At 34.3% G+C, this 72089-nt stretch overlaps 1 protein-coding gene across 1 annotated transcript; it reads right to left on the minus strand.

The window, feature by feature from the left end:
• Positions 1–10514: 10514 nt before the first annotated feature.
• On the minus strand, positions 10515–15124 carry LOC148954944 (uncharacterized). Its single transcript, XM_089107998.1, has 2 exons — positions 15027–15124; positions 10515–11750 (listed from the first exon to the last, which is right to left on the minus strand). Exon 2 carries the CDS (start codon positions 11686–11688, stop codon positions 10651–10653), a length of 1038 nt encoding a protein of 345 aa, XP_088964124.1. The 5' UTR covers positions 11689–11750; positions 15027–15124; the 3' UTR covers positions 10515–10650.
• Positions 15125–72089: the final 56965 nt, after the last annotated feature.

Genomic DNA, 72089 nt, shown 5'->3' on the forward strand with positions numbered 1-72089 from the left:
AGTGAGACAAAAGCACATTCTCAGATCTTGACTTCAACACCGATGAAAATCCTGCTTAAAGAAAAAAAAAAGAAAGCGAGAAGAAAAAGAAACCAAGATCAAGGAAAAACTAAAAAGGAAAGAAGAAAAGAACCAAAGAACTAAGCGAGTAAAAAAAGAATTTAATAGAGAAAAGAAAAAGTCTAATGTTCCTGAATGAAAAACACAAAAAGTGGAGCAAAAGAAAATGATCAGGAAACTTTTTGAATCTGACTCCGACACTTCAATTGATGAGGAAAACATTTGTGAAGACGAATCAGAAAGTGAGCTATGTTTGACAGAGATGGGCAAAGAAACTTGTTTCTATTGCGAAGACGCTGGGAAAGATGGAGAAATGTGGTTTCGGTGCACTTCTTGTGCATTCTGGGCACATCCGGATGGGAATGTTCCGGACGGGACACTCCTGAGGGCTATTTATGTGACATGTGCTCAAGAAAGTAAAATGGACTTAAAGTTCTGCAAGCTCATAAGTTATATGAATTTTTTTTTTTGGCGCTTGAATTTTTGAAGCCGTTTTTTAGTATGGAAAGATGTTTTTGTTTTTTCAAATAATTGATTTCTAATTATGTCCATACTTTCAATTACATTTTTGTAATTTCCTAAATACGGATTTATGTAACAGCATAAATATGATTATATTTAACGTGTTTATGTCATTGAAATTTCCCACGTTTTTTTATTTACAGCCCTTTAGTAGAACATGACCTTATCGACTGCCATTACCCCTAGGATAGGGGGTAATACCGGTCAACACTGGTTTGGCAAAACAATGCTTAATGCTTATATGTAATCTTGATTAAGGCTCAATTCAAGTATGCAATAGGTAAAATATACTATGCTAGCAATTTAACGTGATTAGGTTCGAATTTTATTTTTCTTTTAATTTTTATTCTCATTTTACCTTAGGTGCATGCCATTACCCCAGTCTCCCCTAATATTATGCTATTTTCTTAAGCTAATAACTTTTAATGAGCACATTCAACATTAAGAAAAACTTAGATGTTTGGAATCAAAATAAACCAAAGATTATTTTGACTCATAAATTGTTTCTAAACTTCCAGATTTAAATTTCATGTTACTATTACGAAGAATAGTTCTTTACTTACAGTTTGTTACTACAAACTCAGTCAAATGCCTCATCGCACAGCAGCGTTCTTTTGCTTGGTGTTATCGGTGTATATAAGTTTTTCGGGTAGATACAAAGAGGTGGAAAGTAAATCTTGACATTTTCCCTCTACGATTTCAACATTTTTTAGTTTTTTTTGTTTCCCGTGTAGTTTTTCACTATTGATTTTTTTTTTAATCCTCCTATGGTAGTACATAACATGGCTGGATGAACACCACCACCAACGTTGCGCAAATTTTACTTATTCTGAAATTCCTTTCAACGCGAACACATGGACATACAAACATAACAAAACCCCAAAACGTACTCTGATATTTTCCTGATGCCAATCTTAATTTCCGAATCCTCTGAAGCGTTTATAAGTATCCAAACCCCCTTTGAAAATTGTAAGGCTAATCCTTACATTATCGCCAGTCTGTATGGGAGATTATAAGAAAAAGCTATTAAATTTGTGGAACCTGGACAGGTATCGATGAATTACACGCAGAGAGGGGCCCGTAGATATTAACGATTTCAAGATTAGAAGAGATCTAAATATGACGAGCTTATGCAGATAAACTATCAAAACTTCATATTTTCGCTTTTAAATGTTTCAAGGAATAGCCGAAAAAGAGATCAAGAATATACCACGGCTTTTAAAAATATAAACCAAATTTTGTTCATTACTGCCAGCGTGATATGGCAGCGAGACAAAAAGGAAGTGCACGGGGTAGGCACGTATGTAGGACTTTTTTTTCGTAGATCAATGACGAATAAAAATTCATTTGATAGTTTCGATGGGAAGGCGTCATAACATCGAACCGTCAGGAGCACGAACGTCAGGAGCAGTACAAAATCCGTCATAACATCGACAAAAAAATCCGTCACAACATCGAACCGTCATAACATCGACAATTTTAAAACTTTAGTTTTTTAGGTTTAGGGGAAAAAGGTACCTAGGTTAGGTTACGTATTTAATACATGCTATGCTTTACCCCCATCTCCCTGATGTGCAAATATATAGCCAAAATTTGTTTCTAAACTATTATATACTTGTTACTATTATATAAACTTATAAATTTTTTTGGGTGTTTTGACGTTTTGTGTTTGTGACGGTTCACCGAAATGGTAGCACCCCATTTCGATAAGGGGTCTTCAGAAAATTCAAGGGGACCCTTTCCCTAAGGCTCCCCCTGCAACCTCCCCGGTAACAGGGTTGAAATAAACTGAAAAATACACATCAGAGGCCTCTGAGATGGTCGTAACCGGCGTTTGTTAGTAGCTTTTCACAAATATGCCACCCATGACGTTTCGACTCACTCTTATATCACGACATCCAAGACGAAAAGGCGTATCTGATGTTTTTCTAAATTTCATTATTTAAGCAGAAATAAAGGTTTTAAACTTTTTTGGGAACACTGCTCAAAAAATTTGGGGACAAGAAAATATGGAAAATCATGACGTTTAATTAATCATTACAATTAATTTAGTTATTCGTTATGTTATGGATTACACACACGGGACATTATTTATGCCATTCTTACTTTATATTTATAGCTTGTAAACGTAATTTTCTATTTCTTCAAAAAACATTTTTTTTTCTTTAAAAAAGAATCCAAGCTGTAAATTAATTTTTTTTTTTTTTAGTAATCTATATTACTTATCTTCATCATTTGAGGCTCATTACGACTTTCATAACGGGGGCAATAGAGCTTTGACTATTTTGCCTTATCATCACAAAGATTCAAATGAACTGAAAAGAGAAATACTAACACAGAGCAAAAGACAAAGTGGTACGATGCCCAATTCACTGCTTTTTTGAAAATTCGTGATTTGAAGAAATGACGAGTTCTTTCGAACGAGAACTTTTATTAATTGAAAGAACCTGAGCAAATGAATCCCACCAATAGATTCTCTGTGAACGTAATTCAATGCAGTTGCGGTTCTAGCCTCTCTGGCACTTGGGGCAAGATCTTAATTGCTGCCCCCCCCATCTCCCAAAAAATTTCAGGCCAAACTCTAACAAAATTTTGCCAACTGCCCGCTCTAATTTATTTTAATAAAATTCCAAAATAACAAAATGACTATAACTGTTAAATAATTCATTGAAATTTTGCACCTCTGAATCCAGAATCCAGGGCAAGTGCCCCATAAACTCCTCCCTAAAACCACCTTTGATCAAAATTGCTTTTTTTCTTGTATCTCTTTGTATCAAGCGGGGGGGGGGGTGATATATCAGTGATTTAAAATCCAATCTACCTCTTTTGTGCCATTGTTTAACCGTCACTCAAATGTAACAGTGAAGATAACAATATATGTACTAAATGTACTAATGTTTACATATCAACATACAAGTGTAATGATGAATATATACCAATGTTCAAGGCTACTATACGACCAAGCCAAATTTTTCAAGTAGTCTACCTAGTCTAGTCAAGGATCTGGGGAAGAGCTTTGAATCCATATTTTCACTTCTTCCCTTCTTAAAGGGTCGGAAAGATGCTAGGAGCCGCCTTGGCAAGGCCAGCAGTCTTGGCAAAAGGCAAAGTAGACTCAACTTAATAAATCTGATGAATACCATTCTTGCTGGAGAAAAAAAAATATGAAACGCAGCAATTCTAATGAGAAAGCAACGTTAATCAAACAGTTCGTGGTAGCAAACTGTAAGTGTGGAGCGACCCGGCTCAACAGTAACCGAAACTCTAAAAAGCGGAATTTTGATGTCAATAGATATATAAAAAGAATCAAATTGTTATGCTGATTTCAAATATATAAGTGTCGTCAAGTTTAGTGTTACCCATCAAGAGTTACGAGCCTGAGAATATTTGCCTGATTTTTGAAGTAGGGGGAAAACACCTCTAAAATTCAAGCAATCTGAATGAAAATCACGCCATCATATCCAGCGTACTGGAGAACCCTACTGTAGAAGTTTCAAGCTCCTATATGCAAAAAGGGTGGAATTTCGCTATTTTTGCCACAAGACAGTTCGCTGATGCGTGTTTATTTGGTGTTTTTTGTTTTGTTTTTTCCCAAGGGTGATCATTTTGAAATAATAGTCCTAGAAGATTGGTAGAGGGTGCATTCGAACAAAAATTAAAAGTTCTAGTGCCCTTTTTAAGTGACCAAAAATAATGGAGGGCAACCGGGCTCCCTTGCACCCATTTCTTCCCCAAAGTTATCCGATCGAGATTTTGAGATCGGTATTTGGTTCTGTACAGTTGAAAGATCAAATAACTATGTCTTTAGGAGTAAAATGACCCCCCCCCAGCCCTTGAGGAGAGGCCTCGAAGTTATGAAATTAGTCCAAAGAGATTCTTTTTAATTGTCTTACGTTCTCTTTGCTAAATTTCTCATGTATAGATGCTCCGGGGGAATTATCCAGAGGATATTTTCCACGTGTTTTGAATTCCGGGAAATAATTTCCGCGGAAGGGGCCTTTCTTGAGTGATCGAGAAACCGATTTTCAGGCTAAATCGTCCGCAAGCAATTTTACAAGGAGGGGGATTCTCAGTGACGATGGAACTATCTGGAGGGAGTTTGAAGGGGGTACACTTTACGTTGGACGAAGTTTCCACAGAAAAGTTTCCCGTGAGGGTGAGGGGTATATCTCGTAGAGGATGAGCCAAATTTACCGTTATTATTTGAAAAACGAACATAAATTATTCCCGATGTGAAGGGTTACCCCCTCCCCAATACCTTGCTCTTTACGCTAAAATTTGACTTTTGTCTCAATTTCTTATGAGCGGATACCTAAACACGGGGGCAATTTAATTAGAATAGGACGTTTTTTTTTAAATTGCTAACAGCTTTAGCATAAATAAAAAGGTATAGAGGAGGGGGCAGCCCTTCATATACGGAACAAATCTGCCAAAATCGGTATGCAAATTTCGTTTGAATTTTCCATGTCTGTTGAGCCAAATTCAACTACTTAGAACAGCACTAGAAAGGTGCTGCTCATCAATTAGGTGCTCATCATGTCGAATCCTAGAGTAGCCCTTGTCAAAAGGAGTGGCCCAATAAGTAGGTAAGTAAATTAATCATATAGCATAATATGAAATTATACATAAAACATATAAGACAAAAAAATTTAAACTATTGGCTATTTCATAAAGTCTACTTATTAGAAATAAAGCCAGAGGGCCTTAGGAAAGGCTCCCATATGAACAAGTAATCCTTATTCTCTCCTTTGCGACTCAACGCCTGCAGAATCTCTTAGAAGACCGAAAAAATAAAAAGTATGTATAGTCAGTGGACCCTAAGAGACTAGCAGCTACAAAGAAAAAGAAGATTTCGTAATGTGTGAAGCAGTGTCTTCATTAAGGCTTTTCCAGGCAAAGTTAGCAATGCTTTTGACTTTCCTGGCAGCTCCGGTCTCCATTAGTGCCTCTTAAGGTTTGTCATTGGAGACCAGGCGAAGCTCTTTCAGTCGAATGACCTAATTAAAAAAGGTCATAATGAAGAAATTGCTTACAAAGGTTAAAAGTTTACATTTCATGGGAGATTGGTAAAAAAAAAATCAAAACGTCAAAAACTCTAGGGTTATGAAAATACCCAAGCAAGCGTAAACATCAGGCCGATCAGTATTCATAATAGTTTTGGTTAATCCTTTCCCAGAGTAAAGAAGGGATTTAATGTGATCGCATTGATACGCCAGATATGTAACTAATATCCAGGGTATCTGACAAATCAAAATTCTGATTGGAATCATGTTTTCATACTGTCATATTTGTACCTTATGGCCCCCTATCTGTTATTCTACACAGGGGTTCGGCATGAACACCCAAAAATATTGGGTGGTGAAGAATTTAATGCATTCTAATGTCTGTCAAATAAAAATATGGGAATATCTAGACTATATTGAACTTTTAAAAGCTCATTCGTCATTTATTCATAACTGGACATTCCAAGTGTTTCAGAGGAAGTAGACTGTAGGTAAAATGTATTTATATAAGGATGGGCATATTTTGTGTTATATTATTACCATTAGGTTAAACATTAAAATATCTTTTAAGAATCTCGGTTTTGCGCATTTCAGATATAACAGTCAAGGTTACATATTTGCAAGCATATCTTAATAAGCTATTTTCAGTACCGAGAGGGGGGAGGGGCAACACAAAACATCGTTATGGGCGCCAAAGTCTGAATACATTTTTTTGCAAAATATCAGATTGTGAAAGTTCAAAAAACGCAAAAGTAAGGGAGTTACAAGAAAAACATAAGATACTTTAGGAAAAACACAAAGATTACGGACATCAAACAGTTCGTGGCAACGGACTGTAAGTAAGGAGCGACCCGGCTCAATAGTAACCGAAACTCTAAAAAACGGAACTTTGATACCAGTAGATATATAAAAAGAATCTAATTTTTATGCTGATTTTGAATATACAAGTTTTATCAAGTTTAAATTTACCCATCAAAGTTACGAGCCTGAAAAAATTTGCGTTATTTTCGAAAAAGGAGGGAACACCACCTAAATGTGATGGAATCTTAATGAAAATCAAACCATTAGATTCAGTGTATTAGAAAACCCTACTGTAGAGGTTTCAAGCTCCTATCTGCAAAAATGGGGAATTTCGTATGTTTTGCCAGAAGAAAGATCACGGATGCGTGTTTATTTGTTGTTGTTTTTTTCCAGGGGTGATCGTATCAATCTATTGGTCCGAGAATATCATGATAGGACTCATTCAAGCGGAAATTAAAAGGCCTAGTGTCCTTTTTAAGTGACCAAAAAATTGGAAAGCAACTACGCCCCCTCCCATGCTCATTTTCTTCTCGGAGTCATCCGATCAATATTTTGAGATAGCCATTCTGTTCAACATTGTCGAAAATATAATGAATATGTCTTTGAGGATGACTTAATCCCCCACGGTTCCCGGGGGAAGGGCTGCAAGTTATGAACTTTGCCCATTGTTTACATATAGTATTGGTTATTGGGGAGTACTAAATAAAAAAAAAACCAGTTTTTTTTCAACTGAAACTAAGGATCAACATTAAAATTTAAAACGAAAAGAAAATATTACATATATAAAGGGGGTTGCCTCTCCTAAATAGCTCAATCTTACGCTAAAGTTTTGTTTTTAACTTTTAAAAGAAGTTATTATTCTAATTAAATAGCCTTTGTGATTCAGGAGTCACTCATAAATAAATGAAACTCAAACTTAGGTTATTATAATGTTATTATTAGTTAAAAAGGTAGAACTAATGTGCAAATTTCGTTTTATCAAACCAGCCAAAATCAAAACCTGCATTAATTCAAAAAGATTCAGACATTAAATAAAAAGAACAAGTTTTTTTTAACTGAAAGTAAGGAGCGACACTTAAAACGAACAAACATTAATCCGTGTGTGAAAGCGGCTGTCCCATCCTCAACGCCCCGCTCTTTACGCTAAAGTTTTTTATTGTTTCAAAAAGTAGAGTTCTGAGAAAAATTCAAATTTTAGCGTAAAGAGTGTGGCGTTGAGGAGGGGACAGCCCTTTCATATGCGGAAAATTTCTGTTCGTTTTAAGTCTTAATGTCGCTACTTACTTTCAGTTAAAAAAAACTTTTTCTTTTTTTTAACTCGTTTTCTTTTATATTTAATTTAAGGGAAAAGAAGGTGAAGGTCTTTCTCTTCTTTGGTACCATTGTGTGATTGGCTTTCCTTGAAGAAAAGATTTGCTTCGAAAGTTAACTTTTTTCTAATTACTATGGCTATATAAAAGTTTCTCGAGGATTGGAGGCTGGTAGACTAGGGCTACCAGCCAAGTTAAGAGGCAGCCACGTACAGAGGAGAAGAGGGTTTCCGGGTCTATACTTGTAAGTTCCACATAATTCACCTTTTTATGGTGTCGTAAAAGTCAGTCATAAATGAAATAATAACTCAGAAATGTACAGCTAACGGTAATAACTTCACTCAAGACCTGGGTTCCTCCAGAGCCATTGGTGGTGCTGAAAATGTCGACAAAACTTCTTCACCTGTCCTAAGGCCAAGGCAGTGGTGACGTCTTGCCATTGCGGTGCTAACAAAAACAAAGTCTTAGCCGTCCTTCGATCTTGGCCAAAAGCTATCTGTAAAATGTTTTCTGGACGATCTCGTTCGAAAAACGGATAGAACATATAATGGATAAAATATCTCGGGCGAATTTCCGCGAATTCGATGTAAGTGCTTGAATGAGCAGAAAATATCTTCAAATCAAGATGATGAATAGTTCACCAATAATTTACAGTTTTTATTTCTTGTAGTCAATTTACATCTTCTTTTACATACGTTAAAACATTGAAGCAAAATCGCAAAATGAGTTCAAAATCGAAAAAATAGAACTGCAATGTAGTGTTGTTTCAAGGAACTTAAGCGATGTTTGATCTTCTTTAAAAGGGAATATCGGACTTTTTTTACACAAGTCCCTTTTAATTGTTTTTACTGGCTTTAAATTTGAAGTAAAAGAAACAAGCAGCTGGAATTTAGGTTTTTATTCTGTGTACTGACCTGAATACATGGGAACCAATGAAGTTTTGAAAAGTGTACTTAGTTGTCTTTTCTTTCTGATATACCTTTAAGCTAAAATATGATTGGCTTTCAAAATAAGTCACACACGTCTTCCAACGAAATTATCTCAAATTTTTTACCACAGAAATTATAGACGTATCATTATGCGGAGGTTCCTCTTTGGTAATTTTTTGAAGAATTAACAGATGCTTTACTGAACCCTTTGAATTCCAATGATTTTCTTTAGGCTAATTAATTTGAAAATCTATTTCCGCAAAACAAGTTCTTCAAAGAAAAGTAAAGAGCTCCGTTAAACCAAAAATGAGCCGAAATAAAGTTGAGTAATTTTCAAAGGATAGAGCTACCACAAATCATAATCAAGAATAAATGGAACTAAAAACGAACAAAAATTACACTAAATAGCCGAGTCAAACTAAAAACCAGCAACAATTAACATAAATAGGGCTGATAACCCCCATGCCTTCTCAAGGTCAGAATTTGATTTTGCACTTCACTGAAAACAAATACATTTTAAATGTTTTTTGTTTTACTTTAGTAAATACTTTATTTCTGCTCATTTTTGGCTTAATAGAGCTTTTTACTTTTCTTTGTAAAACTAGTTTTGTGGAAAGTTTTTTAAATTAATACCTACTCTAGTCGGAAAGAACTACACAATTTAAGGAAATTCATTCCTACTACCCTCGTTCTTTTATAAAGCACGTAAATGTTCAAAATATGATTTTGGGCTGGAGCTTTTGATGAGTTTAGTGCTTCGTGCCTGACATTTGTCTTGCTTCCACCGTCTATATTTATGGTGGAAATAAGGAAAAACTGCACCAGCATTAATATTTTCTAAAACCAATGAGGTATTTGATATCTGCGTATTTGTGAATTCATTGGTATAAAAATGTGTTTTTTTTTATTAAGGCACTGAATGAATTTTATCAAAGTCATGACCTATTTAGATCTTTTTTTCACAACAAAAAATAGTAGTATACCAGTTTTCAGAAAAGATTATACTGGACAGAAAACTTACAGAGTCACTTACGACTGATACATGTTTTGTACTAAATTTACTGGATGTATTTTGAACCAAAATTTACGAAATTGGTTCTTCTTGTTCTTCCGAATTTTTTTCAACTTCAAAAAGACTTCTTGTGCCTTAGCTATTCTACTGCTTACATCATTGAACCAACTGTCCTCAGTTATAAATACTAATTTAGTAAGTTAGGATTCTTCTTACGTCCTTTATTATTATTTTATGTAAGCGACAAAGAGCTATGCTCTGGTTATGGGAAAGCTATATAGTTATTTGGGAAAGCTATAAATAGTTATATAGAAAGCTATATAGTTATATGGAAAAGCTATATACCTATGTATATAGTTACATATAAAAGCTATAAAAATCAGAACGAAAAAAACCAACAGTCCTTGACATTTTTTTTACCAAATGAGTGTGTATCTCATCAATCGAGAATATGACTAAATGGGCCTTAATACTGAGATAGCACAGTTGGGACCCAACTAAAATGTATATTTTAGCTAAAGTGTTTTACATAATGTGTAATACGTACTGTAAGTATTAACCAAACTACTTGACCTTCAAAAAAAAATATATGAATGTTAAAAAGCCTAGAATATGCTTTTTATTAAGATCACGCCTTGACATAAAAAAAAACAACAACATTTAAATCCAGCTTAATTTTTACCCCCTATGTATATGAGTTAGAATTGAAAAAAACGGCGTATAACATTAAATTTGCTTTCGTTTCTACAATTTTCCTAATCATTATAATAGTGAATATTGTTAGAAGTTCCTCAAACAAAGAAGTGCCTTTAAATTGGGAACAAAAACAAATAGGTTTACCACTTTATTTGTTGTTGAAATTTGACTTTATTTTTAATCCTATAGACATCATCACTTTTCTAATTTCACTTATATTGACAGTACACCGAGAACTGACTTGTCTTATAAACAAGGTTTTAGGCTTATGAGAAGTTTTGGCAAGAAGTTCTAGTATATTAGAAAATCATTGTTGTTTAGCGAGTCAAAGACCCAAAAACACGAGCTTTTTCTTGTGAATACAGAAGCCTTAAATAACAGTTCGTACGACGAGAACCGTTTATAAGCCGCCCGTCATGTGGGCATCCAGATTTCTTGCATTTTAAGTGCTTTCCCATGCATTCTGATGAATAATGGTAAGGAAGCTCGTCAGTATGTCCGCATTTGATGCAACTGACCTTGCTGGACGAAGGCTTTGGCAGCGGTTTTGACTTCTGGATATTCAGTGGATTTTCAAATTCCACTTTTAGGATGTAACGCAACAAATTTTCTGAATATGACTTAATGATTTGGAATGTATCAGTAAGTTTTAAATTTTCGAGCAATGCGAGAATTTCAGAAATTGGGAATTCTTCTAAGTTCATCATTCCCAGAACTTCTAATGAAGTCATGGATCTTTCTTCAGGTTCCTTTAACGTCCAGCTATGAAATGCTTTTAAGAAACCTTCCCACTGCCCAAATTTTGAGCTTTTCAATACGCCACAGCAAATTTTGGAAAACTCCTTAAATTCTTCGTCCGTAAACAAATCAACAAAACATGGTACATTTTGCCCCATAGTAATGATTGGAACAACTTCTTTTAAAGCAATCATCCTGGCCTTTTGATTATTGTAAATGGAAAAAACTTTCCCAAGGGCTTCTAAATTGCCTGTTTCTCTGTGAATATGAATCATCCTCTCAGCAGCTACTTCCCGAATGCCTATAAAATTATACTTCTCAGCAATATATCTGAAAGCATCATTGTCCACTTTCTGGAAACATAAAACACTTGTTTCACGTGCATAACACGTGACAATAAACTTCATAGTCTCAAAATGGACATCATCAGCTATAACTGTATTTGTCTTCTCAATAAAGTCGTTTTCGAACATACACTTAAATACATCGCTCGCTGTTGTTAATAAACTCTTCTTAGCCGTAACATCTCCACCATTACATAGAATAGTCACTAGGGTGTCGTCGTTGATACTTAGTTTTCTTAAAAGGGCTATCAAAGGTGAAGAAAATTCGTCCATTCTTAATAATCCTAGATAAAATTCAGACGTAGACCAATTCTTCTTTGTAAAAGACAGGGAATCTAAAAAAAAAGAAAAAAAGAACTTAGTTAAGATGAACGTGTGGTCATGAAACAAAAGCCGAATTTTCAAAGGCATTTCACAAAACATCATTGAACTTTCTAGACAAGGTCAAAGAGTATGAGTGACTATAAGAGTTGAAACTGGTGGTAGTAATGACAAAGAGAAACTATCACGTAATCTAGTGCTTATCAAAACTTGGTATTTTTATCAGTGTAATAATTCGAATAATCAATTGAATTAGTGTGATTGGTGAAGTGATCACAGTAAAAAGTATCTGATCGCAGTTTCTGACAGACAAATCACTACAGAGCATATATCACAGTATATAAATAATAGACAGTATGATCGTTCCCTATCTCACTCATTACAAAAACCCGGACCGAGGTGCGAGTGATCCGGAGAACTAAAAATATAAGCGACATTAGATCTTTTCACGGGTAGACAAGTCAGATTTCTCTTGAAAGCGAAACTTGGCTTTAACGTTGGAACTCTAAATTTTAAAGAAGCTCATTTTAAATTAATATAGTTCAATACATATATGAAAATCGGTAATTAGAAGTGCAATGTTATTATTTGATGTTTTTAGGAATTACAAGTAGGTTTTGACGTCTCGAGTTGGTTTCAAAGGTATTTTGAGAAAGTTTCTGCCAAAATACGTGTTCCAGGGTAATTGGACCGCTGACGCATACTAACACTAGTAACCCACTAATGAAAGAGTATGCGGGAGGAGCTGTTTGTACGCACCGAGAATGAAGAGCCAGAAATTGTCTATCAATATATATTTTTATGTAAATCCTAATACAGACAACGATGTTCAAGAAAAACTTCTTAGATTCTAGGCAACAAAATTCTATTGGTGACTAAGTGTACATACAATTTCCATTCTATGCGATCAATCTAATCTTATACACTAAAATTCACTTTATGTACCTTTTCTAATATAAGTATAAGGAGGTGGGTTTTAATTTTTCATGACAATAAGCTTTTTGGTCCCACTGAATAGTCCTTGAACTGAAATTTAAATTTTTGTTTGCTCCTTGAATATGCTAATAAATATGGTCCTGATTATAAAACTATTAGCAAATCCAATTTTAGACAATTCAAAATAAATATTGCAACTTTGAACAAGATATGAAAGTGCAAAACAGACGAGTTCATAGCCTCATCAATATTTTAAACATCAATATTTTAAACATCATCATATAAAACATCAATATTTTTAAGGACAATCTGCATGTCTTTTCTTATACACAAAACAAGCCATACTTTGATTACTTTGGGGATCTTTTGGGAAATAAAATAATCAAGAAGAAATAAAAACGGGAAATAGTAAACGACTTTCTAGTTTTTTTTTGTTGTTTTTTTTCAAAAAACACCGGCATACTTCAACCACAAATTCACAAAAATATTTAAGTCGGAACTCAGTACTATAGTTGCGTCAATATTAAAAGCACTATATTAATATTGAAGTTGAAGAACGGAAAATAAATTAAAGTTTTGTTGCACTAAATAGGAAATTTGCAAATACGAGTGCTTTACAAAACCACAAAACATTTACTGATTTTAGTGTTCAAAGTTGGGAACGACTCTCTCCAATCCTATCGTCATAAAATTATATCCCTCTTTTGAAGAATCTCCAATCTTCCCCCTGCCACCCACCGTATCCTCTTCCTCACCCTCTCCCTCCCGAAACAAAGCAACGCCTACTCTCCACTACTAAACATTAACGCATTCCAGAGCTGGGAAATTAGGGTACAAATTGTATTTGATTAGATTAAAAAGTGCCTTGCGAGTCAGTGCCAACTATAGACTAGCGCTGGGGGCAGGCTACTCCCTTTGCCATCTCCCCTTCCCATATCTGTCCCTGACAACTGTCTGTTTTTATGCAATATATTATAGATGCATTTTAGAACACCGGTAGAATATTTTTAGGGGGGAATTCACCAGACCCCAGAAAATGAATATCTATTATTTTAAACAGTTTTATCCAAGACTCGAGCCTGGTTTACAACAACCGGAACAGAGTCACAACCATTAATCAACATATCCTGGTTAACAGTGTTTGTTTTGTGGTTTTTGCTGCTCCTAATCAGTATTTTATTGCAAGCTAGAAAATTTATAACAGCGGGCTAGTCTAGAACTCAAACTTCTATCACTGATCAATGTGCCTTTTGTATGTTTTTTTTTTCAAATGTAAATGTACAAAAACTCGTTGGTATGACCAAGAAATTTTAACTGATTCTTTAAAGTTTAGATATATTTTTATTAGGCTACAGTTGCCTATTAGTTCTAGTGATATCAATTGGAGATGGGCCAAGAGACATATGTCCCTGGACCTCTATAGTCAGAATTCTATCCTGAAACCAAATTTAACATGCAGTTATGTCGGAAAGGAACTTTAACTTCACCCGTATATATACCATTTCAGGGTATATATTTGCACAGGTGGGGTAAAGTTCAAACTTACCTGTATAGTCAGAATTACATCCTAAATCCAAATTTAACATTCATTTGCATCAGAAATGAATTTTACCCCCACCCCTTAATGTGTAAATATATACCCCGAATTGGTATAAAAAGGGTGGGAGTAAAGTTCATTTCCGATGAAAATAAGATTCAGGATGCAATTCTGACTGTAAAGGTAAGTTTGTTTCTTAGATACCTGAATAGTCCGTTAATATAAACATTACAAAAAATTTGCCCCTCCGAGACATTGAGAAATATATTTTACCCCTCTTCCCACTCAATTTTCATGGACTGAAGCCACTATCATAGCCTAGGTCTACAACAATTACGATAGTTCAGTTAGTCAACAGGCGATTAAAAAAAAATTAAACTTATCAGGGAGACTGGAAGGGCGAATATGCAAGATGATTATAAACTAGACTATAATGTTCAGGTTTGGAAATTTTGATTACGGGTTATGATGGTGCTCTTTTCTAGCTTTCGTTCTTCGCACTCCAGAAATTGTGCTGTAGTTGTCGTTTTCCGGTGCCACATAGCCCTTTATGAGGCATCTTATTAAAAAGCATAATTAAAAGCTTATAGATATAATATAATACGTTTCTACTATATATCTAATTTTTGCTACTATTATGCTTCCTTGTCAAGAGCTAAAAAATCGTAACGATTGCTCAAGTTGGGAGTTAGTAAGGATTATGAGGTTCAATACACAGTTTAGGTCAAATAGGGAAGTCTTTCATGAGTTTCAGTTAGAACTTCTCATAGATAACCTTGCTATTTTGGCTAAATACAACTGAAGTACCAAGTCTTACCAAAATAATCTAATCAAGGATTCCGATTCCGAACGGTCTTCACAAAATTGTTCACTGTGTTCCAGCTCTGACGCTCTGACACTAATGAAAAATACAAAAACAAAACAAAAAAAAATAACAGGAAAGATCTTATTTATCAAGTTCCAATTTCACCCAGATTCTAGGTTAAGTTACGAAATTCGGTTACTAATTTAGTCACTATTTGGCAGTCGCTTCCTGTCTATTTAAAAATACCAAAATAGGTTAGATATTATTTAAATTCGTTCTGACCTCAAACTCATACAAATTGTGTCATGGGTTAAGTTACAAAACAAGGCTACTGAACATCATTTTACTTCTTGGCGAATGTGATTAGCTTTGCGAAATTGGGCTTAATTTTAACCTCAAACCCAGTGGCGAATCTAGGGGAGGGGTGGGCCCCCCTAACGTAGTCTTAAGTATTGTAAATCACTTAATTAACGCAAGTTTGCGTTAAATAAACTTCCTCCTAACGCAAGTATATCAGATCAACCTATTTTGCCCCCCTAAAAATACTGGATCCGCTCCTGCTCAAACCAGGACCGTATCCAGGATTTTTTTGGGGGGAGGGAGTTACAAAAAACATTTAAAATGTATTTTTATGCATTTTATTTCGTTTTTACGACTGGACAAGCACTTTCTTTTAGTGAATGTGGTTGGGGCGTTCAAACCCCTCCCCTGAATACGGTCTTGTGTCTCAAACTCATGTAGAATTGATTAAATTCACGTGTTAATGTTGTCTCGCTTTTGGTTGAGGATTAAATAAAACAATTTTTTTTTAATGAAAGCAATGAGCAACATTAAAACTTGACGTGAACACAAATTATTCCGTATATGACGGGTTTCCCCCTCCTCAATACCTTGCTCTTTACGCTAAAGCTATTAACAATTAAAGAAAAGTTTCCTATTCTAATTAAACGACCCCTGTGTTTGAGTAGCCGTTCTTGAAAATTGGGACAAACAGTCAAACTTTAGCGTAAAGAGCAAGGTATTGAGGAGAAGGCAACCCTTCATATACGGAATACATTTCTGTTTGTTTTGAGTTTTAATATTGCTTCTTACTATCAGTTAAAAAAATTTCTTTGTTTTATTTAACTTCTGTTCGTTTTTTGAATAATGAGGGTAAATCTGACTCACCCTCCATGAAATATACCCCCTCCTGTCAAATCCTCACTGAAAATCCCCCTCCCCGTAAAATATCTTGCGGACAATTCAGCCTAAAAAATCACCCTTATCATACTTTAACTTGAAAAAGACTTTAATATCTAATCGGTTTCTCGATCGCTCCGAAAATGCCCCCTTCCATAGAAATTTTTTCAAGGAAGTCAAAACTCGTGGAAAATAGCTCCCGGATATTTCCTCCGGAACATCTCCACATGCCGAATCGAGTTGCCAAAGAGAATGTAGGACAATGGCATAGAGAATGTAAAAGAATTTCGCATTAGATTTCTTTCTAATCCCTTCAGTGTGAAATTTTTGCTGGAAAATTCACCCCCCCCCCCAGAAATGTATGCATGCTTCCCAATAACAAATACTATAAGTTAACAATGGGCAATTTTCATTTCTTATAGGCATCTCCTTACGGACTGTGGTGGTCATTTTACCCCTAAAGAGATATTTATTTAATCTTTAAACTATAATGATGAAAATGGCTATCTCAAAGTTTTTATCAGATAACTTTCGGAAATAAACCAGCGTAGGAGGAGGCCAATTGCCCTCCAATCTTTTTGTCCCTTAAAAAGGGCATTAGAACTTATATTTTCCGTTCGAACACGCCTCTCCTGATCTTCTTGGACCATTATTTCCATATGATGACCCCTCGGAAAATAAGAAAATAAATAAAGATGCATCCGTGATTTGTCTTCTGGCAAAAATAAAAAAAACTCCACATTTGTGTATGTAGGAGCTTAAAACTTTTACAATAAGGTTCTTAGGTACGCTGAATCTGATGATGTGATCTGTGTCAAGATTTCTTGACTTTTATGAGGGTATTTTTCCCCTATTTGAAAAATAAGGCAAATATTCTCAGGCTCGTAACTTTTGATGGGTAAAACTAAACTTAATGAATCTTATATATTTCCTTATTCTATTTCTTTTTTTTACTCAGGAGACAGGATGAGGAGCAAACATTTACAGGCAAAAATTCAAAAATAACACTAAATATAGCAAATTGATTATATATTGGGAATCAAACAGTTCGTGGTAACGAACTGTAAGTAAGGAGCAACCCGGCTCAATAGTAACCGAAACTCTAAAAAACAGGATTTTGATACAAATAGATACATCAAAAGAATCAGATTTTAATACTGATTTCAAATATATAAGTTTCATCATCTTTAGTGCTCCATCATCCATCAAAAGCTACGCGCCTGAGAAAATTTGGCTGATTTCCAAAAAAAGGGGAAAAGACCCCTAAAAGCTATAGAACCTAAATGAAAATCACACCATCAGATTCAGCGTATCAGAGAACCCTACTGTAGAGGTTTCAAGCTCCTACCTGCAAAAATGTGGAATTTTTTATTTCTTGCCTGAAAAAAAGATCACGGATGTATGATCCTTTGTTTTTTGTTGTTTTTTTTTCCCAGGGGTGATCGTATTGACCCAGTGGTTCTATAATATCGTGGGAGGACTCAGTCGAACGGAAATTAAAAGTTCTAGTGCTCTTTTTAAGTGACCAAAAAAATAGAGGGTAACTAGGCCCCCTCTCAAGCTCATTTTTTCTCAAAGTCACCCGATAAAAATTTTGAGATAGCAATTTTGTTCAGCATGGTCGAAAATATAGTAAATACGTCTTTTAGGATGACTTAATCCCCCAAAGTCCCTGGGGGAGGGCTGAAAGTTATGAACTTTGCCCAATGTTTACATATTGCATAGTATTGGTCATTGGGAAGTATAGGCTACAGACGTTTTCAAGGGAGATTTTTTTTCTGGCAGTGGGGGGGGATGGAGGGTCGGGGGTTATGTTGGAGGATCTTTCCATCGGGGAAGGAACGTTGCTCTGAAGGGGACGCCAGATTTTCCAGCATTATTTAAAAAAACGATCAGAAATTAAATAAAAAAATAAATAAGTTTTTCAACTGAAAGTAAGGAGTAACATCAAAACTTAAAACGAACAGATTTATTAAGCATATGAATAGGTTCACCCCTACTCAATACTTCGCTCTTTAAGCCTAAGATTTTTAAATACTTTCATAAGAGCTATTTGTTCTAATTAACGGCCTTTGTGTTTAAGGGGTAATTTTTAAAGAATTGGAATAACATTCAAACTTTAGCGTAAAGAACGAGGTATTGACAAGGGAGCGAACCCCCTAATATATTTATTGAAAATATATGGATATAGAAGTTCGTTGCGTAAGTTAATTCGTAAGTAATGTATATTTATTACTAATAAAACGTTCGTAAATAAAATTAAACAACTTTCGAGAAATCTATTTAACCGAATAAAAGTAAAATTAATATACAATTTTTTTAATTATTCATGTACGGTGAGCCAAAATCAATTAATTCAAAAACATTTAAAAATTAAATAAAAAACAAGTTTTTTTAACTGAAAATAAGGAGCGACATTAAAACTTAAAACGAACAGAAATTATTTCGTATATGAAAGAGGCTGTCCCCTCTTCAACGCCTCCTCGCTCTTTACGCTAAAGTTAGGCTCTTTCTCACAAAATCTTTTTTTTTAAACAATAAAAAACTTTAGCGTAAAGAGCGAGGCGTTGAGGAGGAGACAACCCCTTTCAAATACGGAATAATTTCTGTTCGTTTTAAGTTTTGATGTTGCTTCTTACTTTCAGTTAAAAAAAAACTGTTTTTTTTATTCAATTTTATTCAGGAGCGTGCTTAACGACTTGCCACTGGGAATAATTGAAGCGTTTACATTGTGAAATATAACATTAAACTGTTACATTAAGTGATGTTATATAATTTTATATGTGAAATGTAACATTAAGAGAAAAGAGCGATTAATATTCAATACATCGATGCAAAAGTGGGTTTTATATCCATTGGTTTATTTTTGTTTTCTAAAGCCAATCACTCAATTCGTGGAGAATATATCTGAAAATAAAGCCACATAACTGCGATTTTCTTTACCTGTTGTGAAAGCCCTATCTTGGATTTTTGCTAAGGGAAGAAATATTTATTTGGAGAGGGTGGGGACTTTACAAAAACAACTAGAAACGCGTCACAAAATATTCATATGCATTTTGCTACATTTTCTCTAGCTGAACAATTTTTTTCTTTTTTTTGGGGGGGGGTCACCCTGAAACTTGCCTGTTATTGTATTTGATCGTTGTCACTGTATCAGTTTTGAGCTAGTATAAAGAGCACAAATCTTGATCAATTTTTGTTTATAGTAACTTAATATAGTAAAATGAATAAAAGTTTTTACCTATAGCAGTAGTAACCGTACAATTACTTGAAAGCTTACATACATATCTATGCCTTAGGCGTAAGTTTGAATGTATACTTTCAATGCATTGTACGGTTACCAGGGTCATTTGCGTACAAACAGGTCTATAGGTCTTTACACTCTAGGAATGACGCACTTTCACATTTCATTGTCTTTTTTTTTTTAGTTCAAAAAAAACCGGTGTCTCTTCTTTTTTAATCACCTATTATTTTTTGTATATAATCAGGTTCCATATTTGATTCTCCATCAGTTTCGAATCGTGTATATTAGAGATAACATTTGTTGTAATTACATAGAAAAAATGGATAATTCTAACCTTTTTCTGGTGAGTAAAAAATATTCGCATTATTAAAAAGAAATTGTCATTAAGTTAAGGAAGAAATTCTTTCCTTACACTAGAACTAAGGGATACTTATACACTTTGAAGCCTGTTGTTTTTAGGAGCTGAAAAAACCTCTAATTCTCTTATAGGTTGAAATTTACTGTGTGATTTTTTATCAAGATCAGTGGTCTTTTAGATGTTTTTTTTGAAAAAAAGTGCTTAGCTTTTCGATCGGTAATTTGGGATTAGAAAAAAATTTTTATTTTTTAATTTATTATTTTTTAAAAAAGTTTCCTTTTTTATCAAGATCAGTGGGTTTTTTTTTTCTAGGAATGTTTTTTAAAAAAATTCCAGGCCAGTCTGCATTTACGGTGTGATTTTTTTTTTATCGGGATAAATTGGTTTTTTATATTTTTTTTGAAAAAAAAAAAGTGCTTAGCTTTTCGATAGGTAATTTTGGAATTACAATTAAATGTTGTTTTTATTATTTTTTTATTTTAAAAAATTCATAAATTTTTATCATTTAATTGTTCTTTTTTTTTTATCAATATCAGTGTTTTTTTTTTTAGGGAGTGTTTTTTAAAATAATAACGGCACGTCGTGCTGTTCTTGTTTATTTTTTTATCATTTTAATTGGCCTGTTTAAGGATTTTTTTTAAAAAAAGTGATTTGCATTCTATCTTTAAATTGTGATTATAATAAAATGTTTATTATTTTAATTTATTTATTGTTAAAAAATCTTCCTTTTTTATTAAAGTGCGATTTTTTTTTTTTATCACGATCAGTGTTTTTCTTAGGGATGTTTTTTTTGAAAATATTTCCAGGCCAGTCTGCGTTGAAGAATCTCTTCCTGAAATTTAATGCGTTCAACCCCCCCCCCCCCCCCATTTCCTCAAAAATAAAATTTGTTACCTTATAACCCTATTTAATAAATAACATTGTTAGCTTAGCTATACGTAAAAAATTAAAATTTGTTTCTAAGCTATTTAATTTTCTTTCATTAACCAAATTAATTATATTTATGGAGTGCTTATCATGCATTTATAAATATAAAAAAAAAAAAATGTGTCTTATGGAATTCCATACAGGTATAATCTATTTGGTTCTAAATTTTTCTTTTTTAATTTAAAGAAATATATCTTTTTTAAGACTATAATTTAAAAATAATTCTCATTTAAATAAAATGATTTAGTTTATTTTTTTTGGTGTGGGCTTTGGGTAGGTGGTAGGAGTGCAATCAACCAAAATAATATTATTAATAATTCATATATTAAATAAATAAAAAATACTTTATTTTTTTTTTCATGTATCGTATTTAAAAAATGGTTCCATTTTAATAAATTACTGTTAAAATCTCTTTATCTATAATTGTTGCTTTTGTCGTTTAAATACATATATCGTTTTTTAGAATATAATTGAACAATACGTCTCCTTTAAATACAAACAATTTCGTTTATGTATTTGGAGTGGGCTTTGGGGTGGTGGGAAGAGTGCAATCCCCCCCCCATTAATATTCGGAATAAATTTAAAAAGTAGCTAATAGTTTTAATTTTATTTTTTATTGAATTTTTTATTTTAATTTATCGTATTTAAAAATTTGTATTATGGCATTCCATAAATATATAGGCTGGTTAATTGGGTATAATCTGGTTTGGCTTGCTAGTGCGAGAGGACTCAAGAGATTTCTTTCTTTGTACAGATATTTAATTAATTAATTAAACCTGTATTATAAAACCAGCATGTATTTTTTATATCTTTCACGGGAAATTTATTTTTTAACTTTTACTTTTTTATCAATTCAATTTACGTGTGATTTATTTTTTTTTTTTAATTTATATAATATATTTTATTTTCTTATTTTTTAGAAAATTTTTGAAGAAAATAAATTTCAGTTGGGAGGGGGGGGGAGGAGGGAGGCTCTAAAAAAGGGGGCCATCCAACATTTTAATTGTTGATATGGACGGAGAAAAAAGTTCTTCTCTTTTACAAGTATTTATTTAGCCCAGGTCGAAAAAATCCATGAGATATAAGGAGCAATTGCCCCCTATTTTTGAAAAAAATACCTATATGAGGAGGTTCGCCCCTTCGTCAATACCTCACTCTTTAGGCTAAAGTTTGTCTATTGCTTTCAAAAGAGCTATTTATTCTAATTAAGCGACATTCTTGATTCAGGGTTCATTTTTAAAGAATTGGAACAAAATTTGAACTTAGCGTGAAAGGCGAGGTGTTGAGGAGGAGGGAACCCCCCCTCATATACTTAATAATTTCCTTTCATTTTAAGTTTTTAGTGTTTCACCTTAATTTCATTGGAAATTTTTTTTGAATATATCTAATGCACTATAAAATCTAGCACTACAAAAATAAGAATACCATCTATTTTTAAAATGTATCTTTTAAATTGTGGGGTTTTTTTAATTAAGCAGTTTTTCCACTTTTTTTTTAAGGAGGAATTGGATTCGTGAAATTAATCTCCCCCTGAAAAACGACCGAGATGGAACGATACCACATCGATCCAAGCTACCAAAATACACGGTGAAAATATCCCTTTACACATTAACAACGATTCGAGTGAAACAAGAAAACAGTTAAGGGCACTTCTAAAAACACAGAAAAAGGACAAACATACCCTTCTGTATAATGGGAGATTTGTGATACGATTTTTTATATTAAAAACCGCCATTAAATAACCGTTTATTTCTGTTTACCCCTGTTTTACTTTTTTAAACGAATTAACAAAACACAAAAATCATACGCGAAAAAAGATTTTTTTTTTTTTTTTTTTTTTTTTAATTTTTCTGTAAAGGTGTTTTTTTTCTTTAGTTTAATTATATTTTTTAAAACTTAAAAAACTTGTAAAAGTTTTTTTTTAGAGTTTCTTGTAATATTTTGCATTAATTTCATTAAAAAATTAATTAGGATATTTAATTAGCTGTTTGGGTTTTCAGACACCGTAGCTAGTTGAAACTCTGCATAAATATCTTCATTTTTTAACCTAATTGCGTATAGTTTAAATAATTCTAGGAGGATGAAGTATTTTTCTACTTAACAACTACATTAATAGCTTCCAAGATGATATGACAGTATGACACAGAATTTATCAGTTACCGAGAGTTCAATAACTCCCCTCGCAATGACTTCCAAGGGTTTTATGACTCCTCCCCACAATTAATTCATATGGTTTTAAGACTCATCTCAATAGTCATAACTCCATTCAAACTTGAGCGAAGGTATAAAAGTTTGATGAAGTATTTCTCTGCTTAACAACTACATTAATAGACTTCAAGATGATAGGACTGTTTGACACCGAATTTATCAGTTTGAAAAAATCATCTTTCGGTGTTATATTCGAATGTGCTTTTTTATTATTGTCTATTGATCTCGAAGAAATTGACTGTTATCATTGGCTAGTGAACTATAATCTGTTTGAGTATGATAAAAGCTTGTGGAGTACTACATTACGTTATATAAACAGATTGGGATTCTATGATAGAGTGATTACACCACTTAATAATAATGGTCAGGAACTGAGAAATGTCCAGGAGGAAGTCAGTGAAATTTGCAGCTTTTTCGGAGTTGAAGTGCTCTACGTAAAGGGCAATGTACCTACAGATAAAGTTTTAATTCAAAAGTGTGACCCTAGGATTCCACTTTTCAATCTAGAAGAGTTTACGTGTCCTAAATTTGAAGGGGGCTATCACCGTCCTGAAGACGAGGTTAGGTTCTTCGCACAGTGGCTACCTAAGAAAAGACCTGATCAGGATAAATCCATGACATGTTAAAAACTATCCTATATCATGGGACCATCGTTTTTGTATTTTTAAGATTAATATTTTTATTTAAAAATTTGTTGTTGTTTTTTTTTTTTTTTCAAAAAAAAAAAAAATCTTTTAATAAATTTAAGCAAAAAATATATTTAAGCTTAACCCCTTCATTTTCTTTATAATAGTTCTATTTTAAGCAAGTAACAAACTCTTATCCTGAAGTCACCTCTTGGATACACAATACAGAAATTCATACTATACCTTAAATGCATTCAAACACACACACACACACACACACACACACACACACACACATACACACACACACACATGTCTGACATAGTTATTAGATATTTCGACTATGCTGAACAAAATGGCTTTCTAAAAATTGACACACACACACACACACAGAGACAACATCCACACAGAGATGACACACACACACACACACACACACACACACACACAAACACACACACACACTCACACACACACACAAACACACACAAACACACACACACACACACACACACACACACACACGACGACACATTCAAAGTGACGACTTACACATAGAGACGACACACACACAGAGACGACACAGAACAGAGACGACAAACACACAGAGACAACACACACACAGATACGAAACACACACAAAGCGACGACACAGGCACAGAGAGGACAAACACACAGAAACGACACACACACACAGAGACGACACACACACAGAGAGACAACAAACAGACATAGAGATGACAGACACACAGATACAAAACACCCACAGAGACGACACACACACACACAGAGTCCACTCACACACACACACCCACACACACACACACAGAGGACACACACACACACACGACAGACACAAACAGACCACTCACACACAGAGAGGACAAACATAGAGACAACACACACACACACACACACACACACACACAGAGACAGCATCCACACAGAGACGACACACACACAGAGACGACACACACACAGAGAAGACATACACATAGAGACGACACACACATACACAGACATTACAAACACACAGAGACGACACCCATAAAGAGACGACACACACACACACACACACACACACGACTGACACATAGAGACGACACACACACACACAGAGACGACACACACACAGATAGAGAGACGACACACACACACACACACAGAGAGAGACGACACACTCAAAGTGACGACTTACACATAGAGACGACACACAGAGAGATGACAAACACACAGAGACGAGACACATAGAGAGACGACACGCAAACAGAGACAACACACACACACACACAGAGACGAAACACACAAAGCGACGACACACGCACAGAGACGACACACACACAGAGACGACAAACACACAGAGACGACGCAGATAGAGAGACGACACACACACACAGAGACGACAACACATAGAGAGACGACACGCACACAGAGACAACACACACACAGAGTCCACTCAAACATAGAGACGACAAGAACACAGAAACGACACACACACACACACACACACACACACACACACACACACACATACACAGAGACGGCACACACACATAGAGACAACAAACACACAGAGACGACAACACAAAGAGAGACGACACCCACACAGAGACAACACACACACAGAGACGAAACACCCACAGAGAGTACACATGCACAGAGACTACACACACACACACACACAGAGTCCACTCAAACAGAGAGAGACAAACACACAGAGACGACAGACACAAAGAGACGAATCACTTGCCTTTCCTTGGCACCTTTCCAAACGAGCGGGATTCCCCACTGATTCCTACACATTGCAAAAAAGTGACCAGCATGAAAACTCCACGTTTTCAACCAGACTGGTTTTTGACACGACACACAAACAGAGTCATAGTGAGAGAGATATCCAAAAGTTGGGGTTAATCTAGGTTCACTTAGAGTGGCGCGCCACTCTAAGTGAACCTAGATTAACCCCAACTTTTGGATATCTCTCTCACTATGACTCTGTTTGTGTGTCGTGTCAAAAACCAGTCTGGTTGAAAACGTGGATTTTTCATGCTGGTCACTTTTTTGCAATGTGTAGGAATCAGTGGGGGTTCCCTGCTCGTTTGGAAAGGTGCCAAGGAAAGGCAAGTGAGTCGTCTCTTTGTGTCTGTAGTCTCTGTCTCTGTTTGAGTGGACTCTCTGTGTGTGTGTGTGTGTGTCGTCTCTGTGAATGTGTCATCTCTGTGGGTGTTTCGTATCTGTGTGTGTGTGTTGTCTCTGTGTGTGTGTCGTCTCTCTATGTGTGTCGTCTCTGTGTGTGTGTTGTCTCTCTGTGTGTGTGCCGTATCTGTGTATGTGTGTGTGTGTGTGTGTGTGTGTGTGTGTGTGTGTCGTGTCTATGTGCTTGTCGTCTCTATGTTTGAGTGGACTCTGTGTGTGTGTTGTCTCTGTGTGCGTGTCGTCTCTCTATGTGTTGTCGTCTCTGTGTGTGTGTGTCGTCTCTCTATCTGAGTCGTCTCTGTGTGTTTGTCGTCTCTGTGTGTGTGTGTCGTCTCTGTGCGTGTGTCGTCGCTTTGTGTGTTTCGTATCTGTGTGTGTGTGTGTGTTGTCTCTGTTTGCGTGTCGTCTCTCTATGTGTCTCGTCTCTGTGTGTTTGTCATCTCTCTGTGTGTCGTCTCTATGTGTAAGTCGTCACTTTGAGTGTGTCGTCTCTCTCTGTGTGTGTGTGTGTGTGTCGTCTCTCTATCTGTGTGTGTGTCGTCTCTGTGTGTGTGTGTGTCGTCTCTTTGTGTTAGTCGTGTGTGTGTGTGTGTGTGTGTGTCGTCTCTCTATGTGTGTCGTCTCTGTGTGTTTGTCGTCTCTGTGTGTGTGTGTGTCGTCTCTATGTGTAAGTCGTCACTGTGAGTGTGTCGTCTCTGTGTGTGTGTCGTCTCTGTGTGTATGTAGTATGTGTGTGTGTGTGTGTGTGTGTGTGTGTGTGTTGTCTCTCTTTTTTGTCCTCTCTGTGTGTGTTTCGTCTCTTTGTGTGTGTCGTCTCTGTGTGTTTGTCCTCTGTGTGTGTGTGTGTGTGTGTGTGTGTGTGTGTGTTGACTCTGTGTGTGTGTGTGTGTGTCGTCTCTGTGTATGTTTTGTATCTGTGTGTCTGTCCTCTCTATGTCTGTGTTGTCTCTTTGTGTGTGTGTCGTCTCTGTGTGTGTGTATCGTTTCTGTGTGTTTGTCCTCTCTGTGCGTGTGTCGTCGCTTTGTGTGTGTTTCGTATCTGTGTGTGTGTTGTCTCTGTGTGTTTGTCGTCTCTGTTGTGTGTCGTCTCTGTGTGTGTGTCGTCTCTGTGTGTATGTCGTCACTTTGAATGTGTCGTCTGTGTGTGTGTGTGTGTGTGTGTGTGTGTGTGTGTGTGTGTGTGTGTGTGTGTGTGTGTGTGTGTGTGTGTGTGTGTCATCTCTGTGTGGATGTTGTCTGTGTGTGTGTGTGTGTGTGTCAATTTTTAGAAAGCCATTTTGTTCAGCATAGTCGAAATATCTAATAACTATGTCAGACATGTGTGTGTGTGTGTTTGTGTGTGTGTGTGTGTGTGTGTGTGTGTGTGTGTGTGTTTGAATGCATTTAAGGTATAGTATGAATTTCTGTATTGTGTATCCAAGAGGTGACTTCAGGAAAGAGTTTGTTACTTGCTTAAAATAGAAATATTAAAAATAAAATTTTGGGTTTAATATTAAATTTTCTTTTTTCTTAATTTTTTCAACATATTTTTTTTTTTTTGAGAAAAAAAAAACAACAACGACAAATGTTTACAAAAAAATAGTACTTAGATTTAACTATTAAACAACCACAAACGATGGTCCCATGATATAGGATAGTTTTTAACATGTCTTATGGATTTATCCTGATCAGGTATGTTCTTAGGTATCCACTGTGCGAAGAACCTAACCTCGTCTTCAGGACGGTGATAGCCCCATTCAAATTTAGGACACGTAAACGCTTCTAGATTGAAAAGTGGACTCCTAGGGTCACACTTTTGAATTAAAACTTTATCTGTAGGTACAATGACCTTTACGTAGAGTGCTTCAACTCCGAAAAAGCTGCAAATTTCACTGACTTCCTCCTGGACATTTCTCAGTTCCTGACCAGTATTATTAAGTGGTGTAATCACTCTAGCATAGAATCCCAGTCTGTTTATATAACGTAATGTAGTACTCCACAAGCTTTTATCATACTCAAAGAGATTATAGTTCACTAACCAATGATAACAATCAATTTCTTCGAGATCCATAGACAATAATAAAAAAGCACATTCGAATAGAACACCGCAAGATGATTTTTTCAAACTGATAAATTCGGTGTCAAACAGTCCTATCATATTGAATTCTATTAATGTAGTTGTTAAGCAGAGAAATACTTCATCAAACTTTTATAAATTCGCTAAATGTTGAATTGAGTTATGACTATTGAGATGAGTCTTAAAAACATCTGAATTCAGTGTGGGGATGAGTCATAAAAACCTTGGAAGTCATTGCGAGGGGAGTTATTGAACTCTCGGTAACTGATAAATTCTGTGTCATACTGTCCTATCATCTTGGAAGCTATTAATGTAGTTGTTAAGTAGAAAAATACTTCATCCTCCTAGAATTATTTAAACTATACGCAATTAGGTTAAAAATGAATATATTTATTCATAGTTTAAACTAGCTACGGTGTATGAAAACAAAAACAGATAATTAAATATTCTAATTCATGATTTAAGGCACGTAAGGATAAATAGTAACCGAAAATCTAAAAAAAAAAACTATTAAACTTTTTTTACTTGTTAAACATTTAATAGCCTTTAATTTAAAAAACACAATGTTCAGAAACATTAAAAAAAAAAAAAAAAAAAAATATCTTTGGTCGCTGCAGCATTTTCGTGTTTTGGAATGATTAGCATAACCATATAACGGGGTATAACGATATCACAGGGTATTTCATTGCGTTTTTTAAAATACTAAAGCGTCTCACATCTCTACCATTATACAGAAGGGTATGTTTGTCCTTTTTCTGTGTTTTTAGAACTGTCCTTAACTGTTTTCTTGTTTCACTCGAATCGTTTTTAATGTGTAAAGGGATATTTTCACCATGTATTTTGGGAGCTTTGATCGATGATGTATCGTTCCATCTAGGTCGCTTTTCAGGGGGAGAGTAAATGCACTAATACACTTCATCCATAAAAAAAAAAAGAATAAAAATTTATTAAGGAAAAAATAACCCCACTTTTAAAGATAAAATTTACCTCTAAAGTTGATTCTGATGTTTGTAGCGCTCTATGTTTTAGTGCATTAGAAATATTCAAAAAAATTTTCCACTGAAAGTAAGGAGAAACACTAAAAACTTAAAATGAACCAAAATTATGACGTATATGAGGGGGGGGTTCCCTCCTCCTCAACACCTCGCCTTTCACGCTAAGTTCAAATTTTGTTCCAATTCTTTAAAAATGACCCCTGAATCAAAAAGGTCGCTTAATTAGAATAAATAGCTCTTTTGAAAGCAATAAACAAACTTTAGCCTAAAGAGTGAGGTATTGACGAAGGGGCGAATCCCCTCATATAGGTATTTTTTTCAAAAATAGGGGGCAATTGCTCCTTATATCTCATGGATTTTTTCGACCTGGGCTAAATAAATACTTGTAAGAGAGAAGAACTTTTTTCTCCGTCCATATCAACAATTAAAATGTTGGATGGCCCCCCTTTTTAGAGCCTCCCTCCTCCCCCCCCCCTCCCAACTTAAATTTAGTTTCTTCAAAAATGTTTTCAAAACTAAGAAAAGAAACTAGAGTATTTCACGTAAAAAAAAAAAATCTATCAAACGTTCCTGTCATTGATAAAACAGTTCAATTTATAAAAAAACGTGTCCTTTAAAGATCGAAAAAAGACACGCTGGTTTTTTAATACAGGTTTAATTAATTACGTAAATCTCTTGACAAAGAAAGAAATCGCTTGAGTTCTCTCGCAATAGCAAGCCACACCAGATTATACCCACTTAACCAGCCTATATTTGTATGTAATGCCATAATAAAAATTTTTAAATACTAAAAATTAAAATAAAAAATTAAATAAAAAATACAATTACAAATTTTAGAGACGTTTGAAATTTATTCATACGATTACTGGGGGGGGGGATTGCACTCCTCCCACCTCCCCAAAGCCCACTCCAAATAAATTAACGATATTGTTTGTGTTTAAAGGAGATGTTTTTTTCAATTATATTCTTAAAAAAGAGATATTTCTTTAAAGTAAAAAATAAAAATTTAGAGACAAAGAGCCTATACATATATTTAATTAAATAAAAAAAATTTTTAAATACGATAAAAGAAAAAAAAAAATACAGTTGTTTTTATTTTTTTAATATAATTTTTATTACTATTATTAATTTTGTGGATTTAACCCCCTCCCACCTACCCCACTCCCACAACAAATACATTAAATAAATTCGTTTTATTTAAATGATAATTATTTTTAAAATAAATTATTAAAAAATAGATATTTCTGTAAATTACAAAAGAAAAATTTAGAACCAAATACCCTATACCTTTTTGGAATGCCAAAATCAAAATTTTTTTTTTTATATATTTAGAAATGCATGATAAACACTCCGTAAATATCATTAATTTGGTTAATGAAAGAAAATTAAATAGATTAGAAAAAAATTTTAAGTTTTTACGTATAGCTAAGCTAACAATGTTATTTATTAAATAGGGTTATAAGGTAACAAATTTTATTTTTGAGGAAATGGGGGGGGGAGGGGGGTTGAATGCATTAAATTTCAGGAAGAGATTCTTCAACGCAGACTGGCCAGGAAATATTTTCAAAAAAACACCCCTAAAAAAACCACTGATCGTGATAAAAAAAAAAAATCGCAATTTAAAAAAAAAGGAAGCTTTTGTAAAAATTAATACATTAAAAGAATAAACATTTTATTCTAATCCCAATTTACCGATCGAAAGATAAGCACTTTTTTTTTTTTTTCAAAAAAAAAAAAAAAAAGACAGATTAAATTTATAAAAAAATAACCAAAATCAGGACGCAGGTAAGTTACTTTTTTAAAAAACAATAAATCAAAAAAAAAAAACTTAAATTTATAAAAAAAAAAAGCCACATAAATTTATATAAATTTAATCGTATTTAAAAAATAAGAAAATAAAAAATAAAAATTTTTTTATAATTACCAAATTAAAGAAAGAAAAGCTAAGAAATTTTTTTAAAAAAAAAATATAAAATAAAAATTGATCCATATAAAAAAAAAATAAAACATTAAATGCATAATGGCCTGTAATTATTTTCAAAAACATTCATAGAAAAAAAAAACCCACTGATATTTATAAAAAAGGAAACTTTTGTAACAATTAATACATTAAAAAATCAACATTTTATTTTAACCCCAAATTACCGATCGAAAAGCTAAGCACTTTTTTCAAAAAAAACATCTAAAAGACCACTTATCTAGATAAAAAATCACACCGTAAATTTCAACCTATAAGAGAATTAGAGGTTTTTTCAGCTCCTAAAAACAACAGGCTTCTAAGTGTATAAGTATCCCATAATTCTAGTGTAAGGAAAGAATTTCTTCCTTAACTTAATGACAATTTCTTTTTAATAATTCTAATATTTTTTACTCACCATAAAAAGGTTAGAATTATCCATTTTTTATATGTAATTATAAAAAATGTTATCTCTAATATAAACGATTCGAAACTTATGGATAATCAAATATGGAACCTTATTATATACAGAAAATAATAGGTGATTAAAAAAGAAGAGACACCGGTTTTTTTTGAACTAAAAAAAAAAAGACATTGAACTTTGAAAGTGCGTCGTTCCTTGAGTGTAAATACCTGTAGACCTGTTTGTACGCAAATGACCCTGGTAACCGTACAATGCATTGAAAGTATACATTCAAACTTACGCCTAAGGCATAGATATGTATGTAAGCTTTCAAGTAATTGTACGGTTACTACTTCCAGCATTTTCTAAAGTTAATTTCATATTTTTGCTTGGTCTTATAGTAATTCAAGATAAGCCAGTTTTCGTATAGCACGGATTTTTGTATAAGTCTAGTATAACGGGGATAAGCCCAATTTTCGGCGAAAAAAAAGTTTTATTATTCCTCCAATGTAGCAGCTGATTTTGCTGAATTTGGAAATGTAATAAAATATTTTTTTATAATCCTCAGTTTTTACGTAGTCATTTTTACATTTTTGGCAATTCGACTTTTTTAGTTCAGGCAATTTTTGTAAAATCAAACTCTTCTCATATTTGGAGTTTTTTATATTTTAAATGAGGGGCTAGGACCACCAGAAACGGATGTTCTATTTTTGGAAGTTAAAGATGTTAATAACTCTTCATTACTAACCAGAATAAGATTAGGATGGAAGACCAGGAAGCCCAAATTCGCATCCAGTAAGTAAGAAGACCAGGCGGGGGGGGGGGGGGGGCAGACACCAAAACAGCACGGGTGGTTGGGTGACAATGTAGGTGGTTTACGGCACCAAACTACGACTTTACCCCGAAGAGGACGAATTTGCAATCAAATATTTTAGGCTTCCCAGATGCAGAAGAAGTAATGACACACGGTGGCAGTATTCGATTCAACCAAGTTGATTCACTTTATTTGTAATGAAATTACGTTTGGTGATCTGTATTTGCGTGACAGCTATAAAAAGGGGGTGTGAGTCAATGTTTAGGTGGGGGTAGCTAAGATTCCTAAGAAAGTACATTTTAATGGACAAACTGCTTACTCTTCACGAGGCTTCATATAAATGTTGAGAGAGGAAGGGGGAGTACGAATTAATTAAAATGTTTCTCTATACAGCTAATATGTTTCATTTCCATATCTACCAGCACAGAGGTGAAAAAGGCAAAGCAGGTCTCAGCCCCACCAGGAAATTTCTGTGGGGTGGCAATTACTGCTTGAAACTTAGTTTTCAGCAATTTATGGTAATATCTTTCTTTTCAGTTATATGAAATACATCAATGCACTTAAAAAAATATATGTAATGTATTTATCGATAAGAAAATCCTACTGTAAACTTTCTGATGGCTTCAGTTACGTACAAGATCAAAACTCACAGAATTTCCATCCATACAAACAACAATAATCCTTTTCATCCAACCGAAATTCTTTAGTAGTATTATTAACAAGGACTTTTCACCTAAATTACTATTTATCACCAATTTTTTAAGTATATTCAAGACTGGGTATGATTTGGAAAACAATCAGAGATTAAATAAAAAAAGATCTTTTCAACTGAAAGCAAGGAATAAATTTGAAACCTATTTGAACAGATTGTTCTTTGTATGAAGGGGTCTGTCTCCTCCTTAGCTCCTTACTCTTTACTGTGAAGTTTCATTTATCTCCAAATTTTTAAAGAAAATTTGCAATTCGAAAAAAAATATTTCTCGAAGTACTAAAAAACTTTTTTTTTCATGAGCAAGATGTCGAAAAGGGGGCAGTCTCCCTTATATACAGAGTAATTTATTTTTGTTTTAAGTTTTAAACTTGCTCTTTACTTTAGTTGAACACCTTTTCTGTTTGTTAAATCATATTTCATGAAACTAAAGTTTTGTGAATACAATACTTTTGGCAACGCAGAAATAACGATCAACATTTGAACGATCTCTGTTTGGATTTTGGCGGGGAATCGAACAGTTCGTGGTAATGTACTCTAACTTAGTAATTGTGACCTGGCTCAATAGTAACCAAAACTCTAAACACGGAATTTTTCTACCGATAGAAATATCAAAAGAATTGGCTTATTATGGTGATTTCAAATATATTAATTCCATTAAGTTTAGTCTTGCCCATCAAAAGCTACGACCCTGAGAAAACTTGTTCGGAAAAAAGGGGGAAAGACCCCCTTGAAGTCATATAATGCTAATGAAAATAATGCCATCAGATTCAGCATATCAAAGAACCGTACTGTAGATGTTTCAAGCTCATATCTGCAAAAATACGGAATTTTGTAATTTTTACTAGAAGATATATAACGGATGCGTGTTTATTTGTTTTTTTTCTCAGGGGTGATCGTATCGACCCAGTTTTTTCGGTCTTACCGAAATTTCACTCTTACAACAGAAATTGCAAGTTTTTTCTGAACACTAAGAAATTTTCTCTTCGAAGTAACATCTTTTTCTTATTAATAATAACAAACATTTACTTAATACTATCAAATGTCTCTAGGAATTAACAAGTTTGTTTTTCTTAAAAGAAACAATTTTTTTCTAATAGCAGCAAGTTTTTAGACAAAGATGACAAATTTCTCTTAGAAGTAACAATTTTTTTGTTTATGATAACAAATTTTCTCTTCGAAGTAATAACTTTTTCCTTAAAACTAACAAACTGTTACATAAAACTTGTCGTTATTAGAATTATTAAAAATGTCTACTATTAAGAAAAAAACCGCAACTTCCAAGAGAAATTTGATAGTATTATATAAATGTTTGTTATTATTAAGGAAATAGTTATTTTTTACAGAAGATTTGTTGATATTAAGAAAAACTTGCTACTTCTAGTTGAAAATTTGTTAACGTAGGCGAGAAAATTATTAATTCTAAGAGAAATTTTTTATCCTTGACGGAAAACGTGGTGCTATTAGAAAAATCTGTTTCTATTAAGAAACAAACCTTTTACTTCCATGAGAAATTTGATATTGTTAAGTAAAAGTTTGTTAGTATTAAGGAAAAAGTTATTACTTCGAAGAGAAAATTTGTTAGTGTTAAGAAAAACTTGCTACTTCAGACAGAAAACTTGGTATCATAAACAAAAAAAACAAAAAAATAATTGTTATATTTGACAGAAAACTTGCTACTTCTAACAGAAAACTTGTTATTACTGACCAAAAAATTTTACTTCAAAGAGAAATTTGTTATCTTTAATGGAAAACTTGGTGCTATTAGAAAACAATTGTTACTGTCAAGAAAAAACCTGTTGCTTCTAAGAGAAATTTGACAGTGTTAAGTAAATCTTTGTTAGTATTAAGGGAAAAGTTGTTACATTGAAGATAAAATTTGTTAGTATTAAGAAAACCTTTCTACTTCTGACAGAAAACTTGTTATCATAAACAAAAGTAAATTGTTACTTCAAAGAAAAATTTGTCATCTTTAACAGAAAACTTGTTGCTATTAGAAAAAATTTGTTGCTATTAATAAAAAAATCCTGTTACTTCCTAGAGACATTTGATAGTATTAAGTAAATGTTTGTTAGTATCAAGGAAAAAGTTTTTACATCGAAGGGAAAATTTTATAGTGTTAAGAAAAACTTGCCAGTTCTAGCAGAAAACAGATCAAAAATTTGTTGCTATTAAGAAAATAACTTGTTACTTCCGAGAGAAATTTAATAGTATTGAGAAAAACCTAAGTTAGTAATAAGGAAAGAGCTGTTGCTTCGAAGAAAAAATTTGTTAGTGATAATAATACCTGCCAGTTTTAGCAGAAAACATATAAAAAATTGCTACTATTAAGAAGAAACTTGTTACTTCCGAGAAAATTGATAGTATTGAGTAAAACCTATATTAGCATTAAGGAAAGATTTGCTGCTTCTGAGGAAATCAAGTCCCGTTGTTCAAAACAATACAGTGTTTAATTTATATTTATAAGCTTATTTTTGAAGTGAAAAGGTTGAAAATATCCTAGGGATGATGTGGGGGGTTTTTCATATGGATTGATGGCGTTCAGTGTCTTGGTGGTGTGGGAGTGTTTGTGTGCGTTTGTGTGTGTGTGTTTGTGTGTGTGTGTGTGTATATGTGTGCGTTTGTGTCTGTGTATGTGTGTGTGTGTCTTTGTGTGTGTCTGTGTGTGTGTGTGTGTGTAAGCGTGTTTGTCTGTTTTTTTTCTGTATGTGTGCCTGTGTGTGTGCTTGTGCGTGTGTGTGTGTATGTGCGTTTGTGTTTGTCTGTGTATGTGTGTAATTGTGTGTTTCAAACGTTAGAAGATAGAAGACATTTACAATGATGATGACGGGTGTCGTAGGGGTGCTAGAAAGTAGTTATAGTGTGGTACTGTTGCGAGAATTGCTTGGAGTATCACGCTCTACGCTGAATCTGTTTTTCAACTGAAAGTAAGGAGTAACATCAAAACTTAAAACGAACAGATTTATTAAGCATATGAATAGGTTCACCCCTACTCAATACCTCGCTCTTTAAGCCTAAGATTTTTAAATACTTTCATAAGAGCTATTTGTTCTAATTAACGGCCTTTGTGTTTAAGGGGTAATTTTTAAAGAATTGGAATAACATTCAAACTTTAGCGTAAAGAACGAGGTATTGACAAGAGAGCGAACCCCCTAATATATTTATTGAAAATATATGGATATAGAAGTTCGTTGCGTAAGTTAATTCGTAAGTAACGTATATTTATTACTAATAAAACGTTCGTAAATAAAATTAAACAACTTTTCGAGAAATCTATTTAACCGAATAAACGTAAAATTAATATACAATTTTTTTAATTATTCATGTACGGTGAGCCAAAATCAAAACTTCCATTAATTAAAAAACCTTTAAAAATTAAATAAAAAACAATTTTTTTTAACTGAAAGTAAGGAGCAACATTAAAACTCAAAATGAACAGAAATTATTACGTATTTGAAAGGGGTTGTCTCCTCCTCAACACCTCGCTCTTTACACTAGAGTTTTTTATTGTTTAATAAAATTGATTTTGTGAGAAAGAGCCTAACTTTAGCGTAAAGAGCGAGGAGGCGTTGAAGAGGGGACAGCCCCTTTCATATACGGAGTAATTTCTGTTCGTTTAAGTTCGTTTCTGTTCTGTTCATTTTTAAGTAATTTCTGTTCGTTACTACTAATATGTTTCATTCCCATATCTACCAGCACAGAGGTGAAAAAGACAAAGCAGGTCTCAGCCCCACCAGGAAATTTCTGTGGGGTGGCAATTACTGCTTGGAACTTAGTTTTCAGCAATTTTCAATGGTAATATCTTTCTTTTCAGTTATATGAAATACATCAATGCACTTAAAAAAATATATGTAATGTATTTATCGATAAGAAAATCCTACTGTAAACGTTCTGATGGCTTCAGTTACGTACAAAATCAAAGGTCCCACAGAATTTCCATCCTTACAAACAACAATAAACCTTTTCATTCAACCGAAATTCTTTAGAAGTAATATTAACAAGGACTTTTGACTAAAATTACTATTCATCGCCAATTTTTTAAGCATATTCAAATTTTATCCGAAATTGAAATTGAAAATTTAAACGTAGGATGGTACTAATCAACGTACAGCTATTTATTTACACATTTTAAAAGCAACTGACCAGGGATTTAAGGAACTGTTACCTTAAATTATATCTTGGTTAGGCCTGGGCATGATTTGGAAAACAATCAGAGATTAAACATAAAAAAAGAGCTTTTCAACTGAAAGCAAGGAATAAATTTGAAACCTATTTGAAGAGATTATTCTTTGTATGAAGGGGTCTGTCTCCTCCTTAGCTCCTTACTCTTTACTGTGAAGTTTTGCTTATCTCCAAATTTTTTAAGAAAATTTGCAATTGGAAAAAAGTATTTTTCGAAGCACTAAAAAACTTTTTTTTTCATGAGCAAGATGTCGAAAAGGGGGCGGTCCCCCATACAGAGTAATTTATTTTTTGTTTTAAGTTTTAAACTTGTCTTTACTTTAGTTGAAAACCTTTTCTGTTTGTTAAATCATATTTCATGAAACTAAAGTTTTGTGAATACAATACTTTTGGCAACGCAGAAATAACGATCAACATTTGAACGATCTCTGTTTGGATTTTGGCGGGGAATCGAACAGTTCGTGGTAATGTACTCTAACTTAGTAATTGTGACCTGGCTCAATAGTAACCAAAACTCTAAACACGGAATTTTTCTACCGATAGAAATATCAAAAGAATTGGCTTATTATGGTGATTCCAAATATATTAATTCCATTAAGTTTAGTCTTGCCCATCAAAAGCTGAGAGAGTGAGAAAACTTGTTCGGAAAAAAGGGGGAAAGACCCCCTTGAAGTCATATAATGCTAATGAAAATAATGCCATCAGATTCAGCATATCAAAGAACCGTACTGTAGATGTTTCAAGCTCATATCTGCAAAAATACAGAATTTTGTAATTTTTACTAGAAGATAAATCAGGGATGCGTGTTTATTTGTTTTTTTTTCAGGGGTGATTGTATCGACCCAGTTTTTTCTTTCTTACCGAAATTTCGCTCTTACAACAGAAATTGCAAGTTTTTTTCTGAACACTAAGAAATTTTCTCTTCGAAGTAACATCTTTTTCTTATTAATAATAACAAACATTTACTTAATACTATCAAATGTCTCTAGGAATCAACAAGTTTGTTTTTCTTAAAAAAAAACATTTTTTTTTCTAATAGCAGCAAGTTTTCCTACAAAGATGACAAATTTCTCTTAGAAGTAACAATTTTTTTGTTTATGATAACAAGTTGTCTGTCAGAAATAGAAAGTTTTTCTTATCACCAACAAATTTTCTCTTCGAAGTAATAACTTTTTCCTTAAAACTAACAAACTTTTACATAAAACTTGTCGTTACTAGAATTATTTAAAAATGTCTACTATTAAGAAAAAACCCGTTACTTCCAAGAGAAATTTGATAGTATTAAGTAAATGTTTGTTAGTATTAAGGAAAAAAGTTGTTACTTCGAAGAGAAAATTTGTTAGTGTTAAGAAAAACTTGCTACTTCAAGTTGAAAATTTGTTAACGTAGACGAGAAAATTATTAATTCTAAGAGAAATTTTTTATCCTTGACGGAAAACGTGGTGCTATTAGAAAAATCTGTTTCTATTAAGAAACAAACCTTTTAATTCCAAGAGAAATTTGATAATACTAAGTAAAAGTTTGTTAGTATTAAGGAAAAGGTTGTTACTTCGAAAAGAAGATTTGTTAGTGTTAAGAAAAACTTGCTACTTCCAACAGAAAACTTGGTATCATAAACAAAAAAAATGTTACTTAAAAAAATTTTTATATTTGACGGAAAACTTGCTAAGTCTTACAGAAAACTTGTTATCACTGACCAAAAAATTTTACTTCTAAGAGAAATTTGTTATCTTTGACGGAAAACTTGGTGCTATTAGAAAACAATTCTTACTATTAAGAAAAACCTATTACTTCTAAGAGAAATTTGACAGTGTTAAGTAAATGTTTGTTAGTATTAAGGAAAGAGTTGTTACATCGATGATAAAATTTGTTAGTATTAAGAAAAACTTTCTACTTCTGACAGAAAACTTGTTATCATAAACAAATAAATTGTTACTTCAAAGGAAAATTTGTCATCTTTAACAGAAAACTTGCTGCTATTAGAAATAATTTTTTGCTATTAATAAAAAATCCTGTTACTTCCTAAAGACATTTGATAGTATTAAGTAAATGTTTGTTAGTATCAAGGAAAAAAGTTTTTACATCGAAGGGAAAATTTTACAGTGTTAAGAAAAACTTGCCAGTTCTAGCAGAAAACAGATCAAAAATTTGTTGCTATTAAGAAAATAACTTGTTACTTCTGAGAGAAATTTTATAGTATTGAGAAAAACCTATGTTAGTTATAAGGAAAGAGCTGTTGCTTCGAAGAAAAAATTTGTTAGTGTTAATAATACCTGCCAGTTTTAGCAGAAAACATATAAAAATTTGCTACTATTAAGAAGAAACTTGTTACTTCCGAGAAAAATTTGATAGTATTGAGTAAAACCTATGTTAGCATTAAGGAAAGATTTGCTGCTTCTGAGGAAATCAAGTCCCGTTGTTCAAAAAAATATAGTGTTTAATTTAGATTCATAAGCTTATTTTTGAGTGAAAAGGTTGAAAATATCCTAGGGATGATGTGGGGGGTTTTTCATATGGATTGATGGCGTTCTGTGTCTTGGTGGTGTGGGAGTGTTTGTGTCCGTTTGTGTGTGTGTGTGTGTGTGTGTGTGTGTATAGTGTGTGTTTGTGTGTGTGTATGTGTGTGTTTGTGTTCGTGTTTCTGTTTGTGTTTGTGTGTGTTTGTGTGTGTGTGTAAGCGTGTTTTTCTGTTTTTTTCTGTATGTGTGCCTGTGTGTGTGCTTGTGCGTGTGTGTGTGTGTGTATGTGCGTTTGTGTTTGTCTGTGTATGTGTGTAATTGTGTGTTTCAAACGTTTGAAGACATTTACAATGATGATGACGAATGTCATAGGAGTGCTAGAGAGTAATTATAGTGTGATAGTGTTGCGCAAATTGCTTGGTGTATCACGCTCTAGCAAAGAAATGAGCGACTTCTCGGTGTTCAAGTAAATAAAACTGTTTAATTTAGATTCACTAGTCTTTTTTTCGGTGATAAAAGGTTGAAGATTTCCTAGGGGTGTTGAAGGGGGTTACCACGTGGATTACAGAGGGGGTTGGTGTGTAATGTCACGGTGGTGTTAGTGTGTTTATCTGGCTATTATGAATGGCTTGGTTTGCGAAAACTTGAATGACTGGGTCGAAGCATAAATTTTAACAAGAAATGTCTGAAAAGTGTTAAGGGAGATAGAGCGATGTCAGAGGGAGGCCACAGAGCAGTAATAGTGTAGCATTGTGGGATGAATTGCTTGGACTTTCAAACTCTAGCAAAGAAATGGCGACATCTCTGTTTTTAAGTAAAAAACCTGTTTAATTTAGGTTCACTAGCTTTTTTCGCTGGAAAACGATTGAAAATTTCCAAGGGGTGATTAAGGCTAGTGCCAAGTAGATGATGGAGGAGTGGGGGGGGCTGGTGTGTAATGTCACGGCTTTGTGGAGTATTTTGGAGCCTATTATGACAGGACTGGCTTGCGAAAACCAGGAATCAATGGTTGAAGCATAATTTTTAACAAGAAATATCTGAAAGATGTTTTGGGGGAGATGGGGCAATATCAGAAGGGTGCTACAGAGCAGTATAAGTGTGGTGTTGTGGGGTGAATTGCTTGGAGTATCACGCTCAAGCAAAGAAATGGGCGACATCTCGGTGTTCAAGTAAATGACACTGTTTAATTTAGATTCACTAGCCTTTTCACTGGAAAACGATTGAAAATGTTCTAGGGGTGAAGAGGGGTGATTACATGTGGATTATGGAGGGGTGGAGTGGGGAGGGGGTTGCTGTGTAATTTCACAGCGGTGTGGAGTGTTTTAGAGGCTATTATGATAGGTTTGTCTTGCGAAAACCACGAAACAATGTTTGAAGTATAATTTTAACAAGAAATATCTGAAAGATCTCCTGGAGGATATGGGGGCGATGTCGGAGGGGTGCTACAGAGCATTAATAGAAATAGGTCTATTATTACTCTATTAATAGTAACAGCGTAATAGGTCTCCGAAATTATCTAAGTAATAGTGTGGCGTTATTGCATGCGTTGCCTTGGACTAGTACACTCTAGAGCTTAAAGATAAGGCGAGAGGCCTTAATTGAACTTTTCGGTAGAGGGGGACTGAAATTTAATATCCCTGTCTAAGAAACGATGCATTTCGTTAAAAGTCTTTCAAAAATACCTCTTAATATGGTTTAAATGTACCACTAATATTAGCTCGCTCTCTCAAAATTATTGTTAGGGGATGAGGGGGGGGGGGAGGGCAGCCGTGTATTGTCAGGATATTGTGAAATATTCATAATTTCAACTCAATGCAAACGGGGTATTTTCCTTAAAAGTTCTTAATAGGGCATAAATTTGCAACTAATACCAACAATATACCTCTGGTATTGCATGCTAGGATGTGCTTTTCTATAATAGATGGCTCTTTTGCATATATTGGGCTACGATAAACCTATTTTCATGTTTTATTATGTTTTGTCCTTATTTTTAACTGCTTGTTTCTATATTTTTAGTATTGCTGTAAGTTGGTTTTTATTAATAAAACTTTTATTTACAAACTCTGTGTTTTCAAGATGTATTGCTTAGGACGAGAAAGGAGTTTACACAATTTAAGCACCCTTTAGTCTGTATCGCTATGAATATCTTGAGTGCAATTGTCTCCGAGAGCTTGCCAAATTTTGACATTAACACACCGTTCTAGTTTGTGCCAAAAATGGGGAATCTCAGGTGTTGCGCAATAGGTTAATTTTAAAATATAATGATTAGGACAAAATGTTCGGAATGGCTTGTTAGTCCTCTCTGTTAGGCTACAAATCCTTTGGAGGAAAATTGATCTTTCAAGTCCTGTCGGGGTCAAGAACTAAAGAAAAAAAAGAAACGACTAAAGAAAAAAAAAGCATTGAATGTTTCGGCCGAAAAATAATATGCAAAAAAGGGTATTATCTAACAGTGATGTATGCCGACATTGCGTAAGATGCACTGGCCTTACATAAAGTGTATGCCGCGATTAAGTTAAAGAAAGAAAAAAGCTTTGAGCGTTCTGGCGAAAATTGAAAATGTCAAAGAGGTATTACGTGACAGTGGTAGCTGCGCTGTCATCACATAAGGTATGTGCTGTCGTTACATTACATTCGGGGGTTTCCCCATTTGTTCATGCTGCAGGGTTACATAAAATTGCGTCAAGCATAATACACGTGACTGTTTGAAATGGGGTGTGTTGTGACGTCATTGGAGTACAGAGGGGTGTGTCATGGGAGTCTTGCCAACTATGTTCCCTTTAATTGAACTAGAGACCGTGTTACACAGGTATGACGGTTTGAGGGGCTTGTAGCCCCACTTATCTAATGTGCCAAAAAATGGCGGTGGCTAAGGGGAAATATTGGACATGAGTAGTATGTACATATGGAATTCTATGGAAACTCTACGCCTTTTAAAGGAGATTCAAAGCTCCCTCACATGGCCTTATACTATGTTCTATCTTGTGCTAGTTAGGACCTTGCATAATATGTTATGAAGGACAAGTTTTTCTGACATAATTTACGTAGACTAGATTTCTACTTCATGATATGCATGTCTTTTAGGGTAAATCCGTGTCAGAAAACCGGCGCGTCTTGTTTAGCTGCCAATATATTCAATTATTTTTTTTTCGTATATATTCAAGTTTCAGATTAGGATTTTCTACAGTTTGAATAGTTCATTCATTCTACCAGTATCAATATTTTTGCAATCATTTACATAGATATGGAATATTCTAAGCAAGTTCTGGTGAGTAAAAGTTTCTCATTATTATAATAAAAAGAAATCTATTTTTTTGTCTCGCCATTAAGTTAAGGAAGAATTTCCTTACTTACGCTTTTTTTTCACCGTGCTGTTAGCTCTTTTAAAAACTTACTTCTTTTAAATATTAAACAGTCCATAAGCGTATAGGGTGAGATATAGGCTAGAGGACGAACTCTTTATATACTCAATAATTTCTAGTTTAGGCTATATCCAAGAGTCTTTTTCTTCGTTTTTCTGTGATTTTAAGTATTTCGTAATTTAGGTATATAAGTTTTGAAAGCTTTGCATATAAAAAAAATATATAATTGTCAACTTTTTGTGTTTGATACTATGGAATTGAAGGTCCAATGCCCTCCGTTAATAGTCTGAATAAGTAAGAATTGAGCTAGCTAATTAAATTTTGTCATTTTTTTATTTCAAATTTCGGGGGTTTAGTACCGTGATATTCGTAATTTAGGAATATGAGTTTTAAAAACTTTGCATATATAAAAAAATATATAACTGTCAACTTTTCGTGTTTGATACTATGGAATTGTGAGTTATAGGCTAGAGGACGAACCCTTTATATACTCAATAATTTTTAGTTTAGGCTATGTCCAGGAGTCTTTTTCTTCCTTTTTCTGTGATTTTAAGTATTTCTTAATTTAGGTATATAAGTTTTAAAAGCTTTACATAAAAAAATTGTTTTACTAGTAAATTCAAATTTCAGAGGGACTTAGCCTCCCCTTCCCTCCAAACTCAAAATTTTCCAAAATTTTACTTTAAAAGCTTTTCTTTTTAAATATTTCTAAAGTGCTAAGACATAGAGTGCTACAAACACTAGAATAAACTTTAGAGGGCAATTTATCTGTAAAAGAGGTTTTATTATTTCATTACTAAATTTTTCTTCTTTCTTAAGAATGTTGAGGTGGATTCATGCCATTACCCTCCCTCCGAAAAGAGACCAAGATGGGATGCTATCACATCGATGCAAGCTGCAAGACCATCAGTCATCAGATATGCTAGTTCCAATACAAGTTCGATGGACCAGCCAGGAGCCTCTCAAGCCAGTGTCAGCTCTGCGCAAACCTTTATGCAACCTGGCAGAAAATTCAAGAGAGAATGGATGGATTCTCATAATGCATCAATCTTTTTCAATCAAGATCGGGAGGACAATCCTCTCCATGCTTTGCCAGGGACTTCAGATGTACAAGCGCAGTCAGAATTTGTAAATGTATATATTTTTTTTTCTTCTCCGTATTTTTAAAAATAAGGCAAATTTTCTCAAGCGCGTAACTTTTGACGAGTAAAACTTAAGTTTGTTTCTAAGCTATTCTATAATAATCCTATTTCATTTTCTTTCATTAGCATTAACCAAATTAGCAGTATATAAAAGAGTGGTTATAACACCGAAGTAGCAAATAGCTTATCATACTTTTCTATATATTTTATAAAAAGCTTACCTGTAATTTCTCTTTTAAGCAAGATGTTTTCTAATGCAAACATCCAATTATTTCATTAAACAAACTCTATATATAAACAAATCAGTATTTCACAGTTGACGATTGAACAAACATTCTTAAACTGGGATGTGTTTTGCACTTAGCTTTTGTGCGTATTTTAGTTCTTTATCAAAATAACCCATCAGGAAGGCTGAATGTTAATCCGACAGGTAAATTTTGAATTTCAATCGCTCGTTACAAAGTGGGGTTTCAAATAACCGGATGTTTTTATCTTAGATGAAGAGATATTCACGCGAGAAAAAAGGATTCTTAATAATTTAAAATGTGACAACGCAGTGTTATCAAAAACACTATTTGGGCGAAAACCGTCTTAGACATTTTAGGCAATTATTTCGGCGAAACAGTTAGAGACATTTTAAAAGATGATTTTAGAATATGTTTTTGAAAAGGATTTGAGGCTGAAACTCTAGGGTCGTTATAATACACAAGTTCTATTTGAACAGTGTTGTGAAGTCCTCTACCCCAACTCGAAAGGGCTCCGATCCTCCTACCCCGAAGGAAGCTCCCAATCCCCAAAAGTCCTCCCCGGGGCTCTAAAAAGAATCATTCAGCTCTCATTCAGGTAAACATACAACTAAAACGAACAAGATTTTTTTTCAACTTTATGAAATAATGCTTATTTCACATAGAAAATAAAATCTTTTTTCTACAGATTAATGAAATAGCGCCACTATTGGATGATGAAACATCAGAATTTACAGGACCAATTCTGTCACCGCCAATGGAGTTCAGAGACGAACCTACATTAGTTGTAGATAATATGAAATGGCAAGGGGGTTTTCTTAACGATGTTTTTGGGAACATAGCTAGCCTAGACGATTTAACATGTGAAATTGATATGATAAAGGATCCGGACTGGGTAGATAGATTTATGCATGAACATTTGGTGGTGTTACTAGTGCAACTGAACCGGGTCCTCGTAAAGAAATTACGTCGCAGGACAATACAGGCTGGCTTGATCGATTGTCCCCAAACACCTTGGAATATGTGCTAGGAGACCTCATGCTATCTTCAACCATTGCAGTTGAACAGACTGGGAGTATTGAAAATTCTATGTCACTCCCCACCATTTCGCTTAATGATACAGCAATGCAAATTGTTGGACCTAATTTTTCCGGGGACACTTTTAACGATAGTTTTACTATTAGCGAATTGGATCCTGTACAAATAGGTGCAGGACATGAAAAAAGTGACACGTCCTAGGAATTACGTGAATTTTCTTTGTTAGAATCTGCTCTAAGTCACTTACAAACATATTGGGTAGATTTAACCCTCTCGAGGAAAACGCAGTTGACGGGAGCATTATTTAAATTGACAAAGTGAAAGTTCTCCATAGCTATATCGACAAAATTCGAGCGAAAATCGAGGTTAAGATTCAGAATTGGGGGGGAGTCAAGAGGGAGTTAAAGCATCAGTGAACCAGAAAGTTTATTTACAAAAGGGAACATCCGGGGATATTTTTTATTTTCATTTTTCAACTGGCAACCAGACTTTTTACCCTGGTCTAAATGAATTTGAAGACAACTTTTTCAACTGGGTGAACAAATTAATATCACCTTTGGACAGGTTTAATGAGAGGGGAAGTGGGTCCACCATTTTATACATTGAACACATGGATCTGAATCTTATTACATTTAAAAAAACACTTTATTTTAAGGGGGGCAGGGGCTGCTCGACGAATAAAATACCACCCAGATCTGTCAGCTACCAAAGGGGTTCAGGGTTTCAGTTTTGACACGGGGCTGCAATGCTTTAAATATGCATTTTTAGCAGCAGCCCATAAAACATTAAAAGATGATTCAACAATGAAAAATCTCGACAAACTTGCTCGTAACGGTGGAAAAAATTTCCCTAAAGTAAATTTTGACTGTTTAGAGGGAAAGTATCCGGTGTCCTTGAAAGAAATAAGCATATTTTAAAATGCAAATGAAAATCTTGGGGTGGGGGTGGTTATTCTCCAGTATGACACGGAATTTGTAGATGGGGGAAAAAAACCAAATGAAAAAGGGGTTTTGTATTCAGTGAGGACACCGTTAGTAGATAATGTTAAAAATTGGGTTTGGGTTATTTACGAGCCTCCCAAAGATGTAAATTCCAATGGTCATTTTTTCCCTGTTACAGCAATAAGTCAACTCCTATCCCAAGGCACGAAGAAAGGAGAATGTCTCTATTGTCCCATGTGCCTTTCCTCATTTAGATCTGAGCAAACATTCTCAGATCACATGAGCAATTGCAAAACTCATGGCAATCGAAGAGTTGAAATGCCGGCAGAAGGCAAAGACACTTTACAATTTAAAAATTTTCAAAATTCCCTGCTACAAGTTGATAAAGTGTGTTTGGATTGTGAAACAAGACTGGTTGAGGTATCAGACCCATCAAGGCCAAATATAGTCAAGGAACACAAACTAGTTGCGTGTTCCTATGCGCACGCCCGTCGCGATTCCAACAATAAAATGCAATTGGAAGAGTTCTTTTTGGCTATGGATGAGGAGGGTAGCATGGAAAAGTTATTGGTATCTTTAATAAAAACAGCAAACGGCGCAATTTCAAGATTACGTCACATCAACTACCCAATGACATTGTCAGATAAAGAGCAACTGGCACTAGAAAAGCGGACAATTTGCTGCGTTGGTAGGGATGCTCTTGCCTCAAAAGTCGCGGTGCAGGATCATGACCACCTTATTGATCCCAATTCAACAGGAAAAAGTAACTTTCGGGGGTGGGCTCACAACTCATGCAGTTTAAAAATTAAACAGCAACGTTTTCTTCCTGTTTTTATACATAACTCTAACTATGATCTGAAGTATGTGCTACAAGCATTGGCGCATCTTCAAGGAGATAGAACATTGAATAATGTATGTGTGATGGACAGCGTTTCCTACAAAATCATACCTAAATCATCGGAAAAGTCGCTGGGTTTGGAATTTATGTGGAAATTTGTTGAAGCCGAAGTTGAGTGCACGAACAAAATTTGCTTTTTAGATTCCTACAGTTTTTCCCCAAATCGTTGAGCAAATTAATTCAAGTGCAGAAAACCGATGACGGTTGCAATGCTTTCCCCCTTCTCAACCAATAATTTCCAAATGGTTTATATGATTTATTAACGATCAACAGTATACATCCTTAGGATTATTATTATTCCATGTTGAGATTTGCAGAGGAAACTATTCCTTCGATTGAATTGTGTTACGACAGTCTTTACGACCGTAGGTGCACCCCCGAGAAATACAGTTTTGCTAAAAAAGTTTGGGCAGAGAGAGGGTGTAAAAATGGATTTGACTACTGCAAGCTGTATTTGTCGAGTGACGTGTTAACTCTGTTAGACATTAAGTGTAAAAATACGAATAAAATCTATGGAGAGTTTAATCTTGATTTGGGCTATAATATTTCATCGTCTCATCTAGTGATGGACCTCATCCTAAAAATTAGTGGGGAAAAAATTGGGCTAATCACAGACATTGATCAGTATCTGTTCATCGAAAGGTCAATGAGGGGTGGTTTTGTTTTTCACAGGGATCGTATCTTGGAAACTGATCCAACAGGAGAGAAGACGGGGAAAAAAATCGGATGCAGTTTTCCTTGATATGAATTCTCTCTACCCCTCGGCCATGTCCCATTATGCGCTACCTTGCGGTGACTATAAATGGCTCAATGACCCTCAAGATCGCCATTTCCCCAACATTGAAAGTGTTGAGGAGAATGGGCCGGTTGGATGGTTTTTTGAAATTGATGGGGAGATACCATTCGAGCTTCACGATTCAGTAAATGATTTTGTTTTCCCATACCTCAATAGACCTGTGACTAAGGACCCTTTGAGCCCTCGCAATAGGCGTTAGACAACACCCAGACTGGTTTTTTAGACAACATCCATATTTGGGGACCAATCAGAGACAGCGAAGATTGCTCAATATGCGATAACTTGATTGGTGATTGGTTACACACTGCGACGGCGCGTACATAGTGAGAGAGACATGCAAAGTCGACATAGCTTTATTTCATTTTTTAAGGTTATTTTAGACGAGGTTACGTGCGCGCACGTAAACAAGGTAACAGCATAAAGCAGGTAACGGCGCGTCAGCTAAACAAGACGCGCCGGTTTTCTGACACAGATTTACCCAAAAAGACATGTATATCATGAGGTAGAAATCTAGTCTACGTAAATTATGTCAGAAAAACTTGTCCTTCATAACATATTATGCAAGGTCCTAACTAGCACAAGATGGAACATAGTATAATACCATGTGAGGGAGCTCTGAATCTCTTTGAAAAGGTGTAGAGCTTCCATAGAATTCCATATGTACATACTACTGACATGTTACATAACGGCCGTCTAAGGTTTTAAATAGAAAAACATCGTGGATGAGTCTACCACCTGGGAAGCATGTTTAGAGAAGACTTCTTATAAAATGGGCGTCTTAGGTTTTTAATAGAAAAATATCGCGGGGGAGCCTACCACCTGTGGAGCGAGTTTAGACAAAAATTTCCTTCAAAATGTCCGTCTAATATTTTCTATAGAAAAAATATCATGGGGGAGTGTACCACCTGGGCAGCATGTTTAGACAAGGTTTCTTACAAAACAGCTGTCTAAGGTTATTAATAGAAAAACATTGTGGGGAAAAAGAAACAGGGATGGCAGCGGCTAATAACCCCATTTATTGTCAAAGATATCCATACCCACAATCTTGTCAAAAACCAACAATCAACAACCAACAAACATCAACGTAAACATCAACCATCAATCACATCTAACAAAAATGACTGACAACCATCAAACATAACCACCAGCCATATCCAACAAACATAACTAACAAACATAGGCAACAATCATATCCAAAACCTACAAACATAACCAACAACCAACGAACATAACCAACATACAACTATCGAACCAAAAATCAATAAAATAAACAACAAATAAAACTAACAATCATATCCAAAACCAACAATCAACAAATATCAAACATAACCAAAAAACATAACCAATAACCAACAAACATAACCAACAGCCAACAAACATAACCAACAAACCAGCAACCAACAAGCATAACCAACAACATAACCATAAACCAACAATCACATCCAACAACCATAACCAACAACCAACAAACATAACTAACACAAAACAATCAACAACCAACAAACATCAACATAACCATCATCCATCAATCACATACAATAAACATGACCAACAACTAACAAACGTAACAAACAGCCATAACCAACAAACATAACCAAGAACCAGCAAACATAACTAACAACTAACAATCTTAACTAACAACCAACAATACCATCCAATGATGATTTCCCTATGGCTGCCATGACGTCAGAGGGCTGCCGTTGAAATACCATGCTAATTTCCCTATGGCTGCCGTGACATCAGAGGGCATGCCACAGAAATCCTATGGGAAAAGGGAGGGCATGTCACAGAAATCCGGGGAAGGCATGCCTTAGAAAGCAGCGATGGGATACTACTGATGTTGACTAGGGGGGGGCCTTATATACATAATAAAAATATACGAATATAGAAACTTCGTTACCTAAGTTAATTCGTAAGTTATGTCAGATCAAAATTTCGAGAAAGCCATTTAGCTAAAAAAAAGTAAAAATTAATATGCAAATTTCGTTTTAATTACTTATGTAGGTTGAGCCAAAATCGAAGCTGCATTAATTAAAAAACGTTCAGAAATTAAATTAAAAAAACAAATTCTTTTTATATGAAAGTAAGGAGCGACATTAAAACTTAAAACGAGCAGAAATTATTCAGTATATGAAAGGGGCTGTCCCCTCCTCAACCCCTCGCTCTTTACGCTAAAGTTTTTTATTGTTTTAAAAAATAGAGTTGTGAGAAACAGTCAAACCTTAGCGTAAAGAGCGAGGCGTTGAGGATGGGACTGCTTCTTTCATATACGTAATAATTCCTGTTTATTTTAAGTTTTAGTTTCACTCCTTACTTTCAGTTAAAAAAACTTATTTTTTTATTTAATCCTTTTAAGCACCCAGTCACCATTTATTTGTAGCTTATTTCTTTTCTGATTTCTTACCCAAGTTTTTTTTCTTCTAATTTTCGGCCCGCTACAACCAAAAACCGTGCAACTGCATATTGACCTTTTATCATAAAATATAAACTCCAATTTTTTTTATTTTTTTAGATGTATTTTAAATTTCCACTCAACCAATTGAGAAGTCAGATTTTACAGTCGCTGTCCATGGTACGGAGCAATTAGTTTAATTTAAAAGAAGCACGTGAAATTAAACCAAATTTGAATGATGGGTTTCACCAACTGGCTAAACATAACTCAAAAGTATTTTGTAACCGTTGCCATCTGACAAAAGATATTGGAGCTTTCAGAATGTATTTCAAATCAGCCATATTATAAATATCACGGAATTAATTTTAAGAGCACAAAGAATTTACCGGCTTTTCGTGGCAGAAAACAATAAAAGTTTAGAAGGATGATACAAGCTAATTATCTTTCAACGGTTTCGAATAAGACGAAAGATTTATTAGCTACAAAAGGCAATTTTTATTTCTTTTATTAGTCATAATTTTGAAATCCGTTATTCTCTTCGCCTTATTGACTTTTAAATATTTTGATAGGAATATTGAAGATTCTTACAATTATTTGATGAATTCTGAAACAATTCTTTCAGATTATTAAGGATTGTAAAAAAAAACAACAAAAAAACATAACAAAAACAGTTGGATGAAAAGCTGGGATCAATTCAACCGATACGGAAGAGTAGAAACAGTCCAATGCAACATTGTAATCAAACACTGGTTAAATAGGCGTTGCACAAACCTAGATGGGGCAGTGATGGCAATTGAAGGGCAGGGGATCCTGTACCCCTTAGATTTTCTGATCCCTTGATGAGGAAAAATATCTATTTGTGGAGTATTTTCATTGAAAAATGTCTTTTTCACACTTCCATGGATAAAATGAAAACAAGCAAAAAATTGCCCCCCCCCCAGGGGTTGAAAAGCCCATTTTTCCTCCCCCATAAGCATTGCATTAATTCACGCCACTGTGTTGGAGAAGGAGTTCAAAAGATTTCTAATACTAAAATATCTTTGTCTACATTCCCTTTTATTCCTAATAATACGGATTAATACGTATCTTAGCAAATATTTTAGGGAATTCTCTTAAAATCCTTCGCTTAAGGAGGGGGATCATTTGACCAATCTGTGGGCAACTCCTCCCATGTCTGCTGTAAGTAGATACGGAGCTATAAGTGGCTGGGTTAATCAGCGATATTTAATGAAGTTGGATTTTGTCAGATCCAGATTTTCGAAATAAATTTGGAGCTATTTGTACTAATATAAACAAATTAATATAAACAAAAATGAAAATATAGGATAATTTTCCAGACGATCTAACAAAGCACTTAATTTCGTAAAGATGAAATTTTTCACCAGTTCCTACTTTCTTTCGTTGATTCACACTTTACCTTAGGCTAATTCAACCTAGCCTGACCTTTTTTTTAAAGTCTTTTTCTTTTATCGCTAGGATGACAACACCAACAACAATAATGCGATGACACTGCACTTTAAAGTTTCTTCTTCCAATTTTTTCTTTCACTGATTGAGCCGGTTAAACGCTAACAAATTTATAATGGAGGGGGCAGGAAACTTTTAGTTTTTTTCTTCTAAAGGGAGATAAAAAAAACAGAACAGCATTTAGTAAAAATACTTAAAGCAGAGATAAATACCTTGTTAAAAGGGATTTTTCAAAATGCAAAGTGCCATGCTCCCCTCCCCGTAATCGATGCCAGTTAAATGATGTACGATTTTTTATCCCCATTATAAACGCATTGTACAATATTTCATACGCTGCGCTCCTTGCATACATACTCTCCTCAAGCATACTTATTTTCGGTGAAGGTTTGGTAAATTTAATCGTGCTTTGAGACCCAAGGTCGTCTCTCACACTTTTGCGGTTTTACATCGGAGTGAAAATAAGATTTCTAAATTATTATTTTCTAAATTATTCTAAATTATTTCTAAATCTAATTTGCACAAGCAATCTTATTCGACGATCGAACAAAAAATTGACGATCGAAAGGCTGCAAAAAATTCCGCATTTATCTAAATAATACAGCATAGCTGATAGATTTTTTTTTCTTTTTTTTTAAAGACAAATTCCAATCATCGTGACGCGTAAGATCAAAGGTACGAACACTAGTTTGAGCAAAGTGCGGGTCATCTACGAAGTCATGCTGTGAGGGCCAAAGTTTCGAAGTTTTGGAGCTTTTGGCCAGTAGCCTATGCATATATATATATATATATATATATATATATATATATATATATATATATATATATATATATATATATATATATATATATATATATATATATATATATATATATATATATATATATATATATATATATATATATATATATATATATATATATATATATATATATATATATATATATATATATATATATATATATATATATATATATATATATATATATATATATATATATATATATATATATATATATATATATATATATATATATATATATATATATATACACACACATATATATATATACATACATACATATATATATATATATATATATATATATATAAACCCTTTAAACGGGTATTTGCAAGAGAGAGTGAATTGCAAAGCGTAATTTCTTATCGCGTTTACAATATTTAAACTGTTGTTTTTTGGGGTTTAGGGGGGAGTTACCTATCTCAGGTTATGTTACATATTTAATATTCGCTATGCTTTACCCCCCCCCCCACTCCCCCTAATGTGCAAATGTATAGCACAAATTTGTTTCTAAAGTATTATATTTTCATTCTATTTTATTTCATGAGCATTAACCAAACTTGACTTCTTTCGTGTGTTATATAAGTAGGGAGTCCATAACGACTCCAAGATGAACACCATGCTGCCATCTGTAATTGAGTCTAATGCTGACAGTACATAATTTATTCAAGGATTATTGATCCAGTAACGAGTCAATGACACCGAGGGGAACTAGATTTCTGAGAAATTGATTTGCATAGTCGGCGGGGAATTATTGAACAGCGAAGGGGAATTAAGAAACAATATGGCTTCTTTGTTCTTTAGGTCTGAGAGATATCAGGTCTTTAGTGACAGAGATAAATTAATATTCTATTTTTAAATATGGCTTCTCTGATCTTTAGGTCTGGGAGATAAATAGATGTTCTATCGAAAACTTAATACTGTAGCTAGGAACACCTATGAGATGAGGACAGATTGAATATATTTTACACGAGAAAAGGTTTCCTGGGAATTTCAAATGTGACAGTGCAGGGATGTCGAAACAAAGGAACAAGCAGAAATTACTTTTAGGGGATTATTTGGGTGAAACAGTTTGAGACATTTTAGAAGATGATTTAGGCAAAACAGTTTGAGACATTTTAGAAGATGATTTGGGGTGAAACTCTGTGGTCTTTCTAATACACAAGTTCCATTCGAACAGTGTTTTGAGGTCCCCATACCCCAACCCCAAAGGGCCCCATATCCCGACCCCAAAGGGCCCCCTCCCCCAAGCCCCAAAAGAGCCCCCTCCCCCAGGCATCCAAAGGGGTTCCCTCCCCCCAGGCCCCCCAAATAGCCCCCCTCCCCATTTTTTTAAATACTTTTTTATGTGCACTTGAGACATAGAAGGGCCCCTACATTTCAAAAAGGCTTTATTATATCTTTTCAGAACAAGTTATTTACGTAATGTCCCTCCTCAACCTAGTTTACAACTTGAAGTGCTCATCCTTTTCACCCAAAACTTTATTTTACGACTTTTTCAGCACTCCAACATCAAGCAATACTTTTCAAAATGCTTTATTATATCTTTTCAGAAAAAGTTCGTTTATGTATGGATGTTTTATGTTTATGGATGTAAGGATTTTTATTCTTCACCATACAAGCGGGCTATCATTCCATGTTTTATTTGATGTTTTTTGTATGGATATTTTATGTTTATCGATGTAAGGATTTTTGTTGTTGCCATACAAGCGGGATATCATTCCATGTTTTATTTAATGATGTTTTTTGTAAAGATGTTTTATACCAATCGTACTCCATGCTTGCTCATAGAAACGACTCGGCTTTCTCACTGGTACTCTATGGTGGGTTATCGACACTACCTAGTTTATTGCATGTATTAAATCAGTATTTTTACGCAGTGGAACGATCCACACATAAGTTGTATCTTTAACAAAGGGGAAGATGGTTCATTTTAAGAAAGTGTGTTCACATGATAGTGTTATTGTAGTATTGAATGCTGACAATGAGAAGTATTTGAACTATGAAACATGTACAATTGGTAGCACTATTGGAAATGTATGCGTGCATTTTCATGATAGTAAGGAATTAAATTTCTTTGGAGTACCAAACAAATTCAACTCTTGTGATGGTGGATATGCAAGATTGAGATCTCCAGAGAAGATCGCACTCAACAAGAATGCCAACATAAAAATTATAGTTGATGAAGAGTGGCATGTTCTTGCTAGTGCTTGTGGTAACATGTTACCCAGTGTTACATCCCATCGTCAGCATTCGGGTATTAGCATTCAACGGAAACTCAGAAGAAGACATGCATCCTCTTCTACTAATATTATAAACCATATCTTGTCTACGTGCCGTAACTTTTACCTGTGTAAAAATAATGTGATAATTGACAGTGAAATTGCCAGGAAAATAAAAAGGGCATTGGCAGAAAATATTACTAAGGAATATAAAGATGAATCAATGAAAAACAAAATGCCAGAAAACGTCACTAGCATTGATCAAACAATTAATGAACCAAATAATAGCAAAGATGAAATGCATATTTAACATGTGGATGACCCCTCAGTAGAATTGTGTTCACATGTTTGTGTTATTGTAGCATTGAATGCTGACAAGGAGAAGTATTTGAACTATGAAACAAGTACAAGCTGTAGCACTCTCGGAAACGTATGAGTGCGTTGTCATGACCGTAAGGAATTAAATTTATTTGGAGTACAAAAAAATTCAATTATACATATCGTTGATATGCGAACGTATGATTTCCAGAGAAGTTTGTACTCAAAGAGAATGCCAATATAAACATAATAGTTGATCGAGAGGGGTATCTTCTTGCTAGTGCTTCTGGTAACATGCTACCTATTGATAGAACCTATCGTCATCTTTTAGGTATTAGCATTCAACGGAAAGCAAAGGGGAAAAGAACGGCCTACTCTTCTACTAATATCATAAACCATATCTTCTCTACGTGCCGGAACTGTTACCTTTGTAAAAATAATGCTATAATAGACAGTGAAATTGCCAGAAAAATAAAAAGGGCATTGGTAGAAAATATCACTAAAGAATTTAAAGGCGAATCGATGAAAAACAAAGTGCCAGCAGCATTCAGAGTGCGAGCATTCAGTTACCTGCCAGCATTCACGCAGAGAGGTTCTCCGTGCCGAGTGAATGAATTCGTATTAAAAAAAAATCGCAGTGTTATACTGAAAGAATACTATACCGAAATTTAAGAGTGTTACACTGAAGGGACACTGCTATCTGGTTTTTGGAGAATTTTCATTTCGACGAATGTGGGCCCCTACTGATAACTGACTATATTACATGAAAGCGGCCCTTACGTGTAAGTATCACTGAATGCCTTTTTAGTTTTATTTAGGCAGTGCGGTATTAATTGGTAGCAATATGTCAGTGACGAAAGATCATTTCGACCGCCGAATGGACGAGCTTCAAAGTTTGATTTCAAAGCTTCAAAATGAAAATATAGTGCTGAGAGCAGAAAATAAACTGCTAAGGACTGAGCTGGTTCATGTCAAGACTGCTGCCCTGCGATCGGAGATGTACGCTCGAAGAAACAACATTCTTTTTCACGGTGTTGAAGCTCCGCAAGGAACAGAAAATCTCCGAAAAACTGTAGTGACATTTTTTCAGTCTAAGCTTGGAATTACAGATGCTGATGAGCTAAGTATGGGTACATTGTATCGTATTTCTAAGAAGACGGCTCCCTCCCAATCTGGAACTGGGCCGAGCCTTCGAATTAATTCACAAAAGCAGAAAGCTATCGAGCCTATCTTTATTAGCCTCTCAGACACTGAACGCTCAGCTATTATGAAAGAATGTGGAAAGCTGAAAAAAACGGGTTTCAGTGTGTCAACGGACTTGCCAGTTGAGCTCGGTAAACAAAGAATAGAATTACTAGCGCTTGGGGACAAGCTGAAAAGTTCTAAATTGTTAGCAGAAAACGTTGCAGAAACTCGTGTTGATCAGCGAGGAATAAGACTATGGTTAGAGGTAAAAAAGTCGCAAAATTTACAATGGAATAAATCTCAAGATGATTGCTTTGATCCGCTAAAGTTGGCAGTACCCGCCAAACCGGACGATACCGACTTTGATGCTTGAAATGATTTTAGTGTGATTTGTTTGTTGATGTCTGATAGTTCCACCTGCTGTAGTCAAAGAGATGAAGGAAAAATATGATAAAATTGGTTGAGATTCTTTTTTTAATTTATTTTTTTATATTTTTTTTTACTATTTGTTATTGGGGCTACAGCAGCGGAAACGGAAAAGATTGTCATTGATGAATTAGTTTTTTTGCCGCTTGCCAAAATGAGTGATTTGTTTTCCAAAAATGTTTCATTTTCCAATTTTCTGTGTTTCTTGTGTTAATCTACGTTTGTTTACATCAGTTTTTTGTTGCAGTTTCAATGAAGTTCATTTGGATGTGTACATTTCTCACTGCTCTCCGCTTTGCTCAAAGATGCGACCACATTCCCCAGAGAGTTTTGGGTAAGTTTTGAGTTCCTTGTCTTCGTCCCCGAGGCCCACTATCTTACCAGCAGCTCAAAAAAAATTAGAACAGTTAGAAAGGTCGTTCTTAAATTTGGAAGAAATTTTTGATAGAGTAATTAGTAATGAAAATGATTGTTCTTTTTTTAGTGAAAATGAATTTTCTCGAAGTAAATATATTCAGCTAATGAGTATGCCCCAGGGATGCTCTGAATCTCAGCTCAGTATAGTTCACCTCAACTGCCAAGGATTATGTTCGTCACTGACAGATGTAATGACCATGTGCCGACAAATACGACCTGACGTTCTTGGACTGTGTGAAACATTCCTGTAGAGGCAGACTGACATCCTGGTAGATATCCCCGGGTACACATCGAATTTTGTACACAGACAAGAGTCAGCACGAGGAGGATTGGCAATCTACACAGAGAGCGAATACCCAGTCTGTGTTAATGGCTAACTGACTCGAAATACAGAAGGTATTTTTGGGTCACTTTTTCTTGATATGTCTCTTCCTTCACAACGAATGTAATCGTCTGCGAAATTTAACGATCACCATCAGGTTCTGTTGCTTCATTTACGGACTATTTATTGGGAAGACACCAAATGTTTGAAAAACAAACTAAAGGTGTGGTCATAAGGTGTGAGTTCAACATCAGCCTAGCCTCTCACCTAACTCCTAATGCGAATTATCTTCTCACTTTTATGTCTGGATCTAATCTTTACCCGTCAACAACTTTCCCAACGAGAGTAACTGAGAGTACTCATTCACTAATAGACAATATTTTTTCTACTCTACCTCCACTCTCGGCTTCAGTAATCCTCAGTGACATGTCAGACCACTTCCCCTTATGTACAGTTTTCAAAACATCAACGGAAACACGATAATTTTAAAAAACTAGTTTTGTTTTGCGGGTTTTATATTTGTGTGAATAAAAATTGCGGCTAATTAACGTAGAATTGGAAAAAACGACATGGGATAGATTTATGGAGAAAGAAGATCTGAATAAAGGATTTGAAATTTTCCATAATACATTTACAACACTATATGAGGCATGTTGTTTTAAAGAAAAATAAAGAAACGCGGAAGAAAAAACACACCAATTTGCCCGTGGGTTACAGAAAGTTTACTCAGGTGCATCAATAAAAAGAATAATCTTCGGGCGGAATACCGTAATCTACCAAATGTAGCTACCCTGCGGAGTTATGAAATTTATAAGAAATGCCTACGGTCAGTTCTCAGAAAAGCTAAAAGGGATTACTTTAATCAAAGGCTAGCCGAAAGTGGGAAGGATGGAAGGAAAGTATGGAAGACAGTCAATTCAGTGTTACGACCGACAGCCTGAACTACCATCCAAAATTACGGTTGATGGAAAAACCTTGACTGAACCAGCACAAGTTGCAAAAGCTCTTTGTACCTTCTTCGCCAAAATTGGAGAAAAACGGATAACACAGCGCTACCCCCCAGAAAGTCCTACAGGGACTTTTTGGGCCCGGCGTGTGTCAAGTCGATGGCACTCATTCCTGTAACTTCGACGGATGTTTCGATGATTGTCAAAGGCTTGAGGGGAGCATCTGCCTCTGGATTCGACCGCGTCCATACTAAAGTGTTGAAAGCAGGATTGCCCTCCATAGTACAACCTTTAACACATTTGGTAAACCTCTCCTTGGAGACGGGCGTGTTTCCATCACTTCTCAAGAAGGCAAGAATAATTTCCCTCCACAAAGGTGGCCCTCAGGACAACCCGTCTAACTTTCGACCCATCTCTATTCTTTCGGTGTGTTCGAAAAACCTATGAAGAACCAACTTTACTCTTTTCTGGAAGCTAAGGGATTCCTTAACCAACGCCAATTTGGATTCAGACCAGGAAACTCGATGGAAGATGCCCTGGCATCACTAAGCCTATTCATTAATAAAGCACTTGACCTGGGACTTGTGCCAGCTAATTGCTTGACATAAAAAAAGCGTTCGACAGTATGGATCATGGGATTCTATTAAGTAAAATAGAGCGCATTGGGGTTAGAGGAGAGGCTCTACGATGGTTCCGGTCTTACCTTAGTAGTCGACGTGTTTATATAGGAGATGATCCGCTGAATGACATCGTTGTCAACTTCGGTGTGCCGCAAGACTCAATCTTAGGCCCACTGTAATTCCTGGTTCATGTGAATGACCTAAGTCGCGTTCTGAATCCTAACTCTAGGACTTCACGGTGCTGCAAACTATGTTGCGACCTAGAAATTTTGAGCAACGATCATGAATCGAATGAATTTTTGGCGTCCGCGGATGATACTACAATGGTATCCTGTGACACCGACATGTCAACTCTCCAGAGTAAACTTGAGGTCATCTTAGAAGAAACTTACATTTGGATGGATGCCAATCGATATATAATAAATGTTGACAAATCTTGCGCTCTGTTTTTCCCAAAGATTGGACCTCTTCACTCAGAGATATCGGAACCAACAACGTCTTGAGGAATGATCACACGACCAAAAACTAGTTATGCCAGGTCCCAATGTGTGCTCCTTGACAAAGAGTTATCTTTCATACATCACATCCCCGCCGTAAAGCTGAAGCTCTTCCGTAATCTTTGGATTATCAGAAAACTGAAACACCCAGTCTCTCAAAAAACCCTTCGTCTACTTTTTAATGGACTCATCAAGCCTCATCTGTAGTATTGTGCATCAATTTGGCAGTCAACATTTACTTCCCACGTCAAAAGGCTTGATTCAATCGACAAACATGCCCTGAAAATAATCGGAAATATGGACAATTTTCTTTCCCGTGAATCCCTTTATCATTTATCGTGCTCAGTTATTGTTTTCAAATTTTTCTCCGGATTACTTCCATCAGCATTCCACAGTCTATTCCAGTTGGTATCGGAACAGCATCCTAGGAACACGAGATCTGCCTCAAACCTTCTGGTGAGACGAACACCTACAGTACGGTTAGATTTTGCACTGGATTTGGCTTGCGCGAAGGCGTGGAACATACTTCCACAAGTGCTGAGATGTCGGAGCTCTCTTAGGTCTTTTAGAAATAATTTGAAAAAATATCTTATTGAACATTCAATAAATAGAGTTTATTAATAATTGAGTTTTTTTTTTTTATATATCATTATTATCTCGGTTTGTTTTTTTTTTGTTTTTTTTTGTTTTTTTTTTGTTTTTTTTTATTTATTTATTGATTTTTTTTTGTATGGTTAAGGTAGCTGTGCTTTTGGGGAGGAAGGGGGGAATCTCTTAGATAGTGACTTGTATGGTTGAGGGATGTGGTTGTGTTGAGGAGTAGAGCGAGAGTCGTAAAGCGTGATTAAGAGGAATCGTTTTTTTTAAGGGACTCAACGTGCATTTTTTTGCATAGAGAATTTTTATTTATTTCTATTTGTTTTAATTAAACCCGATTGAATCTGAATCTAATGAAGAAACGCATATTGAACCTGTTGGTGACACACCAGTAAATAATGTGTATGACTCAAAATGAAATAATGATTATTCTACTGATTACGAGCTAAGAGAAGACAATAGCTACAATATCAAGAGAGAACATGGTGAACTATTTTATGGAATAGATTTAAAATGTCATGGCATTTTTGAAATGTCATAACATTATGACATTATTTAATAATGTATCATATTATATTTTTTGTATTAATGTTCTACATGACATTATTTCATTAAAAATATATTATGCATTACATTAATATGTGTTCATTATTTTTAGAGTATGTGAGCATATCAAACAATTAGAATGTCTATTAAAACATCGGAGATGTAAGAAAAGGAATTTGTATACATCTATTGTCAGACACATGTAATAACATTGACAATATTCTAAGTATCAGAGTGAATAAATTTTTTCTATCAACATCTTTGTCAGATACATCTGATAAAATTGACCAAATCTAAGGATCAGATTGAATAAATTCTCTATCAAGATTCTTTCTCGAATACGTTGGATAACATTATCAAAATCTATGTATTAGAGTGGATAAATTCATTATCAACTTCCTTTTGTCTAACACATCAGATAACATTAAAAAAATCTAAGCATCGGAGTGAATAAATTCTTTATCATCGTCCTTCGTTTTTTCAAAAAATCTTTTAATATGTTTAAGCAATAAATATCTTAAAGCTTAACCCGTCTTTATTCTATAGAATAGTTCTGTTCATTTATTAAATTATGAAGAAATTGTAAGTAAGTAGCAATCTCTTTCTTGATTTCAGCTCTTGGATACACAACATTAAAATTTCATTCAAGAAATCCTGAAAAAATTGTAAGTAAGTGACAAACTCTTTACTGATTTCACCTCTTGGATACACAATACGGATATGTCATTCAAGAAATTATGAAAAATCACAGATAAGTTATAAACTCTTTATTGTTTTCACCTCTTGGATACACGATGCAGAAATTTCATTTAAGAAATTATGAAAAAATTCTAAGTAAGTAAAAATCTCTTTCTTGTAGTCACCTCTTGGATACACAATACGGAAATTTAATTCAAGAAATTATGAAAATATTTGTAAGTAAGTAACAAACTCTTTATTGATTTCACCTGTTGGGTACACAATACAGATATTTCTTTCAAGAAATTATGAAAAAATTCTAAGTAAGTAAAAATCTCTTTATTGATTTCAGCTCTTGGATACACAATGCGGAAATTTCATTCAAGAAATTATGAAAAAATTGCAAGTAAGTAACAAACTCATCATTGTTTTCACCTCTTGGATGTACAATACGAAAATATCATTCAAGAAATTATGAAAAATTCTAAGTAAGTAAAAATCTTTTTCTTTAAGTCTCCTCTTGGATACAGAATACGGAAATTTCATTCAAGAAATTATGAAAATATTTGTAAGTAAGCAACAAACTCTTTATTGTTTTCACCTCTTGGATACACAATACGGAAATTTCATTCAAGAAATCTCATTCAAGAAATTATGAAAAAATTGTAAGTGGGTAACAAACTCTTTCTTGAATTCACCTCCTGGATATACAATACAGAAATTTCAGTCATGAACTCATGAAAAAATTGTAAGTAAGTAGCAAACTCATTTTTGAATTCACCTCTTGGATGCACAATACAGAAATTTTATTCAAGAAACTATGAAAAATATTGTAAGTAAGTAAATAACAAACTCTTTCTTGAATTCGCCCCCAGGGGGCCTAGTGAGAGAGACATGCAAAAATCAAGGTTTATTTTTTTTACTAAATAAAGTGCTACTATCTATTTCAATTCAACTATAGATTGCAGCTCAGCTGATTTTTCCGTCACCCGAGTAAATGTAGCCAACCTTACAATACCACCCTTTTTTTCAAATAACTGCATTAACGTTAGGTTCTTTTAGGTTCACTTAGTTTGGTGCGGTGAAGGAAAAATCAGTTGTGCTACCGTCTATACCTTAATTGAGATGGATGGTAGCACTTGCTTTAGTAAAAAAATGAACTTAGCTTTTTGCATGTCCCTCTCACTAGGCCCCCTGGGGCAACTTCAAGAAAGTGTTTGTTACTTACTTACTTACAATTTTTTTTCATAGTATCTTGAATGAAATTTCGGTATTATGAATTCAAGAGGTGAACTCAAAAAAGAGTTTGATACTAACTTACAATTTTTTTCATAATTTCATGAATGAAATTTCTGTAGTGTGCATCCAAGAGGTGAATTCAATAATGAGTTTGTTACCTACTTACAATTTTTTCATGATTTCAGGATTGAAATTTCTGTATTGTGTATCCAAGAGGTGAATTCAAGAAAGAGTTTGTTACCTACTAACATTTTTTTCATAATTTCTTGAATGAGATTTCTTGACTGAAAATTCCATATTGTGTATCCAAGAGGTGAAAACAATAAAGAGTTTTATTACTTACTTGCGATTTTTTCATTATTTCTTGAATAAAATATCTGTATTGTATATCCAAGAGGTGAAATAAATAAAGAGTTTGTTACTTACTTACAAATATTTTCATAATTTATTGAATTAAACTCCCGTATTCTGTATCCAAAAGGGGACTTCAATAAAGAGATTATTACTAACTTCGAATTTTTTCATATTTCTTGAACGAAATTTCTGCATCGTGCATCCAAGTGGTGAAAACAATAATGAGTTTGTTACATATTTGCGATTTTTCATAATATCTTGAACACAATAACTGTGTTGTGTATCCAAGAGGTGAAATCAATAAAGAGTTTGTTACTTACTTCAATTTTTTTTTAATAATTTATTGAATGAAATTTCTGCATTGTATATCCAAGAGGAGAATTCAAGAAAGAGTTTTCTACTTACTTACTTATAATTTTTTCATAATTTCTTGAGTGAAATTGCTATATTGTCTGTCCAGGAAGCGAATTCAAGAACGTGTTTGTTTACAAGTTTTTTCATAAATTCCTGAGTTAATTTTCTGTACTATGCATCCAAACGGCGAATTCAAGAAAGATTTTATTACTTACTTAGAATTTTTTCATAATTTCTTGAATGAAATGTTTGTATTGTGTATCCAGCAGGAGAATTGAAGAAAGAGTTTGTTACTTACTTACTTACAATTTTTTAATAATTTCTTTAGTGAAATTGCTATATTGTCTGTCCAGGAAGCGAATTCAAGAAAGAGTTTGTTTACGGTTTTTTCATGAATTCCTGAATTAAATTTCTGGATTGTGCATCCAAACGGCGAATTCAAGAAAGATTTTGTAACATACTTAGAATTTTGTCATAATTTCGTGAATGAAATATTTGTATTGTGTATCCAGTTGGCAAAATCAAGAAAGAATTTTTCACTTACTTACAATTTTTTCATAATTTCTTAAATGAAATTTCTGCATTGTGTATCCCAGATGTGACCTCGAGAAAGAGTTTGTTACTTACTTACATTTTTTCATAATTTCTTGAATGAAATTTCCGTACTGTGCATCCAGGAGGTGAAAACAATTATGAGTTTGTTACTTACTTGCGATTTTTTCTTAATAACTTGAATGAAATTTCCGTATTGTGCATCCAAGAAGTGAAAACAATAATGCGTTTGTTACTTACTTGCGATTTTTCATAATTTCTTGAATGAAATAACTGTATTGCGTATTCAAGAGTTGAAATCAATAAAGAGTTGGTTACTTGCTTACAAATATTTTCATAATTTCTTGAATGAAATTTCCGTATTTTGTATCCAAAGGCTGACTTCAAGAAAGAGATTTTTACTTACTTAGAATTTTTTCATAATTTATTGAATGAAATTTCTGCATCGTGTATCCAAGAGGTGAAAACAATAAAGAGTTTGTTATTTATTTGCGATTTTTCCATTATTTCTTGAATGAAATGGCAGTATTGTGTATCCAGGGGGAAAATTCAATAAAGAATTTGTTATTTACTTACAATTTTTCATTATTTCTTAAATGAAATTTCTGCATTATGTATTCCAGAGGTTACTTAGAGAAAGAGTTTGTTACTTACTTACAATTTTTCATAATTTCTTGAATGATACTTTCGTATTGTGTATCCAAGAGGTGAAAACAATAATGAGTTTAATACTTACTTGCGATTTTTTCATAATTTCTTGAATGAAATTTCCGTATTGTGTATCCACAAAGTGAAAACAATAATGAGTTTGTTGCTTACTTTCAATTTTTCATAATTTCTTGAATGAAATATCTGTATTGTGAATCCAAGAGGTGAAATCAAAAAGAGTTTGTTACTTACTTACAAATATTTTCATAGTTTCTTCAATGAAATTTCCTTATTGTGTATCCAAGAGGTGACTTCAAGAAAGAGACTTTTACTTACTTAGAATTTTTTCATAATTTCTTGAATGAAATGTCTGTATTGTATATCCAGGGGGCAAATTCAATAAAGAATTTGTTACTTACTTACAATTTTTCATAATTTCAGGAATTTTATTTTCGTATTGTGTATCCAAGAAGTGAAAACAATAATGACTTTGTAGCTTACTTGCGATTTTTTCATAATTTCTTGAACGAAATTTCCGTATTGTGTATCCAAGAAGTGAAAACAATAATGAGTTTGTTACTTACTTGCAATTTTTTCATAATTTCTTGAATGAAATATCTGTATTGTGTATCCAAGAGGTGAAATCAAAAAAGAGTTTGTTACTTACTTACAAATATTTTCATAATTTCTTGAATGAAATTTCCGCATTGTGTATCCAAGAGGTGAAATCAATAAAGAGATTTATACTTACTTAGAAGTTTTTCATAATTTCTTGAATGAAATATCAGTATTGTGTGTCCAAGAGGTGAAATCAATAAAGAGTTTGTTACTTACTTACAAATATTTTCATAATTTCTTGAATTAAATTTCCGTATTGTGTATCCAAGAGGTGACTACAAGAAAGAGATTTTTACTTACTTAGAATTTTTTCATAATTTCTTAAATGAAATTTCTGCATCGTGTATCCAAGAGGTGAAAACAATAAAGAGTTTGTTACTTATTTGCAATTTTTCCATAATTTCTTGAAGAAATATACGTATTGTGTATCCAAGAGGTGAAATCAGTAAAGAGTTTGTCACTTACTTACAATTTCTTCATGATTTCTTGAATCAAATTTCAATATTGTGTATCCAAGAGCTGAATTCGAGAAAGAGATTGTTACTTACTTAAAATTTCTTCATAATTTAATAAATGAATAGATCTATTCTATAGAATAAAGACGGGTTAAGCTTAAAGATATTTATTGCTTAAACATATTAAAAGATTTTTTTAAAAAAACAAAGGACGATGATAAAGAATGTATTCACTCTGATACTTAGATTTTTTTAATGATATATGATGTATTAGACAAAAGGAAGTTGATAATGAATTTATCCACTCTAATACATAGGTTTTGATAATGTTATCCAACGTATCCGAGAAAGGATGTTCATAGAGAATTTATTCAATCGGATTCTTAGTTTTAGTCAATTTTATCCGATGCATCTGACAAGAATGTTGATAGAAAACATTTATTCACTCTGATTCTTAGATTTTATTAATGTTATTCCATGTTTCTGACAATAGATGTATACAAATTCCTTTTCTTACATCTCTGATGTTTTAATAGACATTCTAAACACATGATATGCTCGCATACTCTAAAAATAATGTACACATAATAATGTAATGCATAATATATTTTTAATGAAATAATTTCATGTAGAATATTAATACAAAAAATATAATATGATTCATTATTAATATCAATGAGCAACTTTGGACATTTTAAATCTGTTCCATAAAATAGTTCACCATGTTCTCTCTTGATATTGTAGCTATTGTCTTCTCTTAGCTCGTAATCAGTAGAATAATCATTATTTCATTTTGAGTCATACACATTATTTACTGGTGTGTCACCGACAGGTTCAATATGTGTTTCTTCATTGGTATTATTTGGTTCATGGGCTGTTTGAACAATGGTAGTAACGTTTGCTGGCACTTTGTTTTTCATCGATTCGTCCTTAAATTCTTTAGTGATATTTTCTACCAATGCCATTTTATTTTTCCGGCAATTTCACTGTTTATTACAGCTTTATTTTTACAAAGGTAACAGTTGCGGCACGTAGACAAGATATGGTTTATGATATTAGTAGAAGAGTAGGCCGTTCTTTTCCCCTTTGCTTTCCGTTGAATGCTATTACCTAAAAATGACGATAGGTTCTATCAATAGGAGGTATGTGACCAACAGCACTAGCAAGAAGATACTCCTCTTCGTCAACTATTATTTTTATGTTGGCATTCTCTCTATTTTTTTAAATCCCACCTCCTCTCCTCTCAGTGGCACTAACATTAAAAAAAACTACTTTTAAACATTACAAAAATCTAAATGCCACCTACACTCTACATTTTACTAAAATTTGCAGCCGAAGAGTGGTCTTCGCATTATTGTACTTCTACTAAAATAATTTTTAATTTTTATTAACAATAAAATAAAATTCTCTCCCGCAGAAAGGACGTCCCCCCTCCACAGGAAGTCCCCGCTTGCGGTGGCCATTTACAACAACAGACAAAATTTTCTAAAATTCCAATTCTGCAAAGAAGCCACTACTAAAAATAAATATAAAAAAATATCCCAATAAAAAATAAATAAAAAAACAACAAAAAACCAAAAATCTCTCTTTTACATTATCATTTCAGCTTATTTTTACAACACACAAAAATAAACACACTAATATTTACGAAAAACAGATAAGCTGAAATGACCACCATACCCCATTTTTAAACTTCATTTTTTTCCTTTTTTCCTATTTTTTTTATTTTTTGGCTGCTAATTAAAAAAAACAAATATCAATAAATTTCTTTAAACTACCTTACTTGCAACGCTGTTTTCTCACTCACTCACACAAAAAACTATCTCTTACCAATAAAAAACTCAAACTCTCTCCACTACTTACTTTCTCACTCTCTTTTTCCACCCACCATATTTACAAATAGTTCATAATTCAAAATCAAAAAAATACTCTCTCCACTCTTTTCTTATCTTCAATAATTCCATTTTCTTCTCAATTAAACTACTAAAATCCTCTAAACACACCACTTTCTTTCTTTTCCTTCTACTCCACACATAATGACACATATTTCCAATAATATAACACAAAGAATTTTTCTTTTTCACTTCCAAATCCAAATTTATGTCAAATTTCACCAGCTTCTTCTTTTCTTCTTCACTTTGAACTTTAATTTTGCACTTTTCACTTAAATCAAAAACAAACTGAAAAATTCCCTTATTTTCATCACACTTGATGAACTCGTGGTCTAAACTATCTTCCACTACTTCAAAACAAAAAGAGCATTTTTTATCTTCATTTCTCAGGAAACGTGACACTCTATTTCGGTAAGGCAAAATCATGGTTATGACTTGAAACATAAGCTCTCTCACTTTTGGTTCCATGGGTAAAGAATGTAGATTTTCTAAAGGTATTTTCAAAATTTACAAATGGTTCTTTTTCTTTTACGTGATATCCGTTATTTTCCTCTTCGAGAGTTTAAATCCTGGTTATCTCAGTTTTTATTTCTCTACTATCTGCCATGAGAAGCCCCTTCTCTTGCAGTTGCTTTAATATCGGGAAAGAAACTTTCATGAAAACTGGGACGTTTGTGTCTAAATTTGTTGAACTAGGATTGTTTAGTAGGGGAGCCAACCACTCTCTAGTCATTTGAAAGTGTTCTTGTGGTCCATTTAAAAATTCAAGTGTCATTCTAGCAAGCATATTTTGGCACAGTTTTCTAAAATCCAGTACTCCTAGACCTCCCGATTCCTTTGGGCAAAAGAGCAACTTCTTACTCAGTTTCTCTAGCTTACCGCTCCATATAAAACGCCACATATAGGTTTCAATTTTCTTTGCTATAGGTTCCGGGAGGGGTATTACTGGGGCCAGATAAAGTATTCTTGATACGCAATACATGTTGATGAAAGTTGATCTCTGGAACAAGGAAAGATTCCTGCCTCTATCTTCGCCACATAGCAAAAACTGAATCTCGAGTACTTTCTTTTCCCATGCGTTCTGCCAGCAAATTCCTCTGACTGAAAACTCCACGCCAAGTGTCTTTACTGTAGGACTGACTTCCAGCCAAGTTTCCTTTTCCAAGCTCCTAATCCAACTCGCCTTTGCGCTTTTTGTTAACGGGAGGATCTTGCTCTTTTTCTTGTGAGTTCTGACGGCAAATTTTTCTCGTACCATTCTAGGCCCCGCATTAATGTTTTAATGTCACTCACTCCATCGGCGAAGAAATTCCCGTTATCCACAAAGGCCTCAGACTTGAGAACTAAAGATGGCAGTGCTCTGATACCTGTTATTCTGCCTTCTATGTATTTTATCAACGGGTCGAGATAGATCTCGAATAGAAATGAAGAGCTTGGGTCACCTTGCCGGAATGATATTTCAAGGGGGAATTCCTCAGTGAGGCTTCCGTTTACCACCACTTTCGCCGCTGCGCCACGGTATAGGTTCTTGTAAAAAACGACAAATTCACCACAAAACGAATGCTTCACCGTCATCAGTTCCCATAGGACTTCCCGGACTATCGAGTCGAAAGCTTTGATAAAATCAACGCATATTAAAACCCATTTGAGATCACTTTCCGATAGTTCTTCTCTTCTAAGGAGTAAGTCACGTAAAATTGCAAGAATATGTTGGACTTTTTAACATTTTATGCCCCCGTGTTGGGTCTCACCCCGAATCTCTCCCATCAGCTTTCTGAGTCTGTTCATGAGTACTTTGGAACATAATCGGGTATCACAGGGAAGTAGAGAGATGGGCCTCCAGTTCTTGATATGTTGCATGTCTCCCTTTTTTGGCACTAATGTGAGGATTGCTAGGGTCTGATCCGGTGTAGCTCCTTCACGTATCATCTCGTTCATTGCTGATAACATGATTTCCGAGATTTCACTAAAAAACACTTTGTAAAAGTCGTAGCTTAAACCATCTCTAACTGGGGCTTTCCCTGTTTTAGTAGAACTTAAAGCTTGGTTTAGTTAATCTTCAGTTATGGGCTGACTTAACATTTCATTCTCGACCTTTGAAACCTTTCGCTTCACTTCAAAATCACCAAAAGCATTTGCCTCTCTTGTTCCTTCTTTCCATTTATATAACTCTGAGAAGAAACCGTATGCCGTCTTTTTTATTTCTTCGTGATCATCTGTTATCTTTCCATCATGTGTTTTTATTCTGTCAATTTTGCTTTCATCTCGTTTCCTTTCAGCTTTCAAGATTGTCACCAGGCTTATTTGTTCTCCCTCATATAAATCGTTTAAACGATTTTTTACTGTCCAGTTTTCAATTTTTTTCTGCTCGATTTCCTTTAATTGTCGCTTTATTTCATGGTATTCGAAAATCGGATCGCCTGTATTTTGGTCTATTTCATCTTTCAGTTGGCTAAGGACTTTTCTTAAAAATCGTTCGTGGGCTAAACGCTCTCTTTCGCTTTCCTTTTGTAGGTATTTTAGAAAATTTACGATCTGTTCTTTAAATTTAATCCATGCTGTTAGGTGGCTTTCGTCTTGTTGTCGTTCTGTGAGTATTTCTCGGATTTTTTCTCGGATTATTTCTTTGTTTCCTTTATCCTTGATAGCATCAGGGTGTAGTTTCCAATACGGAGCTCTCATGAAACTTGTTTTCCTATTTACATTCCCTATACTTGCTCGGACCGCGTAATGATCAGAGAATAAAACGTGCTCATGCTGAATGGAATTTACAGACTTTTCCATCTCCTTGGATATGTAAATCATATCGATTCTACTTGCTCCTTGGTTTCCGATTCGGGTGAAAAAAGACTCATTCTTTTTCTTTAGAATCCACATGTCTGTTAAATCATATGCTTTTACCAAGCTTTTCAGATCTTTACTTACTCTCTTTTGAGACTCGTCCCCGTTCTTGTTTGCACATCCTCTTCTCTGGCTACGCAATTGAAATCTCCCGTTAATAATTTACATCCAGTTACAGGGACGTATCTTGGTATGATATTCTGAATAAAATCAGCTCTGGCTTTGATGTTATTACTTCCCGAAGGCATGTGCACGTTTATGAGCGTGATGCTTTCAATCTGGAGGCTACATACGGTTCCATCTTCTTCAAATTTGAAGTTCTCCGGGTCCACTGCAATATCCTGCTTTAAGAAAAAACCTGTGTCGAAAGATCCAATTGTTGAGAGAAATGAATAACCACTTGCCTCTATTCCACAGACACGAGAAGTGTCAACCTCCTGGACTGCTAATATATCAAACACTGATGCTTTCAGATACTTCGTAAAAACTTCCTGACGTTTTTTTTGCTTTAGCCCGTTTAAGTTCAGGGTTCCAATTGTTAAATTCATTCTAAAATTCTAAAACTGACAAAAAATATCTTCGGCTTTTTTTTATTCCTTTCCTTTTCCTTTGTTTGACTTGGTTTCGTTTTCTGTTCCTTCTTTTTTTCTTTCTTTTGCTTGGTTGTTTTCATTACCTCCGATGGATACTTCGCTGAGGGTTCTTTTTGGTGTTTGAATCTTTCCTTCTTGTTTCTGCACCCCTTCAGATGGTTTTTGGCCGGTAGGGGGTCTCAGGGTTCTCTTCTGGACTTCCTCTGGTTTCTTTGGTTGATTCGTTCCATTTTTCTCTTCAGGGTCGTTTTGCGCTTTTTCATTTTCTTTCGCTTTCTCTAAATCCTTATGTACATTCTCCTCTGTGCTCTTTAGAATAAGGTCTATGGTCATCGATGGTGTCAATTTCCATGTTCCTTCTTGGGCGCTGCTTGAGCCTGAGGGCTGACTTACAACAGTCCTAGGTGTTCCTCATTGATTATTAAAATGTCTGCCAATCGGATTTGGGCTTAAAACACTGTTTTTTCTCATGTTTCTTCTGTTTCTAGGGCAATCTTTTGCTTCATGAATTTCGTCATGGCATATGTAGCAGGCCTTGGGTTGCTCAGGGTAAAAAACATTTATTTTCTCATCCCCACCGAAGATGTTGATAGACGGTGGTATTGGCGTTTCAATGTACATTAATGCGGTCACTTGGCCAGTGGAGAATTGTATAAACTCGTCACCACTGTATACTTTCCTTCTGATATTTAGAACAGTTCCATAAACTTGTAGTTCCTTCTTTATGTCCTCGCTGGTAGCTTCTCCTGGGATTTTTCGCAACTGGACTACGACCAGGCGTCGTCCGGATCTGTTTACATTTACAGAATATACGCTATTTTGGAATCGCATTTTCGGTTCATTTGTTTTGCATTTTGATACGAGGTCATCTGGCAGCGTTACCGATTTCATAGTGACTCGCACCTGTCCGAATTTCTTAAGATCATCGGAGTCAATCGCTCTCACTACTCCAGCGTTTAGGACCAGTTCCTTGAAAAATCGATGAATGTTGATTTCTCGTACTTCATTTAGGACCGATTCTTCCATCATTCTGAAATTGAACACAACCGTACTTCTGGACATTTTTTTTCTTTATTTTTACTATATAAATAAACGCTATCAAACACTCACTCACACTTCCTTTACACACTTTCCTTTACTTTCTCTTAACGCTAATCACAAACAAATACAAAAAAAAGAAAAAATCACAAATAATAAAAACAATCACTTAATTCTACACTCACACTCACACACTAACTTACTCTCCAACACTCAACTTACCTATTCTTCCTTTTCGACACGCAAATTCTCCGAGAAAATTTACCGGACAGCAACCGTACATGCCAAAAAATTTCAGACTCACAGGTTCCCAGCCAAAATTTAAC

Source organism: Artemia sp. Qi Xiang Cuo, chromosome 2 (genome assembly GCF_049724085.1).
Source record: "Artemia sp. Qi Xiang Cuo chromosome 2, ASM4972408v1, whole genome shotgun sequence".
Classification (NCBI taxonomy): domain Eukaryota; kingdom Metazoa; phylum Arthropoda; class Branchiopoda; order Anostraca; family Artemiidae; genus Artemia; species Artemia sp. Qi Xiang Cuo.

Coding starts and splice junctions, on each gene's coding strand:
- LOC148954944 (XM_089107998.1), bottom strand. CDS start 11,688: ATGGACGAATTTTCTTCACCTTTGATAGCCCTTTTAAGAAAACTAAGT.